Below are 72,089 nucleotides of genomic sequence, written 5' to 3'. Positions count from 1 at the left end.
TTAGTATAGAATGGAAGACTGCTTAGCAATAAAAAGGAATGTACGGGTGAATCATTTGCTCTCCAGGAAGCCAGCTGCCATGATATGAGGACACCCAAGCGGCTTTATAGAGAGGTCTACACGGGGAGAAACTGAGGCCTCCTGCCAACAGCCGTGTGGGTGGACCATCTTGAGAGACTGAATCTTCCAGCCCCAGTCAAGCCTTTATATGACTTCGGACCTGGCCAATATTCTACCTGCAACCTCCTGACGGACCCAGAGCCATCCTGCTAAGATGCTCTGAAATTCCTGACCCACACAAACTGGGTGAGATAATACACATTACTGTTTATGATGCTAAGTTTTCAAGTAATTTGTTACATATCAATAGATAACTAATACGCACAGTATTGTCAGACACACAGACACACAACTGATAGGCATGAACTAGTGTCTTATTTTTAAACACTTTAATAATACGTAAGACACCAAGAACAAGGCATGAGTCATAAAATTGTAGGTTAACATATTCTCACACAGAAAACACACCTGTACAATCCCCACTCAAGTCCAGGAGAATCACATTATGTCACCAGGACACAGAACACTCCCCTCAGTCTCCCTGTCCATCATTACTCCCTCTCTCCTGCCCACTGCTAGCTGCTCTCCTGACTCGGAACTCCATAAATTATTTTTGACCGCTTTTGAATATTAAAGAACTGGGATTAGACCTTATGTATTCTTTCGTGTCTCATTTCTTTTGCTCAACACGGCTAGTAAGATTCATCTTTGGTAGCTACTGTAGCTGGAGAGCATTCATTTTCACGGCTGTAGAGGATGAAATTGAATTAACATACCACCAGAAATATGCTGAGTGAACATATTGTATGATTCCACTTACATTAAATTCTGAAACAGACAAAATTAAAACATAGTAGGGAAAAAAAACCCAGAACAGTGGTTACTTCTGGGAGAAGAAGAGCAGGGATTGAGTGGAAAGGGCATGAGGGAACTTTTCTGGGGTGATGGCAATGTCCTATATTTTGATAGGGGTTTGAGTTACACAGGTGTCTGCATTTGTCAAAACTCTGAGAGTGTGCATGCAAGATTTTTGCATTGCATTGCGTATTACAACAACAACAAAAAACCCGGAAGTCTGAACACATATTGAAGTCTTATCAATGATATACACACTGAATTATTTTGGGGGGAGGAAGTGTACTTATTTATTTATTTATTTATTTATTTCAGCAACTTTGAAATGCATCAAAAAATGAAATATGGCAGATAAAGAGATGGATAAGTGAGCACATATGTGATATAGAAAATACAGTAACACATTAATAGTAGGATCTAAGTGTGTGTATAAGAAACTCAATGTTAAAGTCAATTCCACTGCATGTTGAAAATTTTTTAATTTAAAATATTGGAAGAAAGTAGATGACCAGAAGGGGAATTAGGGTAGGGCATCATTTCCTTATGTAAAAATGAGACCTGAAGCACAGATCTTGGTTTCTAGAAACCAATCTCAAATAAAAGGAACACGGGCTTGCGGGAGAAATGGCTGATTCTAGGACAGGGCAGGGAAAAGAAAGAGGAGCCTGGAGCATCTTGTGGAATCGGAAAGTAAAGAAGCCCTTCAAAAAAAAAAAAAAATCCCAAAAGGGTGGGGCCATGTCAAAGGGATGCAGGAGCCAACTGTAAGAGCCCCCTAACGCCAATGCTAGAACAATCTGAACAACGAAATAAAGAAGGGACAACTGGGCTACAACGCAAAGCGTAAAATAAATATACATGAGTGCATACTGATACAAATAAATGGTTTAAATAAGTAAATACATGAGGGGAAAGAGACGAACTGCCTGTAATAAATAATTTGTGTAGCCACTCTCCCCTCTAGCAGGCGGCACTTACCACACCACCACTACCATCCCGAGTGTCGGCTGCACTTAGGGACCTGCCTACAGAGGGAAGAGGTGATTTTACAAGGAAGAAATGCGATCAACGCTACCCTGCCCAGGTGATCGGGGTTAACAGTGCCGCTGAGGAGCCATGTTGATTGTCTGCACCCCCTGCTACGATTGACAAGAAGCAAACTTGCCCTCATGGTCTTTCCCAAAACCCATAACCTCGGGCTAGACACGAGAAAAACATCAGACAAACCAAACTGAAGGATATTCAACAAAATACATGACCAATACTTTTCAAAAGTGGCGGGGTGAGGAAAAACATGGCAAGACTGTGGAACGGTCACAAATCGGAGGACACTAAAAACAAAACAAAACAAAAAACATGATAACAAAACACAGTGTGGCATCTTGGATGGGATCCTAAAATGGAAACAGGACACTGGTGGAAAAAGTAAGAAAATTCAGATGAAGTCTAGAGTTTAGGTAATAGCAATGAACCAATGCTGCTTTCTAGTTTTGACAAACACGCTCTGGTTATGTAAGCTGTGAGCAATAGGGGGAAACTGGCTGAGGGGTGTATGGGAGCTCTCCGTGTTAGCTTCACAATTTTTCTAGAAATTGAAAATTACTCGAAAATTAAAAGTCTACTTTGAAAAGAGACAAGAAAGAAGGCAACAGCAACAACAAAATAGATCTTTGTGCATTTTTTGGAAAACCTTTTAAAAACCCAACAAATAAAAAACCACTTTAAAAAAAATGGTTGCGTGTATTTTTTTTTTTTCAAAATCTATTTCAAAAACCAGTTTTGGTGTCATGGAAAGCACATCCTCAGACACCAAATCTGAATGCCCTTATGACGAGAAACATCCTTGGTGCCCAGCCTCTGACGACCACATGATTCTAGGCAGCACCCACGTTTCTGGAATGAAGACTGACGAGAACTTGAAAATCAACTCTGGTTTCCCAACGTGGCTCTGCTTCAGTAAACTGCTCCTTTGTCCAGGTCCTTTTATAATTGTGCTTCGGGAGACAACTCCAGCTCGGCCCAGGATAAACTCCCCCTATCAATCTCTTCTTGCTGAAAATGGCAAAAGTCAAAATGCTCCATCTCCATTAAGAAGTGAGGTGCAACCCACTGCCAAGCATTCACACCAGTGAAAGGCGGTGGTAAAGAACAGGTCCCCAGAGGCAGCGAGCAGAGAAATCCTCAGTCTTCTAGTAAATACCACAGCTACATCACAACCTGACCTCCCACCTCGAAAGCCTCCACCCACCCCCATGAGCCCCCACACAGCCTGAATGACCCAACCCTGAGTGGAAACAGAAACCGTTGAATCATCCTGTGGTAACTGTCAAAGGCTACAGGCCCTGAACCAACAAGGGTGACAGAAAATGCGAAGGGAGGGTTTTCTAAGCACTGCGGTTTAATTGTAGCTGTGAAGTTCACTCAACCACAGAGAAGTACACTTGCTGATTGGCAAAGTCTAGGAAAGTAGCTTGAGGAAGGCATGAAGATAGAGAGGAAGGAAGGAAGGGGAAGAAAAAATCCTCCCAGCCAGAGACGAAAACCTGATGGGAATCCCTGAAAGGAGGCACTTGCAACCCACACCCCTGCGTCCTGGGCTTGCCAAGCAGTGACTGTGGGCTGAGAAATGTTCACTCTCCAACCTTCCCTTCTGCCTTCCTTCCCCAGATTTCGTTAAGCACCTGCACCAGGCTAAACACGAGGAATTCAAAACAAGTCAGGCCTGTTCCTACCCTCAAGGAGCTCAGATTCTAGCCTGGAAGACATAGGGGCAGAAGGAGGGTCCCCAAACAGTGTGACACAAGAAAATTTCACCCATTATCCTTAGACCTCCAGTGGCCAGAGCTGTTGTTGCCTCCCAAGGGATGGCACAGTTGTTTTCTGGAATGGAAAGCCTTCGGTTTAGCATTTACCTTGACTTGGTTCTGTCCGGGAGGAGCTGCAGGGGCCGTGAGAAGGCAGAGGGGCAAGAACCTGGTGCCTCTGCACAATCTGCTGAGAAGTGGGGTGTCTGTGGGCAGAGAGAGGAAGTCCCCAGGAGGGAGGGAGCAGGGAGGGGATGTAAGGAGGAAGGGTGGAAGGGAGCAGGAAGGAAGTAAAGGGAGAAATGTGCCCGAACGAGCAGAGGATAGGAACAGATACAATCTCCTAAGACAAAAAGACCAACTTTTACAAACTCAGACAGGCTTCCTCGCTAGGTAGAGGTATGTGTGGCAGACACTGATGCTGGCTCTTCCTGGCCCACCAGGATCCTGATGGTGCTGCCTCTGCTCCGCCCAAAGGGCGGCTCCTGATAGGTCCAGGCTACCATGGTGATAAGCTCCAGGACAGCGGCTGGCTTAGCAATGAGACTTGATACCTCAAAGAGGGCTATTTTTTAGGGCGCAAGAGGCTGGAGTAGCGCAAGAGAGGTTAGCTGAGAAAACAGAAAGGGGTGTCAGTACAACTTAACTAAGTGTATTGTGAAGCCTAGAACTGTGGTCTACAGGTACAACCATGCCTTGACTCCCTCCTCAGGCCATGCTCTGCCCGTGGAATGGTGGAGTCTGCTAGCTTGTCTGGCTTATGTGTTTCCTGTTGATCACCCAAAGGATGTTTTTGGTGGAACATTAGTACACACATTCTACAGGGATCTAGAGTGGAAATCCCTCATCTTCAACAACAACCCTTTCAACAACTATGGAGGAAGCACCCTCAATGGGTCAAGCAACATACACAGGAGCCAGGGTCCCTGCTGGACCTTGAAAGCCCCCTGTTCATCTACCTGCCTATTTACAAGTAAATGGGAACTGGGAAGATGGACATGAGATTCCCTCAGGGGCTAATTACAAGCTGGACATCAAGGTTTGAGATTCCTGAAGGGTCAAGTAGTGGTTGAGTCAATACTCTCCAGGGCAGCCAGGGGGAGGTGGGGAGAGCACTCAGGGGGCCTGGAAGTCTGCAGTCCTCAGTGAGCCCACAGGGAGTATCAAAACAAACACAGAGGTTTGCCCATGGTCCATAAAGTCATCATAATGAACAGGAAGACAGGTAACCAGAGCCCACTGCTTGGCTCAGATGTCATCACTTATCTACAGTCATATTCATGTAAGACCTATTCTCAGCTCCTGGAATAAACCCATGGGCCAAGCTTTATTTATGGAGGGAGAATGGAGTATAAATGTTGTCAACTTTGACGTTGTAAAGTTAGTGGATGGAGAGAGGTGAACATCAAAAGACCAGAGATACTATGGAAACTCAGTGCAACACAAGGCAAATAAAAATAATAATATATATATACACACTAATAGGAAGCTGCAGGAGAATCTCAACAGCTCTGCAGAGAGAGAAGGGGGCAGGGGCTGCACAGACCAAAGTGCTGGGCAGCCACAGTCCGCTAACCCCTCAGTCTCAGGGTCATTGCCATGGTTGAGCTACTCCCCCGACGGCAGGAAGGTACTCTGAAGAGCAGCTCAGAGTTCAGAGATCTCACAACACAGTAAGAACAGCTTCCGTTAGAAAATGGGCCCAGGCTTCCTGGGAAATTTCCACAGCACCTCCTGGAGCAGTGAGAAATTAGTGTCCATGATCTCTTATCTCTTTACACAGACATTGGTCCCATACATGTATAACATTTGCTTTTGCAATCAGTCAGCAAGTCCCTACCCAGAAGAGCCAAGAGACGGCCCATCTTCAGATCAAAATCATGGCAACGAAGAAGATGAAAGCCAACTTCCCACTGAAGGCAGACCCATGGCTTCCCAGGGACTCTTCCATGACATGCTTCACTCCCTACAACCATCCAGAGACTAAGGGAAAAGCCAGCTATGGGTGCCTAGCACTTTCATCTGTCCGGCATCCATTTCCCCTTTCCTGGGCCCCCTCGCCCTAGCTTTTCTTCAGCAGTCTCACATTCCCTCCCCCAGCCAGGTGGGTCTCATGGATGACCCCACCCAAGTGACCCCTTCAAGGAAGGGCAATGGCAACAACTGGCTGGCCAGTGAGGGTGGCCTGGGCCAGGCTGGAAGCCAAAAAGTGTCCCTCTCTTCCAGCCTGGCTGCTGAGCCCAAAGCTCTGAAGGCCACAAGAGGGATGGGGTCTGTCTGGACATGAGGAGAGCAGAGCCTGGGATTCCTGACAGCGTCACCCAGGAGCCTGAATTCCAATGTCCATACCTGAAGCTGGTGCGAGCTGCATATTCATCTGAGTGACTACCCATATGGGCCAATCAAGACCTGGAGAGAAACTGACAGCAGACAAGGGATAGCAGTAACACACTGGCAGCTGGAAAGTGAACAGGCAAGTTCATCGGTAGATGACTTGGCAGAACAGAGAATGGTAAGTTTCTAGGGCTAAGGAGCCAACCAGCTGGTGCAACTGAACTCCACGAAGGCTTGGGAACTGGAGGCTCCAGGCACCTCCAACAGCTCCCGTTCCCCTCCCTAAACCCATCAAAGCCTGGGGGTTCACTGTCAGGAGGGGATGTGAAAGGGCAACTTACAGGTTCCACACTGAGAAACAGGGACCATGGGGAGACACCCCAGCCACAGGCCCTACTTACCAACACACAGGGCATAACCAAACATCAGGGATGGCCTGTACATCATGGCGAGCTCTGACAACTTCCCAGCAGATGGCCATAAAGTGACTTGCGTTAACAAAAGCTGAGTTAACAAGCATTTTCCAGCTAATGGAAGTCAAATGTCTTAGGAGAGGAGCGTTTTCTAATCAGCCTAAAGTCACTTCTGGCAGCCAGGGTTATGACTTGTCTGTCCTTTGTTCTGCACCCACCATTCCTCAGGAAACTAAGAGTCATCTCTGGAGAAATTAACTCTGTCCAAAAACAAAACAGTAATACTGATCTGCCACTGAAAAGGCAAAAGTGATCAGGAAAGCCTGTAGCCAACAACCCTGCCTGTTTACAATCAGCGTTTTACTTACTATACTATATAATATTTACTTATACTATTATTTATACTTATACTTTACTTATACTGTCCTATTATAAGCAAATACCCAAGGTGGATTAGACATTTAAGGAAAGCCTTCAGCACAAAAGACAGAGGTCAAAAGTACAAATCAAAAAAAGGAAGCCAAAGGAAACAGAGACAAAGCAGAGAACAGAAAGGAACATCTCAAAAATTAAGAGATTTTGCAACCCGAAAACAACAGGTGCTATTAAAAAAAAAAAAAAAAGGAAAAAAGAACTTAAAGAACTTTTTTAAAAATAAAAATACGACAGTAGCTATTTTTAACTCAGGAAGAGTTGGAAGACAAAGGAAAGAAAACAGCCCAGGAAGTAGAACAAAACAAAACAAAACCAAAAAAAAAAAAAAAATAGAGATGGAAAATATGGAAGAAAGGAAAGAAAATCCGAGGACAAGACCAGGAAGTCCAACCTCTGAACAAAGGGAGTTCCAGATAATAGTGCAAGTAACGGAAGAACATGAGTTTCCAGATTATAGAGCTCATTACCTGCCTCACACAAGGAAAGAAAAAGAGACCACATCAAGTCACGATGCAAGTCATGTAACGCCAGTTCTAAACAAGAATGCTCACGATGGTGTAGCTCTCCATCTGTGAGAAAGACACGCTGCAGTGGCAGGAAACACAAAGAATGTGCAAGACTACTGTCAGAAATGGATGGATGCAGGCTCAGGGCCTGACCGACAAAACAACCATTGCATTTTGACAAGGAACAACCCCTCCTACTCCTCTCTCTGCTCCTCCTCCTGCAGAGGCAATGATCCCCCACCCCCACCCCCAGTCTCTGGGTCCTTCTTGACCTGTATGATGCCAGCACCTCCTGGGGGGGCCCTGCCATGATGCCAAGGATGATCATCCCCTGGGATGATGCCAGTGATGGGACCTGCTCCTGGAATGATGCCACCTATGGGAGGCCACGTACCAGTGATGCCTGGGTGCCCAGTGGTGAGACCTCCCACCTGCCCCATGAGGGTGCCCGCTTGGCCAGGAATGACTCAACCAGACAGATAAGGAGAGACAGGAACCTCTTTATACCCATTTTATATTACTTGTTCTACTTCTCCAGGAGATCATGGTGCTGTGACTGGGTGTTTTCTAACAGGAGGACAAGGAAGACTTTCTCCCCCTTCCTATCAAAGAGAGAATAATTTTGGCAGGGGAGTAGTGGGAGGGAAAAAATAAATAAATAAAAAAGCAATTTTCATTTGTATTGTGAAATGTGAAAATAAAATTGTCAACTGTTTTAGTTAAAAAAAAAGAATGTTCATGCATCACACCAATGAAAATAAGAATTATATTTTAAAAGAGCAAGCTGTAGAATAAAACAAATAACATGATCCTGTTTCTAGAAAAACGCAATGCTCACGTCCACATAAACTCATAGAAAAACAGAAAAAGAAAGAGGAAAAAAACCCTACAACACACTAAAGTATGAAAAGCGGTTGGGGGATCACATGTCCATCTATGGATGAATGGAAAAAACGCAGTATATCCGAGCAATGGAATATTATTCAGCCTTGAAAAGGGAGGAGCTTCTGACATGTACTATGATATGGATGAACCTTGAGAACATTACCCTAAGTGAAATTGGCCAAACGCAAAAGGACAAGTATTGTCTGATTCCACTTAGAGGAATTTCTGTCAAGAGACAGAAAGTAGAATCGGTGGTGGCTGTGGGCTGGCACAGAAGGGGAATGGGGGGGTTCTTTTTAATGGGTACAGAATTTCTATTTGGGAGAAGTTCTGGAGATGGTGGTGGTGGTTGCACAGCAACGTGAATGCACTGAATGCGGCAGAGCTGTACACTCAATAATTATTAAAGTGGTAAGTGTGATTGCATGTGTATTCTACCACAGTGAAAAAAGTAGTTGGGGGAGGGGATGATTTAGGAAACTTTGAAGTTTTCTATATTATTTGGTTTCTTACAATGAGAACATCTTCATGAATACTTGCATGCATGAATAAGACTTAGGGGAAAAACTGTCAATAGTTAAGAGGAGAAATGTGCATTGTTCTAGGGAAGGGAAGCCAAGGGAGTAGAGAGAAAGAAGGGGTGAGGGGAGCCAGCACAGAGAGACCAGGGAGGGGAGCCTTGGAGAAGGGCGGGGGGAAGGTCTTAGGAGACCAGCCATGACTAATGGGGCTTTGTAGGTTGTCTTCCTGAGGACGCGTGCCCTACCCACACATATGCACACACCCTCAATGACCTGGCCCTCAGGAAGGAGCTCCAGTTTGCCAAGAAACAAACTCAAAAACATTTTCAAAGCTTATCTCATTTCAGATGTTGCTTTTAAACATTCCCTGCAAACCCCAGTGAGGAACCTCGAGTCTCCCCAAATTCTCCTGCTGTTGCAACAAACAGCATGCTGTCCCATAGCCCTCAGCAACCAGGGCAATCCCAGGGCCTGGGGGACTGTCTATCGGAGTGGAACAGTGCAGTCAGCCTGGCAAGCCAGACTTTGGGAGAGAGGGCAAGCCATTCCTTAGGAGGGGAACATGGGCTGTGCTCACACAACGCGGAGGGCGGGGGGGGGGGGGGGGCAGAGCATACATGGTGAACCCCTGTGCCGAGGAGGGTAGTCAGTATGTGCATAGGAAATTACACAACCTCTGTTCTTTTGGAAGAAAACTGTTTTGTGGCCTCTTATGTCCTGGAAGTGCCTGACCCTGTACAAACTTCCCACTGTACACACACAGCACTCGCCCCACCTCGTGGTCTCACCCCCCCAACACCCACTTTAATTTCAAAGGCCTGGGGTGAGGGACTAGCCACAGGAGACACAACATTGCCCCAGTGAATCAGTGAATGGAGAGGGTTTATTTCTGGTCTCCTATGGAGCGTTCTATTCTGGCAGAATGCTAAAACGTCAAGAAATCAGGATCACTGTCTTCTAACACATGATAAGATCAAATCTGATAGTACAATGTGACCTTTCAAATAGGTATCAGAATCTTGAATCTCTTGGGAAAAACAATATGAAATTTAGTCTCTGCTCTTATTACAACTCCGAAATAATGAAGTCAATAAACAGGAACTGGAAAGAATGGAAAAGTGTTTGTTAAGATAATGGGGATTTTTATCTTTTCATTTATTGGTGATTTTTTTTTTTGGAGGGGAGGGTGGTTGGTGTCACACTGCAGTCAGCATCCATCACTGAACTCCTATTCATCAGTTCCTCATCTCAGCAGCACAGCGACCTCGCAGCACAGATATTATCCCCATTCTGTGGATGAGCAAGTGTCAGCTCAGGAAAGTAGAATCACTTGATGATGATCATAAGGCAAATAAGCTCCCTGCTGACTTTCCAAGCTGCTGGTGTGCCTTTCCCTCGAGCCCTAAGCAGGTTGTGCAATTCACAACGAAGACCCTTCTACTTGGTCCAAGTCAACAGTTAGAATATTAGAATTCTGTTCCGTATTTTAAATATTCTGTTCCATATTTTAAATTGCAATTCCCTAGATTGTTAAAGGCAAAGAGATGACAGCCCAGGAACTACACTGAGAAGACCAAGGAATACAGGAACAGATATGTGTCAAGATGTGTAGACAGGGCTGTAGCAGAACTAAGTTTGATTAAAAGGACCTCTTTGCACTCTTAGGAACTGCAAAGGCTTCCACAAAAAACCTGCACACAGATGTTTCTAGTAGCTTTATTCATAACTTCCAAAACTTGGAAGCAGCCAGGATGCCCTTCAGTAGGTGAACGTATAAATAAACTGTGGCTCATCCAGACAATGAACTGTTATTCAGCACTACAAAGAAATGAGCTATCAGGCCATGAAAAGGCATGAAGGAAGCTTCAACGCATGTTACTCAGTGAAAGAAGCTAATCCGAAAAGGCTATATAATGTATGACTCCAGCCATATGACGTTCTGGAAAAGGCAAAACTACAGAGTAAAAAGTTCAGTGGTTGCCAGGGGTGGAATGTGGGAGAGATGAATAGGCAAAGCACAGAGGATCTTTAGGGCAGTGAAAATGTTCTGTATAATACACCATAACGAGGTACGCATGTCATTTTGTATTTGTCCAAATCCGTAGAATGTGCAATGCTAAGACTGAGCCCTAAAGTAAACTACGGACTTGGGGTGATCGTGATATTCAATCTTGGTAAAAAAAAAAAAATGTATCATTCTGGTAGGTGATGTTGATAATGGGGGAGACTATGCCTGTGTGGTGGCAGGCAGTATATGGAAAATCTCTGTACCTCTCTTTCAATTTTGTTGTAAACCTAAAACTGCTCTAGAAAAAAAATAAACTCAAAAAAATTATTGAGGCTCCCAAATATTGATTGATATTTACCATATAGGAAAGCATGACAGAAAAAATATATGAATATATATTAAATTATTTAAAGTAATAAACTCATTAAGTTTTTACTGAAAAAAACTATTTTCCAACCCCTCCTCCAAATTTAGTAATAAGAGTTGCATTGTTCTGCATTTTTACAAAACCTTTTAATAGGAGGAATTAATCAAAGATAGCTGGATTCTTGGGGCACCTGGATGGCTCAGAGGGTTAAGCCTCTACCTTCAGTCCAGGTCATGATCCCAGGGTCCTGGGATCGAGCCCTGCATCTGGCTCCCTGCCCTGCATCTGGCTCCCTGCTCCGCAGAGAACCTGCTTCTCCCTCTCCCTCTGCCTGCCACTCCCCATGCTTGTGCATGCTCTCTCTCTCTGTCAAATAAATAAATAAAATCTTAAAAAAATAAAAAAAAGATAGCCGGATTCTTATATCTGCTTCTGCACCTAATTTGTTGGGATATTAGACTTCATGTAGTCTCTGGAAACCACTTTACTTTGTGAGTAAATGGGAATGAAAAGCCAATAACATCTCAGTATTATTACAAAACTGCTTTTAACTTTGAATCTCCTTAAACGGTCTTGGGTACCCCTGGACCATATTTTGAGAATCATGACATAAAGAACTATGTATGAGAGAGAGGGAAAGAGAAGAGGGGAAGACACTCCAGGACACGTGCACCCACTTACACATCTCATTTTTCACCTTCCCTAAATCCACCCCCTTCCAGTGCAGAAATCTCGACTTCTGCAAAAACAAGGCTGGTGATGGGTATTAAGGAGGGCACGTATTGCATGGTGCACTGGGTGTTATACGCAAGTAATGAATCATGGAACTTTACATCAACAACTAGGGATGTACTGTATGGTGACTAACATAATATAATAAAAAAATTATTATAAAAAAATAACGACAGCAAAAAACAAAAACAAAACAAAACAAAACCAAGGCATCTCCTTCCGCCTCAGCACAGCTCATTCTTAAGGGATAAGCTAAAAGTGGGCTGACAGGGCACGGCCAACTAGCTAATCCTCCTTCGGAACATACTGGTGTTATATTAAGGGCTTCCTTAAGCTAAACCTCCAGAGCCTGGTTCTAAGAGTGGGCTTTTCAGACTGCCTGCGAAGGGGTCAGCTGCCCAGCAGAGCACAGGAGAAAGAGCCCACAGTGGGACACACGTGCTGAGTTCTGGTCCTGACTGCTGATCACTGAGTCCTTCTCTCCATGTATAAACTTGAGAAGCACCAGCCCCCCTGCTTGCTTCTCAGGGCCGTCATGGCATCAAATGACCTCGTGGACTTGAGCCCCCCTGACAACCAAAGTACCTCAGCTGCCATTCAGCTGCCCACTCTGCACACCTGTGCTCTTCGGGGCCCCTGGGAGTCTGCCCCACCCCAGACGCCCAGATATGCCCTTTGCAGGGCCAGTCCACCCCTGTGTCAGGAAAATGTCCCCTCCTCCAGGCAGGCACCACGGGGCCGACGCTGTCCTGCCGGTTCCCGTGCACCTCGTCAGGCGCACCTGGTCGGGACACTGCGGCACGATGACCCTGGGCGCCGTCCACGCCCACCGCATCCCAATTTTTCTGCCCCTTCTCCCACCACCTGGGGTGGGACACGATGGGCGGGCACTCAAGCAACTGAGGTCTAGAAGCAGAGCCGAACCTTCCAGCCAAGAGTGTCAGCAAAGCACCAAGCCTGCCGCTGCCGGCCCACCCCTTCACCCCGACTCTTCGAGTAGGAGGGAGCTGTGCAGGCGGAAGCCACCCTCCCCGCCGGTCCCTGAAGTCCGCGGCGCGTGCGGTGCCCGCACCTCTGGCGAGGAGCGTCCATCATCTGCACAGGGGAGGGGGACCTGCCTGGCCCTGGCCCTGGCCCGGAGCGCCCCGGGCGGTGCCCCCAAGGGCGCGCGGTGACCAAGGGGACACGGCCAGGCGGCCGGCGGCTGCACGATACCTGTGGCGGAAGAGCGGGCAGCCGCCCAGGAGGCAGCAGAGCTCGTTCTTAAGGCTCCAGAACTCGCCGTCCAGGTAGCGATGCAGGGACGAGTCCCCAAGCCCCGGAGCCGGAGGTGGCTCCATCGCTCTGCAGGGCCTCTGGCTTGGCCACCGGGCTCCAGGGAGCAGCTTCCCAGCTTCCCTCCGCCCCTCCTCCCAGCTGTTCGCACGTGGGGCCCGGGAGCGCACGCCCTCTTATCTGCCCGGCGCTGGGCCTGTCTCCTCCCTCCCCATCTTCTTGTCCCCTCCCCCATCCCCACCCACCCCAGCCGGCCATCCCCTGACACTGCTCCCTGGGCCCAGGGGACAAGCTGTCCAGGAAGTCAGGGCTCCTACGGTGGTCTCCTCTCGCCCTCCCCAGGATGCTCAGTCTACTGCCTTGCCCTGGGACCTTAGTTTCTACCACTCGTGCCCTCTACTCAGTTGTCCCTGCAGTCTGTGAGGGCACAAGAAGCAAGTATCAGAGCCGTAGAGAGGGAGCTGGTCAGGTGGCTGTGGGCACGGGAAGTCAGAGCGGAGACATTTTACTCCGCGGATCTTGCATGCCAGCCTCTTAACCTGGCTCGCCAGATCCAAGAAGTTCTGGTCCAGCTCTGGCCCCAACTCAGCTGCAGCTCAGCTCAAATCCCTGCTGCCCCCAAACGGGGCATTACAGTGAACTTTAATATGACTGTAGTCTGGGGGTGGCCCAGGCCCGCAGCCACTGCAGTGCAGAGTAGCTGAGAGATGCAGACAGAACAAGGCAATGAACATGAACACTAAACTCATCTCCCAGGACCCTCCTTTTGTTGTGGGCAGTAGGAAACGAGTTACAACCTAAGTGGCGATTGTTCATTCCTTTCCTCTGGGTAACTCTCATGTATTTTATTGATTCTACTTTTAAGTACAAAGGAAATGTTAGCTCTTCCCTTGCAAAGACCACGCTGCCAGGGAGGTGACAGCTGCAGGTGTGGTGAAGCACTTGGGATTGATTCTGTCTGCTGTCATTAGGTAAGTAGAGGTCACATCCATCCATTTCCTGTGGCTATGTGACAAATTACCACAAACTGAGTGGCTGAAGACAACACAAATGTGTCCTCTTACAGTTCTGGAGGTAAGAAGTCAAACATGGATCTTACAGGACTAAAATCAAGGTATTAGCAGAGCTGGACTCCTGGAGGCTCCAGGGGGGAAAAGAACTCTTATTTTTTCCAGCTTCTAGAAGCTACCTGCAGTTGTTGGGTCCTGGCCCCTTCCTTCTCCCATCTTCAAAGGGCATCACGACAATCTCTGCTTCTATTGCTCATTCCCTTCTTCTGATTTTGACCTTCTGGTCTCCCTCTTATAAGGACTCTTGTGATTACATTGGGCCCACCCAGATAATCCAGGATCATCTCTATCTCAAAACCAGTAATTTATTCACACCAGGACATCCCTTTTCCCATGTGAGATAGTGCACAGGTTCTGGGGATTAGGACGTGAACATCTTGGCGGGTCTTTAGTCTGTCTGCCATGCCGTCTGTGCAGCCACAAGTAACAATACCCCACCAACTGTGACGAGTAGGGGCAGCGTTCGCTCCTGTAACAAGAAGCCTGGAGGTAGGAGAGTGCTGAGGGCTAGTAGCTCCACCCACAGACCATGTTTTCTTTCCATCCTTCTGTTCTATCCTTTCTCAGTGTGTTATCTTTATCTTTGTTTTTTAAAACTTGTCTCGTCTCAATCATAATGGATACCGCACTTTAAGCAACACATGGTGCCAAGCAGAAGGACAGTCAGGATAGGATAGTAGTAAGAAACAACCCCAAAACTCTTCCAGGCATGCTGTGGTCACAAACCACCCCCAAACCTTAGGCCTTATAAAGATAAGAGTTTATTTCTCACCCAGGCCACAGGAGGGTTCTGTTCCATGTTTCCTCACTCCAGATCCCAGCAGACAGAACAGCCACCATTGTATGCCTGCACAGGTGCTTAAAGCTGCCAGCTGGAAAGGACACACGTAACTTCCACTCACGATCCGTTGGCCAATGCAGTTCACTCCTGACTCTGCGGGAGAAGGAAAGTACCATTCTGGACATGCCCAGAAAGCCAACACCCAAAATAATCTGTGAGCAACACCAGTGACTACCAAATCTGCCCTTGTTGCCCACTAGTGGCTACAATATCCAGCCACATATTTGTCCCCCTCTCTCTTCCACAGGCAAAATACACACTCCACTCCTCAAAGGAGGCAACCAAATTCCCATACTGTTACAAAACCAAGTCCAAGGCCAATGGAAGATGCACAGTGGTCTCTCCATCAAGTCAGGGTGTGGTTTGTCTGGATTCAGAGACCGTTAAGCTAAAAACATGTGACTAAGTGCATGCAGCTTGAGCGAGGAAAAAACAGTCTTTGTTGTTATAAGCCACCAAGATTTTCTGAAGCATTGTTTGTTACCCAACTATGACCTAGTCTATCCTAGAAGCTACTGGAAGAATGTCGCTACTGAAATTAAAAAAAAGGGGGGGAGGCACTGGCTTAGGAATTGGGAGGGTCGGTGAGGATGCTGTTAACCAAAGAAGGGAGGTCATGTTAGGAAGTGGCAAACAGGGGCTCCCGGGTGGCTCAGTCAGTTAAGCGTCTGCCTTTGACTCAGGTCATGATCTCAGGGTCCTGGGATCAAGCCCCAAGTCTGGCTCCCTGCTCAGCGGGGTGTCTGCTTCTCCCTCTACCCCTCTCCCCGCTCATATGTGCTCTCGCTCACTCTCTCAAATAAAATCTTAAAAAAAAAAAAGGAGGTGGCAAACATTTGATAAAACGGTACCCAACAAACAACATAGCTAATGAACTCTTCGCTCTGGGAGAAGATGCTGGCAAGACAAGCTCAGCACTGTCAGTTCTGGCCGCTGGCTGCTATTGGCTGTGTTTGACAAACTATAATAAGAAAGAGATGGACTTAGAAAGAACTGAACAGTTTGCGAGTAGGGATGAAAAGGAATAGAGAGCCCACAAATCCAGGGACTTTCAGAGTCAGAAGAACCAACTGCTCCCCAAGTCCTATCAAAAAAGATAAAACACGAGTGTTTTGAGCAACAAAGGCCAATTAAAACGCAGGAAACTCTGGCTCTACCTTTTTGCCCCTTATGGCAAGAGTTTGACCTATACCCCTGTTAAGACCTCTGGATGGATTTTGGGGGTTCCTAGCAAGGCAGCTCTCACTCTGGGGCCTATCAGACCAAGCAACCCCCATCGGAACCTCACAGGCACAGCATTAGAGCACGAGAGTGGGTCAAATGGCCCACGCGCTTGAAAAGCTACTCCAGAAGTGACAGGCACCACTCTGTTCACATGACACACCTACTCCAAGGGACAGAAGAGTGTAACCCTCCCAAGTGCCCAGAGTGGGGAGAATCAAGAGTACTTGCAATCAGCCCTAAGGAATCTTTCAAGGAACCTGTGAATCTTTGAAGGAATTGTTCAGGGAAAGCTGTCAAATCAATAACCCGGTAGAGTTGCCCTGAGATCTCCTGGCCTTAACTAAGCTCTATGCCCACTGTATTAAGTTTTCCAGGGTTGCCTTAACAAATTACCACAAACTGGGTGCTTTAAAATAGCAGATATCTATTCTTTCATGGTCATGGAAGCCAGAAGCGGTCAGAAATCAAAGTGTCAGCAATGTGCCCTGTTCCTTCTAAAGACTCTGAGAAAGAATTCTTCCTTGCCTCTTGCTAGGTTCTGGTGGCTTCTGACAATCCTTGGTGTGCCTCGACTTATAGCTGTTCCAATTTCTGCCTCCACAGTCACATGACCTTCCCTGTGTATCTCTGTGTTTTCCAGTCTCCCTCTCCTTAAGAAGACACCAGTTATTGGGTGAAGGGCCCACCCTAATCCAATATGACCTCATCTTAACTTGCTTACATCTGCAAAGACCCTATTTCCAAATAAGGTCACATTCTGAGGTTCCAGGTGGACATGAACTTTTGAGGAACACTATTCAACCCAGCATACCCACCCAAAACCAATCACTAAAAACATGAGAAAAGAATGGAAGAAAATGACCACTATTGGTTTAAATAACTGGTTTTCACATTGGCTGTACATTTACAGTGACCTTGGGTTTTTTAAAAATGCTCAGTAGTGACACACACACTAAATAAATAAATCCAATTTCTAGAGATAGAGCCCAGACATCAGTACTTCTTAACCCCTGCCCCAAAGGTGATTCTAATGTGCAGCCATTGGCTTAGACTGGTGGTTCACAGCCTTGCTGCACAGCACACTGTTACATGCTTAGGACAATTGGGAAAATTTAAACAGGGTGAATTAAATAATATTATCATATCATTCTTAATTTCCTGATTTTGCTAATTATACTGTGGATATATAAGTGAATGTTCTTGTTTTTAAGAATGCAAATTGAAGTCCTTAGGGGTAATGGGGCAACTTTCTCCAAATAAGGCAGGAAAAAAACTGTGTGTATATGTATATAAACACATATATGTGTATATGGAGGTAACACATGTATGTGCACATAGGTACACACATGTACATATATGTGTACATATATATATACATACACAAAAAAAAAAGAGGGAGAAAGGAGGGAGAAGACATAAAATGTGCCTCTCCAGGTTATAATGCTAAAGGAAGTAAATCAGAGAAAGACAAATACCATATGACTTCACTCATATGTGGAATTTAATAAACAAAACAGAGGAACATAGGAAAAGAGAGAGAGAGAGAGAGAGACAAACCAAGAAACAGACTCTTAACTATGGAGAACAAACTGATGGTCCAGAGAGGAGGTGGGGGGGAGGGGACGGGGGAAATAGGGGATGGGGATTAAAGAGTACATCATGATGAGAAAAAAAACGGGGCCCCCCTGGACTGTCTGGGTGAGCCAGGACTTTCTCAGTTACTAGTACTAAGAACCAACTTGAACTCTCTTCAGCGAAATGGAAATGTATTGGTTCACAAAATCCAAGGAAGGCCTGCGCATCCTATTGGGGAAGTGTAGGAGTGTGGCTGGTGTCAAAAACAACTGGGACCAGCTCTCTCCTCCTCCTCCCCCCACCCGATCATTCCCCCTCTGGTAGCCTACGCCTCAGGCAGCTCCAAGTCCTTTGTCAGGCAGTAAAAGACTGGGACAACAGCCAGGGTCCCCACAGCTGGACCTCAGAGGGACATGAAGGAATCCAGTGATCACAGGCTTCTGAGAAAGAAGCATGGATCCACCGTGGACTGGGGATGGCATCTGGGTTTGTGCCCAGGGGCTACTCTATAGCCCTCGACACTCCATATAGGAGGCTGCTGCTGGCTCCTAGACCCTTGGCTCTTCTTTGAGAGGTGGGCCCTCAGCTAGAACATTTAAAGAGCATTCCCACATGTGGTGGCTCTTTGGATCTTGACACAGCTACATTTCCTTTAGCTCTTTCTAACGATGAGTGACTGCAGTGTTAACTGACTTGCCCAAGGGCACACTGCTCTCCAAGGCAGAGGACCCAGGGCTCATATGACTCTAAGTCACACCCTGCATCCCAGTACCCAAACAGGACTGACTCGTGGGCCTCAGTGAACTTTCTGGATGCTTCTTTTATGGAGGCCTGGGGCAAGAACATTACAATCCAGGGCTCAGGGTTCTGAGTGGGGCACAGACTGTTCTCAGGGGACTTCAGTTTGTGTTGTAGAAATCGTGGAACCATAAAATGTCAGTGCCAGCAGCCCCCTGGAGCTGGTCCAGACAGTCCTTTCTTTTTAGATGAGGACACTGCAGGGCATGCCCTCTAATGGAGTAGTCTGGCCACCATGCTAAGGCTGGAGGAGGGCAATGGGGCAGTTTGAGAGGCTGATTTATAGTGTCCCACATGCTGCCCAGTACTCCCCACTCTGAGTACTTCAGAAGACACAGTAACAGTACTAGCTCAGATTTACCTGACCCTCGCTTCACCTGCTGATGCAGAACCTTGACTCCCTGATAAGCCCCTCCTTCCGATCTTGCTAAGGTGTCTGGGAGCCCTGAGGAGTCTCCGCCATGGTTTCATGAGCAGCTCTGCTGCCTCCCGCACTGGACAGTCTGACGCTGGTAGGTTGTGGAAAAGGGAGTCAGGAGATACAGCTTTCCTTTATGTTGTTACTTTGTGAACCGGGCCCTCAGGCATAGCTTGCAATGGGGAAACTGGCAGCTTGTACTTACTGCCCCTCTTACCTTGGGAGCTAGACATGTGTCCAGGGGAAGGCAAAGGACAGATTCTAGAAACAGCCACCACACTGTCCTTAGGAGTGCCCTCCCCTCCAAACACCTGTGGCTTCATTCCAGGGTCACCTCTGATGAACCTGCCGCCTCTTTCCCCAGGACGAAGTCTGCAAAGAGACTCAGCGGGTTTACTGCAGCCTTCCCCACAGTGGCACATGCTGGGAATGCCCACAGTCTGACATCAACCCTTATTAAATTATATTATTATTATTTATTATTTACCGATACCGATATTGTCATTATATATGGAATCCAAGATCTGAAATTGTTGTTAATGTCTTCTAGTCAAAGACAACTAGGAACAAATTCGGGTTTACTGGCTCACTGCCGCAAGAGCAACAGCACGCTATGGGGAATTGGAAGGCATCTCCTCAAGAAATGTTAGAAAGAACTTATTACAGGATTTGGGCTTATGTTAGATCGGGAGGAGGGTCAAGGAAGCAGGCGTTGGGTGCTGTTAGGAAGCAGGTGTAATTCCATGGGTGACTTTGATATGAACATTCTCTAAAGTTGTTTCTAGAACAGCGCAGCATGGCTATTAGTGCCAGGCCACCTCTTGGCTATCGTGAGCTGCTTTTTTCTTTCTCCCGTTGAAGAAACTAAGTTCACAAGGGAAAGATGATGTGACTAGCTGACCTGCATTCTACCAAAGGCTGAGTAACTTTCCTCAAGTGTCCTGACCTGTCAGACCCTCATTTACCTACGTTGAGAAACTGGTGTCAGGAAAACAAAGAGCATTTAGAAGTTAATATTTGGGGTAAGAGAAATGTGGCCAAACTGGGGAGATTTCTGGAGTCTGTATTAGGTTTACTAGCACTGACATAATAAAGTATCCCAGCCTGGGTGGCAGAAGCAACAGAAATGTTATTTTATCACAGTTCTAGAGGTGTCATCTGATTGGTTCTTTCTGAAAGCCATGAAGGACCTGTCCCAGGTCTCTCTCCTTGGCTTATAGATGGCCATCTTCCCGCTGCCTCCTCACACTGTTTTCCCTCTGTACATTTCTGTATCCAAATTTCTTCTTCTAAAGACACCAGTTATATTGGCCTGGGGCCCACTCCAATCACCTCATTTTCACTCAACTACTTCCTTAAAGACCCTATCTCTAGTACTGTCAGACTTTAAAGTGCTTGGGGTTAGGACTTCAACATCTGAATTGGCAAGAGGTAGGGCACAATTCAGCCTAGAACAGTCTGACTTCTGTAGAGATGGAGCCTCCTCTCTCAACAGGAGCTAACCTACCAGAAAAGCTAACACAAAGAGAATAGGTCATTATGTTTTCTGAAACTTTTTTTTTGTCCAGTTTCCAAATGCCGTGAAGGCACAATGACCACACAAGAGGCATGGTGGTATCCATGCCTGGAACATCTCATAGCCATTCCAGCCTCTTTTCTGTTGGGCTTATGGACAGACCTGTTCTTGTCATCATTACCCTAAGAATGAGTCACAAGGAAGGTATCTCCAGAAGGTGCTACAGAGAATCACCACTTCGTGATTGGTCACAGGTTTGCAGCTGTGGGTCAGCAGTTTGCAGTGTGCAGCTCGAGTGACCTCATTCACTTCCGGTGGTTTTCCAATTTCCTTTTCAAAGTGACACAGAGCTCTGCTTGCTAGGAACGGACTGTCCAGACCTCTGTTCATTGTGTTCCCAGCCATGCTGCCCAGTTAACTTCCCAACCCCTAACTTTCTCTGGGTATATGTCCATGTGATTCAGAGGAGGCTTCAGGGAAGGCACAGGACCTAACCAGTGCAGAGTGACGCGGGACATTTGCTAGATTATTTGGCACTATGGAGTGAGCACACTGAGACCAGGAACTGCTGCAATAGTTTTCTACCATGAAGGAACTAAGACTGAGGCAAAGCCAAAAAAGAGGTGGCAGAGCTGAGAGAACAGCAGAGGAAAACGGAAAGAATCCTGATCAAATTGCACCTGAAACCCACGTAACTATGGATTTTTCATTTACACGAGCCAATAAATTCTCGCTGTTGTTAAGCAAGCTTAATTTGGGTTTTCTGGGTTTGTTTGGGTTTTTTTAGAGATTTTATTTATTTATTTATTTATTTGAGGGAGAGAGAGCAGGGGGAGGGGCAAAGGGAGAGAGAGAAAATCTCAAACAGACTCTGCGCTGAGCATGGAGCCTGATGAAGAGCTTGATCCCACAACCCTGAGATCATGACCTGAACTGAAACCAAGAGTCGGACACTTAATAAATTGACCCACCCAGGCGCCCCTGTGTTTTCTATTAGTTGTGATTCAAGGTATCTGGATAGATTTATAAGCCTCTCTGTAAAGTCACTGGTGTTTATTTTTGTCACTAGCAAGTATACATGCATTCCTATACCATGACAAATTAATTAATGTCCAAGAGAAGGGATACTGTTGAAGATGCACTTTCAGAAAAATTAAAGAGGCTATCAAATGGGAATAAGGGAAGAAAAATAGGTTTCTGTGGGGTTTGAATACATCTCAAATTTTCAATGTCATTAAAATCCTTGCCAAGCCAACTGGGTCTAAGCAGGATACGTATATAGCATACATCCAGTGATGGAGAAGCAACTAAAGAATAAGAAAATACTGACAAGGCTGAAACCATGAGAATGCAAGTCTGGCTGGGAACTTTTAAGTAGCTACTATAAGAAATATTTAATATGAATACAGGAAATTATCATAAAAGGGTTCATTGTTCCCTGTTGTGGTTTATTTTACTTCAGATATCTTCCTTTTTCAACACCTAAGTATGTGAACCAAATAAAAACTACTCCCAGAATGCTGGTGCAAAGCCCAGCAGGACACTGAGATCCAAAGGTCAGAGATAATTAGGAAAATGGATTGAGAAGTTAATGGTTCAAGGTGGTCAGGAAGTCAAAATGGGCAATAAGTTAAAAAAAAAACAAAACAGTAGGAGGGATGCTTGGGTGGCTCAGTCGGTTAAGCAACTGCCTTCAGCTCTGGTTATGATCCAAGGGTCCCGGGATTAAGTTCCGCATCGTGCTCCCTAGTCAGCAAGGAGTCTGCTTCTCCCTCTGCCTGCTGCTCCCCCTGTTTGTACTCTCTCTCTCTCTCTCTGACAAATACATTTTAAAAATATTAAAAAAAAAAAAAGTGGGGTCATCATCTGAGTGTCCTGTTAGACACTTCTCTCCAAGAGGGAAGCAGAAACAAAGCAGAATTGCCCCGTGATTCAAACGTTTAGTCCAGGGAAAAGGCCTAGGCAGTCTAAAATAGTACAGAAATTGCGAAGTGCAACAGATGGAAAGGCAAATCAGTTGTATCAACTACGCGAAACAAGTGTCTCATAGTCAAAAGGGTAGTGCAGCGCATCAGTATGCAAAAGCAGACACTGCAAAGATACAAGGATACAAGATGATACCATAAGAATGACATAGGAACAGGGACCACAACAGTAGCAGGCAAGGCAGAGAGCCTTACAAGTTAGAAATACAACCTAGGTAAATGCTGACAGAGGCTGAACAGCCACTTTAAGTTAATGTGTGTCTAATAACATTACTTTCCTCCATAGATGAGGCATTGTCAACTCAGGGAGATTAGATCCACAAATCCAAATCTAACATTCAAAATTTCATGTGCTTTTAAGGATTCCATCTGCCCAGAAGCTCACCATCCAGGAGACCTATCCCTGATCACCAATAATTCCAATGCTTTCCTTGTCCCTTTTAAAAAATTTTTCTCTTCCTTGTTCATTTTGCATAAAAATTTGCCACTTCCTCACATGCCTTGCACTTCTCTGGACCCTTGAGAATGGAGACTACCTGCTTTCTGAAGTGTTTGGAAACAAAGTCTGGATCACCTAAATTGTCTTCATCATTTTAACAGGGTATGTGTGTGTAAATTAAGCATCTGGTAAACCAGGCTACCGGTAACTCACAGTGTCACTTCAGTTTCCTCGTGCCATTTCTTTGTTTCCAAAATGACAAGCTAAAGAACCTAATCCAGACTTTGATACACAGACAAGAATTGTATCAGTGCTCAGCTATGTAAACATCTGTCAAGACTGTCTCTGAAACTGATGTTTCTAAGTCGCCAAGTCTGAGCCTTGATTTTGCTCTTTCTCTAGCTTGGGAAGTGCCCAGTTCTTTGAAGGAATGGAAGCAAATACAATCCGAGCAAGTATAACAACTGGTTACCAATTTCATAAAAGGACAGAATTGCTGTCCTGAAAGTACAGATGTTATAAAGTACAGAAGCTATTAATGCTAATGAAATTCTGAGCTGATGCTCAAAGATGCACATCACCCCGTGGTATAATAAAAAATTTGTCTGGTCTCTGACCTGGGTTCCTGGCAGATCTTCAAAAACCCTTGGAAGGCTAAGTGATAGTTTTTGTTATGCTAATGAGGTGACTCATGGTGGGTCTTCAGAGAGCTTCAGGATGGGGGCTGGTCAGCAGAAAGAAGAACAAACTGATAGAAGTTTGGGGCCTGGAATCACAGGATATGGACCAGTCCTCCCAACCTCAAGAGAGAAGAGGGTGGGTTGGAGATTGAGTTCACACACACACACACACACACACACACACACACACACCGGCCAATGATTTAATCAATCTTTCTTACATAATGAAACTCTAGTAAAAACTCAGGACACTGAAGCTCAGTGGAGATTCCTGGTTGGTTGTGTGCCAGGAAAATAATGTACATTGAATCCACAGAGGGAGGGCATGGAAAGGCCAAGTCCAGGACTCTCCCAGACTTCACTGTGTGCGTATCTTTTATAATAAAACTGTAATCGTAAGTTTCCTGAGTTCTGTGAGTCATTCTTGTAAATTATCAAACCTGGAGAAGGTTGTGGGAACCCCTGAATTCATAGCCAATTGGTCAAAAGTGTGGGTGGCTGAGAACCCTTGGGACTTGTGGCTGGCATCTGAAGTAAAGGTAGTCTTATGGGGGACTCCTAAGGTTTCTGGATCCAATTCCAACATGGCAAGGGGAGACACTACCACTCCCCCTTACTTCCACCACAACACCAAGCAATTCCTGACACCAGCAGGGTGTCCAGCAGGACATCTGAAAATTCAACTTAATTCTGACACTGTCTACCCAGACATGGCATCAGATTCCATAAGTTAAAGGTTCAGTCTTATAAGACTTTCCCCCACCCCTACTTCAGATACCAGTCACAAGCCCCAGGCTGTTACCTGTGCTTCTAACCAACCAGCTACAGAGTGGAGGTTCCAACCACCTCTTCCTTGGGTTTGATTAATTTGCTAGAGTAACTCACAGAACTCATGGAAACACTTATTTACGTTTACCAGTTTACTAAAGGATATGATAAAGGTTACGAATCAACAGCCGGATGAAGAGATACAGAGGGCAAGGGCCCAAACAAAGGAGCTTCTGTCCTCATGGAGTTTGGTGGTGTTTGGTGACACATAGAAGCATTCTTCTTCCCCAAGTGTAGAAGCTCTCTGAAAGAAAAGGACCAGTAAACTGCCCTCTTGGGTTTATATGGAGGCTTCATTACATAGTCATGATTGACTAAGTCTTTAGCCATTGGTCGGTCAACCTTCAGCTCCTCTCCTCGACTGAGGTTGGGGGGGAAGGTTGGAGGAGGTGGACTGAAAGTTCCAACCTTCTAATCACATAGTTGGTTCTCCTGGAAACCAGCCCCATCCTTAGGTGCTTTCCAAAAGTCACTTCATATACACAATAAAAGATATCTTTACCATTCTCCTCATTTTCTCAAGGAAATTCCAAAGGTTTTGTGAACTGTAAGACAGAATCTGCAGAGGAAGACCAAATATATATATACACACATACACACATATAGTTCTTATCCATGAGAGTGGATCCTGGGTTTTGACCATCAAGGCATCTTCTGAAGTCACAACCCACTCTCAGAAGAAGAACATATTCTAAAATAGGGTTCTATATCTCCCTTCCTACATATCAACTTTATTCTTAATATTCCATGGTCCCTTAAAACACTCAGCTTTCTGTAACTGTTCTAATTATAAATCTGCAATCTTATATGATGTTTCAGCAATACATCTAATACTGCTACTCTAAATTGCTCTAAATTCCCAGGGGAAGGAAGATATATGTGTATCTGTGATTACTTGCATTTGTCAAATGGGCAGAACCTAGAGAAAAATAATCATTTTTCTTTTCTAAACAGAGCACTAACTTTGATATTATGTGACAACCCAAGAGAGTTCAGGAATTAAGTGGAGAACTTTATGACATTATAGGATAGTGGAAGTCAGAGAAACACAAAGACAAGGAAGCATATTTGTTTTTTCATTTTACAAATCGGGAAACTGATAGCCAGATTAAGAGTTTGAGTCATGGGCCACCTGGCAGCTCAGTTGGTTAAGCATCTGACTCTTGATTTCAGCTCAGATCATGATCTCAGGGTTGTGAGAGCCCTGCATTGGGCTCTACGCCTGCTTAAGATTCTCTCTGTGCCTCTCCCTCTGTCTTTCACCCCACCCCCTCTAAAAAAAAAAAAAAGAAGAAGAAGAAGAAGAAGGAGAAGAAGAGTTTGAATCATTTGCCCATTTGTTGCTCATTGGGAAAGTTGAGGTTGGAGCTCCTCCCCTGATGTGGCCTGGCGTCCCTCCTCCAGTAAGTTTGGAGATTATGATATTAAAATAACAAGTCACTGAAAACCCAAATAAAAATATTTTATCTATTGGCCTTCCTAAAAATTTAGAGAATCTATCAATTTACATAGTTAGTGATTTAATATTGAAATTAGCAGATAAATTCAAGTTTTAAAGAAAGAGAAAGTTGTAACTGCACATTCCTGCCCCTGAAGAAGGAAAGGTGTATTTTACACATAACTAGACCTGCTGTTCCCAAAAGGCCCAATTACTATCATGATCAAGTACAAATTCCTTAATTTAGCATTCAAGATTTGACATCAAAGTATCAAACCAGTCTTTCAAAAAGAATCTCCACTACTCATTAACTGTTCTCCAGGGTGATCCTTCAGTAACCCTGTTTACACCAAGAATGACCTCCTCCAGGCTCTCCCCCAGTCTTGTTTCCTTTGACCCCTTCTGCTCCTTTCCTTGGCTTTAGTGTTTGTCCCCACCTCACCCTCACCCCACTCCCAACTAGGCTGTGAGCCACTCCTGAGTCGAGGAAAGGACCCCAGACCGTGTAGCTGGCACTCTTTGCTGACACCCCAGCCCTCCTCTGCTGGGCTATGGCTAATGTGGGCAATTCCCCAGAGCTCTTCTTTATTCTTTGTAATAGGATCTGCCCTGGGCAGATCACCACTATGGAAGAAAAAGTCTAACCCAACAAAAAACCTAAACCTTGTGTGCAGGTGTCATGAGAAACTTTCAAAGCCACTTATTTAAAAAATGCTATGACAGCAAGGGAGAGATCCACCCCTCTTCAAGTCCCAATTCAAGCTGCACCTTCCTCATTAGGTTTTATGTGACAGACAGGCCCTATTTCCCCTCCCTCGTCTGGATCCCCTAACAGATAATCTGAACACTAACATGGCACATAATACACGTGTACACCACCTTTCAATAGTTTTCTATGACTGCATCTACATCTCCCAGACAAAGCCACTAGCTTCTTAAGGAAGGATCTGTTTGAGTTAGATAAGGCTGTAGATATAGATCCAATGACATCTGGTATATGGTGGATGCTCAATCAACATTTCCTAATTGATGACTGAGCCTCTATCAGACCCAAGTGGAAAACCTCAAAGAGTACAACAATCTGTTAATTCCTGTGATGGTTAGTAGAACCTAACATTTGTCTGAAGACCCCAGAATGAGCACCGTCTCTGTTCTAAGTACTACAGATTGGATTCTTGTGTAGATTCAAACTGGTCAGCACTCTGGAAGGAATTCTGGACTGTGAGAGCATCAGGATTTCCGAAAGATGCTATTTTTTTTAAGGTATTTAACTTAAGAGCCCTGAGGGAGCAAAGGGCCTGAAGAGAGCAAACACCCACACAGCTTCTGCAAAAGGAAGGTAATCACATTAATAACTCTTGGTATTTTACTTGCATTGTTATGTGACTTTTGAAACAACCTGGAGAGGTAGAATGGGAAGTCATTAAAGTCCAAGGGGCAGAGAAGACGAGGCTGATTCTTTTCCAACTCACTTTTAGTCAGGAAGCATCAGCATATTACATATTTCTTCTTAGACATCTGGACTCCTTCACAAAGAGGTCTCTTCATTTGTAACTCCTGAGAACTTGGGTCTCCAGAGCTCCTAGTTCCACAGAAGATGTTGAAAGTTTCCTTGTTGGCATTCTACAGTCTATGCATCCAAACTCTTCCATTCTTATTTTAATTGCCATTTGGATGTAGGAACAGCCCCCAGAACCTTGAGCCCTCCTCTGCTCTGCGGCACCCATACAGCCTTTCAGATGAGTTAAATCAAGCCCAGAGGTCGGCAAGGGTACTAACCCATCATCTTCATACGCCATATATTATCTACATAACCAGCCCTGGAGTGCCTACCGACGCGCCCTCACATTGCAGTCACTAAACCAAAATCCTAAGACTCCCTCTCTGCGCGGTACTTCAAAACCCAGCCGGCATTTAGCCGGCCGGGAACTTACGGTTCGACTGAGCACAGCGGGGTAAGTGGGAGGAACTAGCGGTGCGCGGGAGGGAGGCGGGACAAATGTCTCCTGGCAACCGTCCCGGCGATTGGCCAGCCTGTCTGCAGCCGAGGCCAATGCCAGGCGCCTTGCGAACGCTCGTTGCGCCGAGTGCGGCTGCGCGGGAGATTCAAATCTGCGGCGGCTCGTCGCCCGTGGCGCGGGTGGGCTGTTGCTGGCCCGCGTCCTCTAGCCATGGATAACCCGGAAAATGTCTTTCAGTAAGTGTCGGTCCGGTGGGATGGGGACGAGTAGGGGGCGCAGTCTCCGGCTGCGGACCGAGGAGGGGGCTGGGGTACCTAGGATTCGGGGTCTGCAGGTCCCCGCCCGGACCGGCCACAGTCCTGCCTCCTTTTGCCTCTCCTGCCCCTTTCCGTGGCTTTGGTGTGCTTCCTCCCCGCCCTCACTCCCACCCACTAGGCTGTGGGTCACTCGTGGGTCGTGGAAAGGACCCCCGACCGTGTAGCTGGCGCTGTCCGCTGAGACCCCGGCCCTCGTCCTCCGAGCTGCGACCACGGTGGCAGTTTAGGGGGATTTGGCCAATTCGTGAGGCCCTCGGAGTTCTCGGTTCCCTTCTGTAAGGAGCCCGCTCTGCGCAGATCGTCGCCGTGGGAGAAAAAAGTCTAACCCAACAAAACCCGTAAGCCTTGCGTGTAGGTTTCATGAGAAACTTCCAAAGCCACTTAATTTTTTTAAAAAAATTCTATTACAGTAAGGAGAGAACTTAAAATAGCTCTTACCCATAATCCCACAATCAATTTGAAAAGAAGTCTTTGAATAACGTGAACTTTAAAAAAAGCTATGCTACTGTCATTTATGTTAACCTGCTAACAATTTCTTACATTCCCACACCTTTGTTTTATGACTTTGAGGTAATTTATCTAGATTGTTTCAAAAGCATTTTAAAACAGTTCAGTCATATGTGACAGAAAATAAAACTGGTTAGTTTTTTTTATCAGCACCAGGGTAATTTACTTTCTTGGGGAGCAGAGGACTGAAATCATTAAGTACAGCCAAAGCAAAAACCTGTTTGCTTTAAGATTTCTCAAGCCTTCAATTTAGCTAGCAAACTATTTCACTTCTAAAAGCTTGTTTTCCCCCATTTTAAAAGAGAAATCAGATATTTCTAACCTTATTTTTGACTTTGTAAAGACGAATTTGCTCTAGTGAACTGGATGTTTTTAGTATTCATTTACAGTGTATTCAGACCATTTTACTAGGGAGATGTAGTTGGAATTGGAGTGTGAAATGTTTATTTGGGGCAGCCTATTATTAACACGTATTTTGGGAGAGCACACTCACCTATGAGGCATGGGAAGGATATTAAGATTTAGGAGCAACTACTTTTTTATTTTTAAAAATAAGTAATACATTTATTTGGTTTTTAAAAAAGATTTAGAAAAGTATTCACTGAGATTTATTATGGCTGCCTACTGTCCCACGTCCTGATATGTAACCATTTTTCTAGTTTATTTTTCAAATGTTTCTTTTTTCAGATATATTTATATTATAATAATACATTAGTATATCTATATGTGCATGCATATATGTGTGTATATTGATGGGTGTGTATGTATATGTGTGTACAATCCCGTCCTTTATTTCATGTGATGTGTAGCAGAGCATATATACACTGCTTTTCTTGTTTAACAGTACCCTTGGAGATCTCTATCGTATATAGAACTCTTTCTCAATCTGTTTTACAACTGCATATTTCATGTACCATAATTGATCTAAAAAGTCCCCCATTGATGGATCTTTGGGTTATTGACAGTCTTTTTGCTAAATAGAGCTGCAGTGAAAAATCTTGTACATGTGGCAATTTGCACATACACAAACATATCTGTTTTCTAGATTCCCAGAAGTAGATTTGCTAAATCAAAAGTAAATCCATCTGTAATTTTGGCAGATATTACCGGTTCTCTTGGCAGGGATCAAGAGCACTCTTACCTGCAGGCAAGATGGGAGAGTGTCTGTTTCCCATTGCTTCATCTATATACTTTTGTCACATTTTTTTAGTTTTGCCAATCTGGTAAGTGAGAAACTGTATCTGACTGAGGTGAATTTCTCTTATGAGAGAGGCTGAGTATTTTCCTGTGGAATGCCTTTTATTTATTTTTTTATTGTTTCCCCCCCCAATTTCTAAAAGCTCTGCTTTTTTTTATACCAGTTTATTATATCTGTTTTGACTGTTTCATGTTGTGTTTATTTGACATGTAGAAGCTTTTTATTTATATATAGTTTACTTAATGAGTTTTTCTTTTGTGGCTTCTAGATTTTGAGTCATAGGAAACATTGATTTCATTGGTATAATGATATGATAGCCAGAAGTATTGCCTTGAAGTCCTTTTTTCAAAAAATCATGTGATTTCTCTGATAGAAAACCTGAAGTCTTTCTTAGCTTGACTCTCATACACAGTAAGCAATCCCATAGGCAAGACCCATTGTTTCTTTCTCCAAAACACCCCAAATTCCATACTTGCTCTGTTCCCACCCTGGTCCAGCTCAGCACCCCCCCGGAACTGTGTAGCTCCCTAGCTGGTTTCACACTCCTGTTCCCATTCCCCATCCCCTTTGCTTGGAGGGGCAGAATGGATGTTTTAAAATGCACATTACATGTTGTCACCCCACCCTTCTAGCTCAGCACACTTGAATAGCTGCATGGCTCTCTGGCACTGATCAAGTGTCAGCCCCTCAGAGAGAATGGCCTTCCCTGACCACTCTATCTAAAAATTGTAACCTTTGTCACACTCTTACCTCATCTCCCATTTTGTTTTGTTTTGTTTTTCCTAAGTGCTTAATGTCACCTGACTTTATTTTACATATTTGTATTTGTTCATTTGCCCTCCTGGCACCTAAGCACCCTTGGAGAACTTTTCTTCACTTGGCTGATTTTTTTTTTTTTTTTTTTTTTTTTTAGCTGTGGTTGGGTATGTGGAAGTAGCAGCAAGCAGAGGGAGCCATAGTGGCTGATTTATGAACGTTGCCGTTATGTGTTCTTTGTCAGGGACGCAGTGTTGCATTGAGGCCCAGAAAGCGAACTATCTGGAAACCTGACTGGTGGTACCCTACACTCCCATACACATTCACTAGCCCCCTTCTGGTCTCCTAGTCCACTCTCAGCCAAGCTTCTGAGCAGCAAGGGGAGGAGTCCCACCATTTGAGGAATAGCAACTTCTGGAAACTGCCCGTCAAAATGGTAGTGACATTGGGCATCAGTGACAGGAGAAGGAGATTCTTAGGGGTAGAGCCTGCAAACCTCTTTCAGATACCTCTTTCATAAGGGCTAACTTCAGGGGCCTTGGGTCTTGCTTTCTTTTGGAAAAATAACTGCGTCTGAGTTTTCTGACCACTTCTAAGAGAATAATCTTTTAATTTTTAATATACCATTTACTGGTATTTAAGATTTCCATTTTAAAATGTGTAAATGAGACACATAAAATAAAATATATCTTTTGGTTTTAGGAATCATCCCTAATAAGTCATGTGCATATTTTTCTCTGTTCTAGAATGTTTGAAGCCCATATGCAGAGCTACAAGGGCGATGATCCACTTGGTGAATGGGAAAGGTTAGCATTTGGTTTATTTTTTTCCTTTAAACAGACTATATGCTGCCCTGAAAATTAATATTATCCATATTTTTCTAGTTACATGCAGTGGGTAGAAGAGAACTTTCCTGAGAATAAGGAATACTTGACAACTTTATTAGAACATTTGATGAAGGAATTTTTGGATAAGAAGAAATATCACAATGACCCAAGATTCATCAATTATTGTTTAAAATTTGTAAGTATACTTTCAGGTGTATAATCAAATCTGTAATCCTACAATAGGATTTTGCTTGTTTCCCCAGATTTCATTTTAGACTGTCTTATTTTAATTCCTCAGTTTCCAGTCATAAATTTTTTAAAGTTGTATGGCCAGAGATGTGTATTTTGGAAGCTTTTGGCTTCTGTATTACAGAGTTAGTAATTTAATTTTAAAACCCTCCTCCTCTATCAAGTCTGTAAGTGTTACCACATGAGATAGAAGCCATTAAATTGAAAGGTTTGTTGGATGAGAGGAGTGTGGGGATGGAAGGATAAGCAGGCACTGCTGGGTTCTCAGAGGGTTCCTGGGAGTAAATTAAATTCATTGTGAATGATTAAGAAAATATTAACTCTCGGGAACTAAATTTAATACTTAAAGGAAAAAGCTGTCTCAGGTTAGGCTTTAAAAGATTGGGTCTCCTCAGTCTTGAAATGAAGGCTTTGGGGGCATGAGTTCTAGTAATCATGAATGGATAGCGTTAAGATGGATTTGTTCGCTAACTTACAGAACACTGGGATTTGAGGCACCCTGCGGCACTTGAGCAGGCTCAGATTAAGACAACTGTAATACTTAACATCTTGAGTCATTATGGAAGTCACTATCCTGGGAAATAGTGTGGGTAAATTTGGGGACATTGAATGTCAAGGAAAGGAATAAGCTTAAGTTTATGTTTGCTGTCAGAGCGCCGCACGAGCCTTCCCCTACACAGTATCGCCTTAAGCCCCGGTGAGGACTGAACGTGAAGGTGGCTGGGCTCTGGGCCGTACCTAGACCAACAGTTACTTTGTTCTTCTGTCTGCTTTGGGCTTCTGTAGGCTCAGTACAACAGTGATCTTCATCAGTTCTTTGAGTTTCTGTACAACCACGGGATCGGGACCATGTCATCTCCTCTGTACGTAGCCTGGGCAGGGCATCTGGAAGGCCAGGGAGAGCTGCAGCATGCCAGTGCTGTTTTTCGGAGGGGACTTCAAAACCAGGCCGAACCAAGAGAGCTGCTGCAACAACACTACAGGTAGTCTGAAAATAAAACTCGGGGCGCCTGGGTGGCTCGGTCTGTTGAGCGTCTGCCTTCGCCTCAGGTCTTGATCTCGGGGTCCTGGGATCAAGCCCTGCGTAGGGCTCCCTGCTCAGCGGGGAGTCTGCTTCTCCCTCTGTACCTCCCTGCTCGTGCTCACCCTCTCTCTCTCTCAAATCTTAAAAAAAAACAACAACAAAAAAAAAACTCTACATGGTATTCCCTACTTGGAAATGTGATGTTCGCTCTTAAAAGTCTTTTTATTATTAATCTGTGTGTATGGGAAATCCTTCTCATTGTGAAAATGTGGATAATACAGAATAGTATAAAGAAAAGGAAATTGCCCAGTAATATTACTGTCAACACTTTGGTGCACTGCCTTCCAGTATCTTTTCCTACGCCTGTGTGTGTGTCCTTGTATTTGTGTGTTTTAAGAGAAAATCATACTGTATGTCTGTTAGGTATACTGAGCTTTATACCGCCCTTAAGAAATTAGGAACTTTTATACTACTTATCAAGTAGGTGTGAAATCTTTCCTGGAGTTATGTCGTAATGGAACTGTTCTCTAAATCAACATCTAAGATGTTTTCAACATTTTGATTTTTATAAAGAACAACATAGTGAATATCTTCATGAATAACTCTATTTTTCACAACTTTTATTTTTTTCTGTGATTAAATATACCTCACTTAGGAAATGTTGAAAATATAGAAAACTGAAGAAGCAGAAGAAACCTGGCATTTCACTTTGGCATATTTCTCTCTGCTTGTTATAGGATTTACAAGCATGCTTTAATACACCAGAGCTTTGTGTTACAGTCTTTTTCCTTTGTCATAGAGTTATCTCCCAATATATTTCCTATTTTTATCTCGTTCCTTCTTGTAGATTCTCAGAATTGAAACTATCCAGTCAAGGGGCGTATGAAGAGTTTTTAAGTTCTGTGGTACATATAACCACATTACCCGCTCAAATGTTATAGCAGGTTTTTTTCGCCCACCCTCCAGCAGCATATGAAATAACTTCTCTCACTGTGCCCCTTGCCATCATTTAATATCCTCATTGTTTTCAACTTTGCTACAGTGCTCATGTTTTTTTTAAACTTTATTATGAGAATTTTCAAACATACATTAAAAAAAGAAAAATTAGTATAATGAACCTCCCATTTACCTATCACCTACTTTTAATAATTATTAACATTTGATCATGTTTTTTCTATGCTGAAGAATTTAAGGTAAATCCAAGACAACAAAATATTTTACCCCAAACACATAAACATCTTTAAAAAGTGATTTTTTTAAGAACCTTATGTCATCTTCACACCTAACAAATTTTAACTGTAATTCCTTAGTATCCTTTAATTTTCAGTCGTTCCTCATTATGTACAGCATTGTGTTTTGTTGGGTTTTTTTAACTGTTGGTTTGTTTGAATTAAGAGTCACAAGATTTGGCGTTTGGTTATACATGTTTTAGTCTCTTTATACTCTACACTCTTGCTCACATCACCCAAAAATGTCAGGTTTGGAAGTTGCATATTACTCGACAGGTGAGTTGGTATGCAAAGGTGCCATGAAATGACATATTTAAAAAGTTCTCACAGCATGAACAGTAATATATCTGCCTTTTGGAGTCACGGTCTAAGTTTTGGACTTCTTTCTTATAAATATTATGTTCATTATGTTCCAGATGTGTAGAATGCCTAAGATAGGGAGCTCAAGCACCCCATCTTGTAACATTTGCAGACTCGATACACAGAGAAAGAGGGTATATTTGTTATGTGAGTTTGAGAAACACTGACATAAACCAGGCAAAAAGGGGAGCTTTTCTAATGTAGTGTATTGGGTATGAAGAAAATCTCAGAATTTTTTTAAAAATTTTGAAGCAGTTCTAAAATTCAACTTAACATTCTCTCTTGATCTCAGTCTTCACTAGCTTATGATAAGCTTTCTTGATAGGTTTAGATCAATCTAAATAGATTCAGTTTTCGCTTTAATACAAATATGTATTAAACTAAGTTTGTCATCTATATTGATACCTTCACTCCTGTCATTCAGGTTATTTCAGGCACGCCTCACCGAAACGCATTTGCCATCTCAAGGTAAAATAATGCTTTTTAAAATGCCTATGTTGTTAGTAATTCAGTCTCTGATTTGCACTGCCTTTTTTTTTTCCCCTTTAAAAAAAATTCATCCATTATTTATTGACTGTATTGTCTTAGGTAATGGGGAAGGCACCCTGGTAATAATGCCTAGCAAAAATCCCTGGGGAGCAGAGCTCTGTCATAGCAATTTAAAAGAGCAAACCCACAAGAAAGCTTGGTTTCATTATATTTTTAGGACTTACAAAAAAAAATTGCCCAAAATAGAGGACAAGATTTACTCTAGAGTCCATCTATCCTGAATTGAATCAAATGTGTTTAATGCAACTTTTGAAGAACTGTTGTCATTGTTTTTTTGGAAATAAAGATTACATTTCCGCAATAAGCATCAGCTATCCCATTCTGTTGTTTAAATTATCTCTATAATATTTTTCTTACCTAAAAAGTGTTTCAGTTACATTTTTGAGACAGTGGTCAATGACTTGATTTCTTATGCTACTTATTGAAAGACCAGGGGAATGTATTTGTAATAATTTTATTTAATATGGTTTTATCCTTGTTTCTCTTTGTTTCATCCTTTATTTCCCCACATAGCTAGAACCTCAGAACCTCTCCATGATGCTCAGATTTTAAACCAAATGACGACATCAAAATCAAATCCAGGAAATAACTCAGCCTGCATTTCTAAGAATCAGGTAATAATAATATTTGTGGGTTATGTGGAAACTGGGAATGGCTTTGAACGGTCATCCAGCTGCCTTTCACATCCCACTTCGACGTCTCATGTGTTTGACCTTGTCCCTATGTCTAACCTCTCTGTCAGCCAGCTGTACCTGTGGCCTGTTGTCATCTACCACTGCTCACCTTAGATATTAAATTTAAATAACTTACTGTCTGGCCTTCACTTCCTGTGTTTATCTTACTTAGGGCCCCGCAATACATAAGCTTCTGTCTTCACTTCCTCCCCAGCAGCTTCTCTCCTTTGTCTGCCAGCCTCCCTCACACAGGCCGAGGAATCCCTCCTACACTGGGTAATACCCACCTGAGGCCTCTGAGTCCTGCTTAAAAACTCAGGAGCTCGGAATGATGGTGCCTATCACCTCAACTAGGGCTTTCCTCCTCCCCAGAAATCATGTTTCCAGTTTCCTGGTTCACTCTTTATGTTTTACATATTTCTTAGGTGTCCCCTTTTGCTCTCTAATGCCACATAATAGTGATTTTAAACTTCACTTCCCTCACGCTTGGGACCTGGCGGTCTTTAATGTCTCCTTCAGGAGCTGGCAAAAATAGTATTTTCATGAGACAACAAGAGCCATTAGATGATATCTGTCGATTTTCCGCCACTAACCAGGAAATGGAACCGCATCCCTCCCTGTTGTCACAGTTGGGAAAAGTGGTCTTCCGCTTGTGCTTGTCCTTCATCCTCCTTGAGATTTTTGCCCTGTTGAGATTTCTGCTCAAGTCTTTGCTTCCCTCAGCCTGGTTTTCCAGCATCTGTCCTCTTCATGGTACAATTGCTCTTTCAGTTTGCTAAGGACCTCCTTTCAGCTATCTCCAGTGGAAATGCTTCTGTTCTTAGTGCAAGTTTTACTGATGTCACACATTCCTAGACATGAAATACGCATTGCTCACTTTGGTAGATACTCAGACTATCTCATTTTCCGTTCTACACGTTTGCCAGTCTCATTGCTTCCTATTGCCCCAACTATGTAAATTTTTAGACAGCAGAGATGGGTCTTACTTATGGTCACATTTCCAGGACTTAGCCCAGGACATGACATGTATCAGATATTCAATAAATATTTGTTTAGTCAATCAGGAAATTTTTATGATTTTTCTTATTAATGTAGAATTTTAGAATATTAATCCCATAACACATAGGCACTCTGGCCCAGCTCCTAGTCTATCAACTGGAGGGTAATAAGTGCCCTTCTCTACTACCAAGTAGAAATTTGGGGGGGGGGGTGCAGAGAGAGAGGGAGAGAGAATCTTAAGTAGGCTCCACCCCCAGTGTCAATCTCACAACCTTAAGATCATGACCTGAGCCAAAATCAAGAGGCGGATGCTTAACCAACTGATCCACCCGGGTACCCCCCAAGTAGAAATTTTCTTAAATCAGTTTCTTATTGGACTCTTTAGTTACAAAAGTTAAAAGCTTAATAATCAATAAGTAATAATATAATTAATTGATTACAACTAAATTAATCATAATTTTAAGGAACATATATAAATGTAGTTGATGATCGGGGCTCCTGAGTGGCTGAGTCGGTTGAGTGCCCGACTGTTGGTTCTAGTGCAGGTCGTGAGAGGTCAGGCTCCGGACTCAGGGCAGAGTCAACTTGGGATCCTCTCCCTTTGCCCCTCTCCTTGCACTCACTCACTCACGCTCTCTCTTTCTCTCTCTCAAATGAATAGATAAATAAAATCTTTTAAAAATAAAAAATAAATAAATCTAGGTGGTGATTAAAAAGCCCCTCCAATGCTTTCATATTGTTTTGTGAAATAATTTGGGGGACAGTTTCTTTTCAGTTAAGTGAATGCTTATGTTCCTTTTCTGTCTTTTCAGGGTTCAGAAGTTTCTGGGGTAGTATCTTCAGCTTGTGATAAAGAGTCGAAAAAGCAAGTATAACCTGTGCCATAATCTATTACTTAGTTTCCTTCGAGAGCTGTTTCAGTACACTGTGGTAAATAATACATTCTTCCCCATTATAGGGAACAGAGGGTGATCATGATTTCTAAATCAGAATACTCTGCACGGGCATCTTCAGCAGCCAGAGCTGACGTGCAGCAGGTTGTTATGTATTGCAAGGAGAAGCTTCTTCGTGGAGAATCAGAATTTTCCTTTGAAGAGCTGAGAGCCCAGAAATACAATCAACGGAGAAAGCATGAACAGTGGGGTACTTGTACTCTTATGATTTGAGATACTCTGATGTCACTTAAAATAATAACCTTTGAGTAAACCACCTTGTTAGACAGGTGATTGACTAGGCTGAAAGAATCTTTAAAAACGTCTCTAGCTCATCTATGAAAAGCCTAGAAATCTTTGTTAAATACAAGAGTGGCAGCCACATGTGTCCAGGGACTCAACTTATGTCTTGACAGCAAAGCTCAGAGCTGAAACAATACTGACATAGATAAAGTAGATAGACCAATGTTGCCTTCGCTTTTAGTGATATTTTAAGCTTTTAAATAGCACCTGTATGGGTTTGAACTTCTGTATGTAGTAGTTTTAAGCCGGTAGGTCAGTTACTTGTACTGTGAAAGGGTTAAGTCAGGAATTGGAGTTGAGAAGAGATATTCTGAAGTCTACAAGTATGGCAAAGGAGACATTCAGATGGAGTCCTCTGATCAGAGTGCCCTGTCCTTCATGGCTGCGTAGCAGGTCGCGTTCTGTTCCGCATGGGAAAACCATGAATGTTAACACCCACATCTGCACGTGTTTCCGCAGTAACAATGTGGACGTGAGAGAGGAAAGTGAACCTTCGTTCACGCGGGGTTTATACCATCTAAGCCATTTGGACGGTAGCTGCTCTGTTGGCCTTTTTTTTGGTTTATCATTTCTCATTTGTTCAACCACTGAGAGAATAGGCCATTCACACTCCTGGAGGACCCACTTTGTGTCATGCATGGATGCATTTTTCTTTCACACACTGTGACCTAAGGTCTTAGGGAGAGGATCTGATTTGCTTGTGATGTGGTCATGTTAAGCAGTCACCGAAGGTAGGACTAACTGCCATGCACGTGACACACTGACCTTGCAGGGCATTCGACTCCTAGTTCTTCTTAGAAAGCACCTAGAGATTTAGATCTTTTAAAAAGTGTTCCATTTTCAAATGATTTGCAGGATCACAACTGTTTTAGAAGAAGTGATTAATATCATACTGTGCTATCACCAAATATTTTTATCGATCACTGTGTAAGTTTTTATAACCTACATGCCCTGAACACACAAGTAATCAGACTGAAGGCAGGTAAAAATTATAATTAAGAGGTAATACACCTTTCAGTTCTAATAACCTAAAACACCTAGAAAAGACTAGTAAAAAAATTGCCATTCTAAAAATAACCTTTGATTCATTTTCTTGTGTATTCCTCTGATGACCTGAATTTATGCTGGAAACCCTGTTCTCTTTCCTAAAGTAAATGAAGATAGACATTATATGAAAAGAAAAGAAGCAAATGCTTTCGAAGAACAACTATTAAAACAGAAAATGGATGAACTTCATAAGAAGTTGCACCAGGTGGTGGAGACGTCCCAGGAGAACTTGCCTGTTTTCCAGGAAAGGTCTGAGGTACGTGTGTGCTTTTTGCTGAGCGCTTCCCGTGCCCAGTGACGCTGATTTCTGTTTGTACTTGCTCCTTTCTGGGCCATGTCTTTAGACTTAATTCTGATACTAATGTAGCTACTAGCATTCCAAATTTTTGCGATGAGACACAGAAAGATACTCAAAATGTAAAATGAGAAAAGGCAGTTACAGATTGTGTATGTTTGTATGTGTGTATATGTACATATTTTTATGTATTCATATACGTGGTCTTTGAAATTTTTTTTGCACAGTTATTAATATATAATGAGAATTTTAAAGTAATTATTTCATTAATTCATCATCTAGATATATTTTGTTTGCCATTGTTTCATGTTGGAAGAGGGGGAGAGGTGATGAAATTGTTAGACTCATGTATTTCTTAAAATTATTAATGAATAGGGTAGATTGAGAATAAATTTTAGCTACATAATGGTTGCTTAAACTTTCACACAGTATATGTCTGTCTGTGATACAGAATACAATAAAGATAAACACCTTAATTTCTTCTTTTTTAGATTTTTTCTTTTTATTTAAGAGCTTTATAGAAGTATAAGTGAAATGCAATAAATTACACATATCAAAAGTATAAAATTTGCTAAGTTTTGACATGCATATACTCTCATAAAACTGTCTTCACAATCAAGATGGCGAACACATACATCACCCCAAAAGTTTTCTTGCCGCTTAGTTCTTAGAAAAACATGCTACATTTGTCTTGCTTCCTGATGTATTCCAGGCATACATCCTTTCTTTTTCTTTCCTTTTTTTTTTTTTTTTTTTTTTTTTTTTTTTTTTACTTTGAGTATAGTTGACACACAGTGTTACATTAGTTTCGGGTGTGCAACATAGTGATTCAATTTCTCTACACATTATGCTGTGTTCCCCACAAGTGTAACTACCATCTGTCACCGTAGCAACCATGTTTGTTCTCTGTATTTATAGATCTGATTCTGCTTTTTATTTGTTTCATTCATTTGTTTTGGTTTTTAAATTCCATGTATGAGTGAAATTCTATGAAATTTGTCTTTCTCAATCTGATTTATTTCACTTAGTGCAGAACCCTCTAGGTCCATCCATGTTGTTGCAAATGACTTGATCTGATCCTTTTTTTATGCCTGCATAATGTTCCATTGTGTGTGTGTGTGTGTGTGTGTGTGTGTGTGAGTCTGTGTGTGTCTGTGTGTGTGTGTGTGTGTATATACAGCTCAAATTAGTGTTTTTGTTTTCTTTGCATAAATATCCAGTAGTGGGATTACTGGGCCATATGGTATTTCTATTTTTAATCTTTTGAGGAACCTCCATACTGTTTTCCCTGGTGGCTACAATGATTTGCATTCCCACCAACTGCACAGGGGTTCCCTTTTCTCCACATCCTCGCCAACACTTGCCATTTCCTCTTTTTTTGATACTAGCCAATCTGACAGTTATGAAGTGATATCTCATTATAGTTTTGATTTGCATTTCCCTGATGATGAGTGATGTTGAGTATCTTTTCGTGTGTCTGTTGGCCATCTGTAAGTTTTCTTTGGAAAAATGACCACTCAGGTCTTTTACTCATTTTTTAATCCAATTGTTTGATTTTTCTGATGTTGAGTTGTATAAGTTCTTTATTTATTTTGGATATTAATCCCTTATTGGATATATCATTTGCAAATTTCTCCCTGTAGGTTGCCTTTTTGTTTTGTTATGGTTTCCTTTGCTGTGTAAAACTTTGTATTATGACGTAGTCCCAACAGTTTACTTTTGCTTTTGTTTCCCTTGCCTCAGGAGACATATGTAGAAAAGTGTTGCTATGACCAATGTCAGAGAAATTCCTGCCTGTGTTCCATTCTAGGACTTTTACGATTTTAGGTCTCACATTTAGGTCTTTAATCCATTTTGAGTCTATTTTTGTGTATGGTGTTGGAAAGTGGTCCAGTTTCATTCTTGTACATGTAACTGTCTAGTAGCACCTTAATTTCTTACATATTTTGAAAATGAATGACTTTTATAAAAGCAATAGAAAGATGTATATATATTTGTATGTATGCATGTGTGTTTACAGTTATATGTATGTAAATGAATGCTGTCTTTCATTGCTAACTATTATAGTTTGCATTTTTCCAGAATGTTACTGGGCATGAACATATAAATATGTATACAACTGAAGTTTCTGTATAAATAAGACTTACTTTCTGCTCTAGCAAGATTTACTTTCTGCTCTAACTCATCTTACAGATCTTTCCTTGTTATTACATAGAGGTTTAACTCATTTTAATAACAACGTAGTCTTCTGTCATACCTATGAGGAAGGGCGTGTGTCACGTGGAAACTGTTACAAACCATGCTGCAGTGAGCATTCTTGTACATATGACATTATTTCTCTAGGAAAGATACAAGAAAGTAGAATTGCTGCTGAAGTTTGTGCATTTAAATACTGCCCATCTGCCCTCCAAAAATTTACCATTTTACACTCACATAATAGTGAATAAAAGTATGTGTTTCTTGTATACACTTGGTTAACATTAGCTATCCTAAATATTTTCAACCATCTGATGTGTTTTTCTAATCACAGGTGAATTTGGACTTTTAACAATACATTTAGTGGCTGTTTGTCTTTTTTTTTTTTAATTGATTTGGATGGACTTTGTTCATTTTTCTACTAGATTGTTCCATATTTTTCTTTTTTTTTTTTTTTAAAGATTTTATTTATTTGAGACAGAGAGAGAGAGCACAAGCAGGGAGGAGGATCAGAAGGAGAGGGAGAAGCAGGCTCCACGCTGAGCAGGGAGTCCAGTGAGGGGCTTAATCCCAGGACCCTGGGATCATGACCTGAGCTGAAGGCAGACACTTAACCGACTGAGCCACCCAGAGGCCCCCAGTATTTTTCTTATTTAGTTGGATTTCCTTTCTCATATAATTTATGTTTTCCCTAGATCCAAGAAATTGTTAAAATAATTGTTTCATTATCTTCTTTTGCTATATTTTTGTGGTACTTACTTATCAGTTATTTCTCTCTAAACTCTCGGAAGAATCTAGAAATAATGTTTTCATTATGTTTAAGTGCATCAGATGTGCTCTTGTTTCACTTCTCTTGGCCACATGACTCCCAGAGCTGCCTTTCTGCCTCCAGGCTGGCCTCCAAGCAAGCTGTCCTCCCCTTGCTCCTCTCCAATGGTGTGTCCCTGGTGATTTTCTAGTTCCCATGGCATGCTTTCCTTTTAACATCCCCATTTTGGTGACACACAGTCTCAAAGAGTTTTGTTTCTTTTTTAAAGATTTTATTTATTTATTTGACAGAGAGAGAGCATGAGCGGGGGGAGCAACGGGCAGAGGGAGAAGCAGGCTCCCTGCTGATCAAGGAGCCCGATGCGAGACTCAATACCAGGACCCCGGGATCATGACCTGAGCCAAAGGCGGTTGCTTCACCAACTGAGCCACCCAGGCACCCCACCCAGACACCCCCCAAAGAGCTTTTTTTTTTTTTTTTTAAAGCACATATGAGGGATTAATTTTTTGAGATCTCTTGCACGTCTAAAAACATCTTTCTTCTACCCTCACACTTGGGTGATAATTTGGCTGGGCACAATGTTCTAGAGGGAAATCCTGTTCCCCCAGAATTTTTTTGGTGTTCCTCCTTTCGGCTCCACTTTCACTTCCATTCTGAGATTTATCTAAGTGTCTGAACTTTTCCACAGATCAGCCTTCTCCACCTGCTGTTTCAGGTGTCAGAATTTCTTCCCTGTCCTTTTGGTGAGGTTTTGAAGGGAATGGATGATAAAGCTCATGTTTAAGCCACTGTCTTGAACCAAAAGCCTTTCTGTATGGGACTTCCTTTTGGGTTGTGATAGCAACCCATGTATTTCCCAAATGCACTGCCAGTTGCCCCTAAATCATTTATTGAGCAACTCACCTTTCCCCATTGATGAAAAATATCTTTATTGTACTAATTTTTAATATACAAGATCAGTTTCTAAAATGTCTGTACCTTTGCTTTGGTTAATAGGTTTCTTCTTGATCATTCCATATTGTATATTTACCATAGCTTTGTTGTAAGTTTTGATATCTGGTATAGGAAGTCTGATTGTTCTTTTTCAAAATATTTCTTCAGAATTGAATATTATGATTCTTTCTAATCTTTTAGTTTGGTAGTGAGAAAACGGTATAGGTCATTTCTAATTACTTTTTTTGTTGAAGATGAACTTTTTCTGTTTTGTCCATTTGTTTGTGAAATAACTATTCTTGCCCTGGGTGTTTGGTGCTTTTCTTAACAATTAGTGAAAATACTTTTTTATGGTGAGGAATTAACTCTTATGTCCTTTAACTTTTTAACGTTAGAGTGTACAGTTGCAGTCTAAGTATATGTGAGTAGAAAAACAAAGGTTTTAGGTTAAGAGCTTGTTAACCTTCCCATTGTGAGCCGTGCTTTTCTGGCAGCTATTATTGTAATTTTTATTCACATTTCATATTCATTTGAGAGAAAATGGCTACCAGGTGTATTTTAATGGAAGGAATACCATTATGAGCATTTGATGCCATTGATTTGTTGGTCCTTTGTCAAAATTAAGAGAAATAAGATGGTTCTTAAATACTGATAAAACCGCAGGGGCTGGTATTTCCAGTGGTTAGAAGTATGAACTGCCGGTTACATCTGTGGTTAAGAAGGTATAAAGCATCCATCATGTACAGTGGTCTTTGTTGTTGTTGTTGGCTGTTTGTTTCAGAATACCTGAGGGGGATGGGGATGCCTCCAGGGGAAAGGAAGCTACGAAGACAGATGCCATTCTTTGAAAAGCTGTTGTACCTAATTAGTAATATTCTGGACTTAATGGGCTGTGGTGTTTTTTTTTTGTTTGTTTGTTTGCTTAAAATGAAAGGTTAATCCAGCATATATGGGGCCAAGTGTAGGCTCCCAGGAGGAAATGAGAGCTCCGTCTCTTCCAGCCATCAATCATCAGACCTCAAAGAACATGGGAGAGAAACCCAGAGAGACAACTCCTATTGTTCCTCTTCCTACGGCAAACGCCGTCACTGCTGCCTTGGTGTCCCCGGCCATCAGCCAGAGTGTATCTCCTCCTGTTCCTTTGGCAGCCCAGCCAGTGACAGACTCCATGTTTACAGTGGCCAGAAAAGATGACAGGTAAGGCAAAGAGAATCCTAGAGACAGTAGTGACATGAATGGCTTCCGTCAGCTTCTTTACATGTTCAGCAGTGTCAAGAACAGTATGTAAAAGATGAATGATTCCTCTTTTTAAAATAATTTTTAGTTGGGCATGTTGTTGAAAGACCAAGTTACCAAAATAACCCCAAATCTTTCAGACTTACTACTCTATTTTTCTTTTAGGGGTTTTATTTCATTTCATACTTCTCCCCTGAATTAAAAGTTTTCAGTACACTGAAACACAACCATTTTTTTGTGACTGGAAAGTATACAGCTATTAAACCGAAACTGCCTTGCTTGCTGGCTTTGACTGAATACATGAAGTGATTGTTACCGTCCCGTTTCTTGACATGTATTCTCATAATCCTTCTGTCTTCACCAGGAGCAATTTGGGATTCAATATCCATTACACAGTATGCCAAAATCTTATCAGTACCCTGCTGTGGAGATTTTTTCCCCAATTCTGAGGGATTTTCCTAGATTTCAGAAATTATAATTAATGTCACAGTAACTTGCTTTGTTTAAATGTTTATCTTTAGTGACTTTGGCACGCTCTCTTTACATAGAACAATTTTATTAATCCTTTAGAAAAAATGAGAGCTCTGCCCTTTGCACCCTCCCCTTGGGCTGAAGTCCTTAGCACAGATTATGTTTCATACGTGCTGGCTCTTCTCAATGTCCAAAATTAACTTTTTATCAATGATTTCTCCTGGAAACAAGATGGAAAATGCTTTTACACTCCTGTTAGGATAATAATTCAGAGCTATGTCCCGCGTCGTCCTGTGTGTATATAAAAAAAGAACTGTTGTGTCATTGGGGGCTGTGACTTCAATAGTTCTTCATTATTAATGCAATTATAAAATGATAAAAACAGGAGAGCAGTGACAGGCCCAAAGAGGTGTTGAGTGTCCCACTGCCCCCAGAGATAGAGTCATGAGGGTGAAGGAGCCAGACACAGCTGTCCCTATAAAACTGTGAAACTCTTTAACCCAGGGAACATTTAGGTCTCAGTCCAAAACACTGCAGATTGACCCTGACCCTGGCCCAGGCAAGGGACCAAATGGACCCCCTTGGTACTCTCACCAGTTGGGACAGCTTACCAGGGCAGAGAAAATGTACCTTTGTCTGGAATCTCAAAGAAAAACTCATGTTTTTAAGACAGTTGAGTGAGGACTTGTAAAATTAAGTGTGTTGTACTTTTTACTTTACATCCTAGCGCGGTCCCTGCTGTTAAATCGACAGATGAGGTCCACTATCATGACTGTACTTAAAAAAAAAAATTAATATAAATGTCTAATGTGCCATTTTTAAAATTTCTTGATAACCCTTAAAGTCTGAAGAACCATGCTCTGTGGCTCCTGGCTCATCAAACCAGAGGTGGCCCGTGCAGCTAAACCACACGAGTGCTTCCCATACCATGACTGGCTAGCTGCAGTGGGCAGCCAGGCCTGCAGCCGGTGTGAGTCCTGGAGCCTAATAAATGCGATCATCTGTGTTAGAGGCCGTGACCCTGCCCTACCGCATATAGGAATGACCATCGTGATGTTAAAATACAGGCCCGCTGCGTCAAGCAAGCATGAAGTCGCTGGCTTTTCCCTCAAAAGGAAACGGAAGAAAAAATAAAACATTTTGTTTACTTACACTATAGACCTAAGCCCTTCCATCTGTATTTTAAGAGTAGGCTTGTACTTGCTGACTTTTTGAGAGTTAGTGTGTCTCAAGAGATTTCTCTTTCAGGTGTGTGACTAAAAGCACTCATGAATTCAAGCCCCAGAGTGGAGCCGAGATAAAAGAAGGTAATGTTTAATTGTAATAAATTTGTCTCTGACCTGTTTGCCCAGACGCCTGCCGGTCACCGAGAGACCCCGGGTGGTGTCTGTGGCTCCTGAAGACTTGGGTGAACCTGGGTGTTCGCTTCCCTATTCTCAGAATTGAGGGGTTAGATAAGCCCCAGACCACCTCAAGTCAAGGTAGAAATCCACTTCCTAGTCACATCTTAGTAATTAGAATCCTTTGGAAACTTGATTTGTGAAACGTTTTTTATTAAATTTCTCAGCAGCTTTATCAAAAACAGAGTCATCTTGAATGTATTGTGACGTGGGAAAGACAACTCAAAGTGTGATCAGGAGTATTATACTTCTCTTACGCACTGCTTTGTTAGAGGCATTTGCATTGAAGGCAAGTTTTATGAACAAAATAAGATACATCGATTGTGCCTTCGCTCCCCCCGCATGACTCTGGCAGCCTCTCCAGTGACCGGTTACTGGGGAGCCGAGCTGCTGGAACAGCTGGCAACCCCTGCGTTTAACCAGCACTTCCCACGCGCTTGCTAGATGCAGGCACAATTCTAGGAAGTCAGGGATGCAGTCACGGACAGAAAGGACAAAACCAGCACCCGAGCAGAGGGGGAAAGAAAGTGTTTGGGGGACGGGGGGCAGATTGAAGTTTCAGAGGTGACCAGGAAAGGTGCTCCCAAGGAAAGTGGGATTTTGGATAAAGTCTCCAAGGCAGGAGCTGCCCGTGCAGCTAGCTTGGACAACCTGCTTCAAGCAAAGAGAAGAGCCAAGCACAGAGCCCCGAGGCAGGACTATCCCTGATGGCTTCTAAGCGCAGCAAAGAAGCCGAAAGGGCTAGAGTGAATTGGAGAAGGAAGAAGATGAGGTCTGAGTGAACAGGGCCCAGGTTTTGTGGGGCCTTGGATGCCATTGTCTGGACTCCAGCTGAGTAAGATGGAAAGCCAGTCTTAAGATTCACGGTGTGACTATTAACATGTATTTCTGGGGATACAGCGGAGTGAAGGGTGCTATTTATGACAACCCTCTAATTTGATAATGATCTTAGACCAAGCCACTTTATGTCCTTGAACTTTGATTTCTTTTTCCGTAAGAGGATAATTCTACCTTACGTACCTCGTGGGACTATTATAAAAATAAAATTGAAAGTGATGCAAGCCCTGTAATAACAGAAGTCCTTAGTGATAATTATCAGCAATAATAAAATGTTTTAATTATAATTAAGTTTCTTAATTTGTGTGCCTTTTAAATTATTCTGATTCCTCTACTGGTAATGCATTTTGCTCCTTTTCTTTTATAGGGTCTGAAACACATAAGGTTGTTAACACAGGTTCTTTTCACACAACTCCAAACACATCGCTGGGAACGGTTCAGGCGACCCCATCCAGGGTGCAGCCGTCACCCACCGTGCACACAAAGGAAGCTTTAGGTAAAGCCTTTGGTTTGAATGGTAGCATCTCGTAACAAATTAATGAAGGTGCTTTCACAATCATGTTTACAGTAACTCTTTTTATTCTTCTAAGGTTTCATCATGAATATGTTTCAGGCTCCTACGCTTCCTGATATTTCTGATGACAAAGATGAATGGCCATCTCTCGATCAAAATGAAGATGCATTTGAGGCCCAGTTTCAAAGTAATAATTTATTTAAACGCTTCTAAGTGCAGGCATTGCGGGTGGCTGCGACAGGAAATATCAAGGATTATACAAGAAGTTGCCCTTCCCTTGGTTAACTTGTCACAGAAGGGTAGGGAAATACAAAATATGACAGTGTTTGAAAAGGTACTCAGTACATGTCATAGATTTGTTTTGTTTCTTAAAAATAAGTGCTACAGAAGGACAAACTCCTGCTGAGGAAGGGATGGCTGGGAAAACCTGAACCCTGGGGTGTGGCTCGAGCTTTGCCCGGTAGAGGAATGGCATGGGGGGAATGTGGGAGCCCACATTTGTTTGGAGTCCCAGGTTTCTTGCTGGACACCAGGGAGAGATCATGATAAAGATAAATAGGATCGTTAGACTCGGGGGGCCTTGGAATATAAAGTTAACAGGTTAATTATTTCTTATAGGAAATGGGAAACGAGGTCACAGAGAGCTTTTTTCAGTGAGTCAGGTGACAAGAGCAGTGTCTTAGGAGAATGAGGAATACCGCGCTTTGCATGCGACAGGAACTCAAGACCTAGAGGCTTGAGTGCTAAACCCTGCGACCATGGTCAGGTCACTTCGTCTCACTACAAAGTGACTTATCTCATTACCTGGTATTTGAAAAATGTTTCAGGCCTTTTTCTGTAAGCTGCCATTCCACTTTCTTATTTGTAGGTGAAGTTTAACATCACGTATAGTGTTTTTTCCTAATACAATAATAAAATGCTCCTTTTTACTCCAATGCAGAAAATGCAAGGTCTTCTGGGGCTTGGGGAGTCAATAAGATCATCTCTTCTTTGTCATCTGCTTTTCCTGTGTTCGAAGATGGAAACAAAGAAAATTATGGGTAAAGAAACATTGAGTTACTGCTTTATCCCGTGTCCACCTGAAGAAACAGCCAGCCAGTTTTTCCTCCAGTGTTGGAAGGGATACGGTGGGTCGGGGCGATATTTGTTCTCACAGTGACATGAAATGCAGCAGAGCTTCCTCTGGGACTCAAGGTGGTGAGAAAAGGCGGCCTCCTGACCAAATGGTCTGGCTCCCAGTGCCAGCTCTGCCAGCGGCGAGCGTTTTCACCACGTGACAGGAAGATAGGTGCTGCCGTTCTTCTCTAGATCTGCACTGGCACACACGAGTTACGGGAAAGCAGACCTCCCGTAGCAAAAGCACGTGTCGACAGGAAAACAGTGTGGCTACAAATGAGGAGAGAATTGAGGGATTCCATAGGGCTGAAATTGTATTAGGTGTGAATGAGTTTACCAGTACAGGTATCTGTATGTGCTCTGTTTATATTTGCAGGATTGATACAGAGAAGGAAGCGTATGCCGTCCATGATTTTCTATTGGCCATGGTCCTACCTCTTTCTTTATTCCTAAAATTTATAACTCAGTGTAGTAGAGATTTTATATTTTTCTACCCTCTCTTAAGTTACTGTGAATCTGTTTTTATATACATAGTCAATTTAATTCCATTTGCACTGTTTTCCTACAATTACTGTAAAAGTAAAGGATGTGCATATAAATATTAACTAATTAAATAAGTAGAGAATGTTTCTAAAGTCTCACTTAAATGGTAGTATTTCCTTTAGCATATTTTACGATTTATAATTTTACAAATCTTTCCTTAGATTACCACAGCCTAAAAATAAACCTGCAGGAGCCAGGACCTTTGGAGAACGCTCTGTAAGCAGATTTCCTTCAAAACCCAATGTAAGTGAATCACTGCTTCAACCATGAAAGGAGGCTTACAACTCTTTCCTCTTTATTTTGCCAAGTGATATGCCAATCAAATGAGATAGTATACAATAAACTGTGATGAAAAATACAATGTTATATGGAGAGTGGGTTTGGGGGAACGTTATTCTCCAATTATTCAAGTATCTATTATGTATCACACACTGTGATAGATGTTGGAACTGAACAGTGATAGGATCCTGGCCCTCAAAGAGCCTTTCCTTGTGGCAGGAAGAACAAGTGGGGGATATATTCTCCTAGACCCAAGAAGCGAGACCTACAGTGGAATATTAGAAAACCCACCAAGTCTGTATTAAATTGGACTGGTCCATCGTCAGAAGAACTCAGCAGACAAGTGTCAGCAGTTGGCCAGCCCACAGCATTCTTCTGGCGTGGCAGCCATTGTGTTCAGCCCATGTGCAGCTTCCCCCCTAGCCCTGAGTATTACCGTGTGGTGTGCTTTCTCTCCACTCGCCCCAGCCCAGCCCTCTGGCTGGGATTGGTCAGAGAGTAGTCTTGAAGAGCTATGCTAAACCCTGGCTCAGAGCTTTAGTTCCAAATAAATTATCACTCAGCTCACTAATCCTTCTGATGAACTTCTTGACCTTCTTAAAACTTCTTAAAAATTTCCAAATAATGGACTGGATTTCAAATACAGTGCATCAATTAATAGATGCATTTCACTGAACTACTCAACCAGATGTGTTTTGACCAAAAAAGCCATGATGAATTTTTTACATCCTGTCCGTATGTACAAGCCAATTGTTTTATCCTGCATCCACCTGAAGAGAAACAACCAGCCAGTTTTTCTTCCAGTGTTAGAAGAGATATGGTGGCTATGTAAAAACTGTGCACTATATATAAAAACCATGGGTGGCATTTTATTGGTAACTGAATGGTTTTGCCAAGCATAATTCTGACTCAGCAGCTTCTGTCTTTGTGGACAGACTCTAAAACTTGACCATGGCATTTTTGGAGAAATCGCTATTTCTGGGGCTAAAGAAGGAAAATGCGAGATGAGCCTAGCACATCTGTGGTGCCAGAAAGTCAGGAAGTGCTTTACAAAAAAAAAAAAAAAGATAGCAAAACAAAAGAACTCAGGAGCCAAGGCTGAGTGGCCAAACCTGGCATAATTCAAATAAAATAAGTAGAATAAGGTAGTATTGGATTATAACCCAAGAAATAAAATAAATATCCTTTTCAATATAAACAAATGGGAGGGAGGACAAAATAAACCTTCCTTACAGAAGAATTGCTGGTACGAAATGTGGAAGGAATGAGTGATAATAGAAAATCGCCACTGGCACGCTACAGTGGTCACTGTTCTAGGCAAGCTCCGCCGGGAATACTAAAATTAGCAAGTGGAACTTTAAGAAGAAACAGGATATTTGTATGACCTTGCAGTATCTCACCCCAATTATTATGTGGTTATTTTAACATCTGTCCACAAATTCTTTGATATCCCTCTCTCAGGAGGTAGATCCTCCCTTTGAGGGTAGGCTAGGCTGTCACCTGCTTCTGACAAATAAGGGTCGGGAAAGGGAAAAACAGTTCCTTACGGAGGAGAAACCTGGCAGACCCCACCTTCACCAGGTGATTGGTTAACCTCATCAGTAATAAGCTGTGTTGAAATCATGTGTCCCTTAATGAGATGTAATAAGAAAGGGTGCTTTACCCCTGATATTCTTCCCCGAAACCTGTAACCCCAGTCTAACCATGAGAAAAGGCCAAATTTAACCTAAATGAGAGAGACCTTCTACATAGCTCCTGACCAGTATTCAAAACTGTCCATGTGAGAAAGACTGGGACAGACCGATCAACTGGCACAGGTCAGAGGAGACCCAACGAGATGTGACAACTAAATCACGTGGCATCCTGATCTGGAGCATGAAACAGAGAAGGGACACGAGCGGGGAAAGGATGAAGTTCAAATAGCATCTGGAGTTAGTAGGATTATTTAGTTTTTACAAATGCACCGGGATTCTGTAAGATGTTAACGTCAGAGGGAGTTCGATGACGTGCACATGGAAACTCTACGATCTTTGTAACTCGTCTATAAATCCAGACTTTTCAAATTAAAAAAAAAGTAAAAATTGGAAAAAATGCGACCCTTGAATACAGTGTGACTGTGCTGGGGTGCGTTAAAGATGATGTGTCCCTCTTCTGGGGACAAGAACAGAACCCTAACGTCCTTGACTTTGTGTTACCAGGGGTGACCTCTGTTTCTTCTTTAATTCCTTATTTTTTTTGAATCTTAAGCAGTATCAATGAGTTAAATGACAAAACGGGGCGACTGTTGCTGTTGTTTTCAGTTCAGCTTTTGTCGCAGGAAGTACCTCACGCCGGAGAGTTTTTGGATGACTCCACCGTCTGGGGTGTCCGCTGCGACAGAACCCTGGCGCCCAGTCCAAAGAGCCCCGGACACTTCACGGCTGCCGCACAGCTCGCGTCCACGCCTTTCATCAAACCACCCGCGGATGCAGGGCCTGCTCTGGAGGATAAAGGTGTGGGTCGCACCACTCAAGTGTCTTGTCTTCTGCCAGCTGCAGTTCTTTCAGGGTTACAGTGTTCTTGGAAATTCTAAACGGAAGTTTAAGATCATCCAGAGGAAACTTAAAATCCATTTACTGTATTATTACCTGTGTGATTTTTTTCCTTTTGGCTTACTGTTTTCTGAAAGTCTGTGCATTTTAGAAACTTAGTAACTTAGCTGATAGGTAGACTAGGAGAAAAACCTCCAGAAGCACTTAAAGGCAGATATGCCAAGTCCAACCCGTTTGTACAGGATATAGGTTGGTGTTATGTTTACTACAAACAAAATGGCCACAACGGACAGGTTAAGTTGCTTGAATGCTAAAAATAGAGATTTTATTACTTTAGAGTTGTAGCCAAGTACTACACACTCAGGAAAGTCATATTTTCTTATTTTATTTAATGACTGACTTGAAGAGACTAACGATAAAACGCACAGATATTTCTTATTTCCCCTAAACCTAACACTCCTATATCAAAGATCTTTATCTGCATTAAACCTTAATATATGACATTGTCATTGAGCACAAATACTTAATTATTCCCTATTAAGTACCAACCTATAAAATATAAGGACAGTAAAGGACCACTTTACCATTTTTATGAGTTTTTTACTAGCCAAACTCCATCACTTCTGACCCCTTTATTAAAAATAATAATTGTTCCCGAAAGCAGTACAATGAAAGAGCTGTCAAAGAATTTCCCTCCCCTACATGGAAGCACATTTTAATGTGAAGTCTGAGCCTATAGACCTAAAAATTTTTAACTAAAGAGTAAAAAAAAATGTTTTTAGAGTACTAACCCAGTATATTACCTTTCTCTTCTGGATTTTGAGGGAGAGTTCAGTTGAAATTTGGACAATTGCCAGGTGCCATCACAAGCTTGCTACTTGAACAAAAAAATGTTAAAGTATTTTCCATTTGGGGAAAACGAGTTTAATCAGTTGAGTCTTTCAGAGAGTCAATATTGGCTATTCTTGGAGTATTTGCACTTCGGTTGAATAAATAGAAGCTAATGTTCTAGTTCTAAAAAGTATTAGCACCTGTCTGGTGACACAATATCTGATAACATTTAGTCCAGTGTAATACTTGGCTATTTATAGTGCTGTGTATACATATGTAGTATACATACTCCACATTTCTGCCTATCCGGTTTGTCTTCCCGTAGTTTTTATTTATTTATTCGTTTGTTTTTGGTTAAAGGGAGTGATGGTAAGTATTGCCAGGTATCTTCCTGATGTAAACACTCTAATAAATCAGTTTAATCAGCTAAACACTAACTGACTAAATAAAGCAGTCAGACGGAAAGACGCCCAAATCTCTGCCCCCCAGATGCATTGCGGTGTTTTACTCTCCATGTCCTTGTCCTCGGGTTCTCCTAAAGCCCGGTGTGCCCTCCACCCCTACCAGTAACATCTCGGGCTGCTCACTCTGCCCACAGCGGGCCTGCCACCCTTTGGACCCTTTCCTCTTGAAGGATTGGATGTGTGAAGTTGAAATGCTCACCAATATTAGTAGTAATAATATTTTTACTGATTTTTTCCCCCATTTTAAAAATGTTATGGAACATTTTACCATGGAATACCATTTTGAAATTATAACAAAATTCAGTATAAAAAGGAATTCTGGACTTTATAACCATATCAGATCATATGTATGCATAGTGTCTGTCTCTAATTGTCTACGTTTTTCAGAAAATGTGGTTACAAAAGAGTGCACCCATGTGACTCTGGATTCTCGTGAAGAAAACATGGCGGGACCCTCCAAAGACAGAAAGTTCAGGTATTGTGAGATTTTTTTGACTTGCAGGTAAAAGCCGGAAGCTACTCTCTATAGATACACATCCGGTGATAAACCTAAACACTGGATCCATCAGGGCAGTGAGCAGCAGCCGGGGTAGCGGAGATCTGTGGGAGCACTTCCTGTGAGTGACTTCTGCTCATTTTGAGAGCAGAACCGCCTTACTCTTACCAGCCAAAGACCTTGACCTAGTGGAAAGACTATTGCAGAACTGAGCAAACACATGTTTGTTTTTTTATACCCATTCTAATTGAGAAAAGCAGTAACTTTCTTTCAAGAGGAGGACAAGAGCCTCGTAGGCATTGGTACAAAACGCAGATGTGGCATACATGAGCGTTCTGCAGAGGTAAAATTCCACCCTATTGGAATAGTCTGCTTAATGTAACAGACGCTGAACGTAGCTGTCATCTTTTGAGTACTTGCTATATTCCATTGTAATGCTGATACTTCTTATGTACTATATCCTGTAATTAATCCTTAGTTAATTTAGTTGTAGGAACTATTCTTTTCCATCATTACAGATGAGGAAACCAGGTTTAGAGAGTTAAAGAAATGACTTAAGTCATACAGCTTCTAATTTGCAGCACTGTAATTTCAACCCATATCTCTAATTTCAGAAGCCTTGCTCTCACCACTATGTTGTGCTGCCTCTTGTTATTAAAAACCTCTTCTTAAACTAGGACCCCAGTAAATAAATTGGATGAAAGACATGAGCAGAACTTAGAAAAGAAAAAAAATGAATAAACATGTAGAAAATACTTAACTCCCTAATAATAAAATCAATGCTGATGAACAGATCTTGCCTTTTAATTTAAAATTCTGCCCAATAGGCACAGTCTGTTACTGCCCACCAGGAATCTTCTACACGTGACTAAACTTGACTCACAAGACTGCCATAGGCCACACTTGGCATAAGATTAATACAGAAATATATAGGACAAAAATCAGTTGCCAGGGAAATAACTATCCAAGACGCTATCATCTTTGACCTGCATGAGACAATTAAGTTACAAGGAAACCCTTAGGTACAGAAGTTTCCTAGCTTAGAAGCCTTATTTCCATGGCATCAGTGGCTCTTGCAACACTATCGATTTAGATGCCAGAGTCCCCACAAGGAATAGGCCCGTTACGAGAGTCCTCGTACCGGAGGCCTGAAGCTGTGGATTCCCAGCATATATTTCTTATTCTCTCCGACTAGAATACAGTTCCAGTCATGGTTATGGTTTACCATAAGCAGTGGTGACTGTGATACTCTTGCCTTTCCAGTTTTCAAGGGAGAAGAACTAGAAAGTTAACCAAAACTCAAATTCTCATGGAGAAGGGAAAAGGGTTTTATCAATAATTTATGTACCCACAGTAATTTGGGTACTCGGGTAGCTAGTAACAATTTATATAGGTTTGAAAGCCTTTTTTTCTGTGTTCATGGATACCCCTAATATGTGTTGTGTTGTAATACAAATATTGGAAATACTCCCATTTGACTACCACATTTTCTCCCAATAATAGATCTTAGTGGCTGTGCTTGTGGGAAAGATTAAAATTGCCATGATCTGAAGAGGGAGGATTTATTTGTGTCCTCCTCCTATATGTAATGGCTGAACAGAAAATTAATTAAAATATTAAAATTAAAAATTAGTTAAAATGTTGGAAATGCTTTTAATATCTAAAAACCAGGGAATTGTTGTATTCCAGCATACATCTACTGAATTAAATGGCAGGTAGTGATTAAAATCCACACTAGGACCATGGAGAAACTGGCAGACACCACCTTTACCGAATGATCAAGGTTAATTTCACAAGTGACAGCTCATGGTAGTCATGCATTGAGAAGGGCATTTGACCTCTGGAACATTCCTCACAGTCTAATCATGAGGAAAACATCAAAGGAACCCAACTGCCCAGTACTCCTCAAAACTGAAAAGGTCTTGGAAAGTAGGAAACACTAAGAATCTGTCACAGATGGGAAGGGAGTAAGGAGACACGACAATTGAATACAACATGGTATCCACGATTAGATCCGGGAGCAAATAAAGGGTCCTGTGGGAAAACTGGTGAAATCCAAATGAAGTTTGGAGGTTAGTGAAGAGTAGTATAAAAAACGTGGATTTAGTGGCTTTGACAGAGGAGCTGCTGTCACGTGAAATGGTAATGTTTGAGGAAATGGGGTGAGGAGTATATGGGAATTTTCTATGATCTTTGCAACATTTCTTTAAATCTGAAATTATTCCAAACCTAGTTTCTTTTCAAAAAAAATTCCTACTAGGAAAAATGCCTGTCAAGAAGTAAGAATGCAACGTGACGTTGCGTGTACATATTTATTTTTACAACGATGCGTACTCACACATGTGTTTGTGTGTGTGTGGGTGTAAAGGCGGAGTTTATGCATGCGGAGATCCACAGTCGACTCTTACTATTTGCACTTGTTATTTTGTATAAACTCACTGCAAACCCTGAATTACCCAACACTGAACCATCATTCCTAGTTCCTAGTTAGGTTTCTGTGAACCTCTGTCCACAACATTTTGTTTAAAGACACCTTATTTAATAAATATGGTTGGCTTATTAGCATTGAACCCAGGGCTAACAGCATTATAACTCCTATCTGAACGCGACTTATCTAACACGTTTCCCTGTAAGACACATGGCGGCCTTCTCGCGCTTAGGAACACTAGACCACACTTTAGCACTGCACTTGGGGGGACATTTTAAACAGTGAAATCACAAAAACACAGAAAACATGTTACTAAGTGTACTGCGAAAGGACACTGGTTTACAGTGTGAGAGCCGACACAAGAACGCAGAGCATTCATTGCCTTATTCCACTTCCCCTGGGATGGTGTATGTTGGGTGACTAAACGTTTTCTCCATTCTGCATGTCTGCAAAAGCACCATGAGAACTGATTCGGGGATTACGAGTGAGTTTTAGCATGTAGGAGAATTTACAGATATGGGGTCCATGAATGATGCAGATCGACCCGATACGTGTGTGTACAGAAAGAAGCTTGTTAGGTTGTTGGGTGATGACATCTTCTGTTTGTTTCAGTGCTGTAAAAGGAGCCGTTTTGGAATAGAGTTCAATATTCAGTCTTGATCCCCAGCTGATGACATCTTGGGGAAATAAGCCCACCCCTCATGCTTCCCACTAAAGAATATCCATTGTGTTCCCTCACCTATTTATTGACTATATTTCCATCTCTTATTTCTACTCATACTCTACTGGCTGTGTTTTTGCATATATTTGTCTGAAGAAAATGCTTTAATCAACTCTTTGTAAAGCAGTTTTGAAGTGTCATTCACAGAATGAAAAGGAAACTGTTTTGTGGGACTTTTTTGTGATCAAACCCAATAGACTTGTAATCATGTGTTTTGTTTCGTCTTGTCTATCCCTTTAACACATCCAGTCCAATTCAAGAGAAAAGCCTAGAACCAGCGTTCCCTGCAGACGTATCTTCGGCACCCTTGCTCCGTGGGAGCCAGCCTGCCGCAGGTGGCGTGCTGACCAGCGAGGTAGTGCAGAGCCTTGAGGCTTGTAAACTCACAGACACCAACCTCGTCATTGCAGAAGAGCCGCCGGACGCCAGCGCTGGGCGCCGAGCAGAACGGATGCAGACTAGTTCACTTGAGAATGTCGATGCTTCAAGTACGAACAGATGTTCAGTCTTAATTGTGTCCCTGAATAAGGACAATAGCCCGGGAAAAGCTGTTCCATGAAAGAAGCTCAAAGACAGGGAATGGAATGTCACTGAGTAGAACACAAGTTCAGACAGAACTTGCAAACTGGGTCACCGGGCGGTACAACAGTAACGCACTTGAAGGGCAAATTAATTCGTTTTATTTTAGAGGGTGTCAAAATTACTACTGTTGGAGGAGGGAGTTAGAACTGGAGGGCCTACTATGGCAGGCTTTGAATTTAAGACTGGGATCCCCATTTTACAGCTGAGGAAACAGGCTCCGGGCTTACCTCCTTTCCCCTGGTCACACAGAAATGGCCTTGGATATTCTCGCATCATGGTTAAGAATACAGACTCTGAAGACGGACTAGGTTCTAATCCTGGCTCCCCGCTCTTAGGCAGTCACACGATCTTGGCCAAGATTACTTCAGTTCTCTGTGGCTCTCTTTCCTTTTCTATAAAGTGGGGGTGATGGTCCTACTTCAGAGTCTTCTTATGAGGACCAACTGAATTACTAAACATAAAGTACTCAGAACAGGGTCCTACGTACGCTTAGCACTAAGTAAATGTTAACCATGCAGGATTAGTCTTTGGTAACTATGACTAAAATTTTTATAGCATGCTAAATTAAACAGCAGCTTTATTCTTCCCTTTAAAAATGATTTTTTTGTGAACCCAAAGTACATCTCATGCAAGCAGATTGCTCATAGATAGTATAAGTATTGAAAGTCTTTGCATTTTGTAGATACGAGTGGGAGAGCAAGTTACAAAATATATATCTGAGCATGTTAGAAGTAACTGACATCCAGTCAGACATAATTCTGTTAAAGGCAGAATCTAGCAGTTCCAGGCAAGTGGAACAGATGCCTTTGGTGTTCGCTTCCTTTGTCACAATTAAATACTTATCTAAATTTTTTGATCACAAATAACAACTGTATAGAACTAGCCATTTTGATTTTTGCAAATGGTGATTACTTGAATCCATGCTCTTTTAAAGATAAGGCTTTTGAACTCGTATTTAATGAATGTCTGTACTTGTTTTATCTGTAGCTTCTTTGGGAAAATTCTTGGTACCTTGGGTACTGAATTCATTTTCTTTTTTTTGTTCCCATTCCTTTTAAGACTTGACTGTTGAGAATCCATGGGATGATACATTGATTCTTGAACTTTTATCTGGGCTTTCTAAACCAGTGAGATCCTATCCAAATACTTACGAATGGCAGTGTAAACTTCCAGCCATCAAGCCCAAGACTGAGATCCAACTGGGTAAGGACTATATGGGTAATAAAACTCTAAACTCTTGCTTCTATATGGGAAGTTGATGGTAACTCATGCGTGTGTGATTCTCCTTCTGGTACCACCCCTGTGCCTCACCCCCCCTCAAGTAAAGAGTTCTAGATTATCTAGAGGACTAAGCTGAGAACATTTTGTTAAACCATGACCGTTAGAATTTGATTGCTGTTGAGACTATCACTTATAGATGGCAATTTGGCAGTATCTATCAAAGTAAACAAAGGCATATACTTTTAGACATCCACTTTTAAGAATTTCTTGTAGATCTGCTTGCATACATTCAAAATGACATATGTGCGTGTAAAAACAGTAGATTGGAAACAACACAGGTGTCTGTGGGACAGCTCTACAGTAAAATATAGCTTGCTCTGTACTGCTAGGGATTGATGTCCAAAACATGCTGTTAAGGGCAGACTAGTATTATATGCTGCCTTTTATTTCTTAAAAAGGGGAAGATAACATATATTCATATGCAATGCTATTTCTAGCGAATCCTTGAAGTATACTCAAAACTAAGAAAAATGGTTAACAGGGTGGATATGAATAATAGTGGGAGCAAGACTTCTAGCAAGATACTTTACACACGCACACACGCACACGCACACACACACACACACACACACAGCTTCCCCGATTGACATCTTGCATTAGTGCAGTACATTTGTTAAAGTTGATGAGCCAATATTAATACATTTTTATTAACTAAAGTCCACAGTTTACATTCAGGTTCATTCTCTGTGTTGTACGGTTTGTGGGGTTTGACAAATGTATAATGACCAGTATCCATCATTACAGTGTCATAGTTTCACTGACCCCAAAACCCCCTGTGCTCCATCTATTCATCATTTCTCCCTTCTACCTAAAACCCTGACAAGCACTAATCTTTTGACTATTGTCTCCATAGTTTTGCCTTTTCCAGAATGTCATATAGTTGTAATCATACAGTATACAAGTTTTTCAGATTGGCTTTTTCACTTAACAATATGCATTTAAGATTCCTCCATGTCTTTTCATGACTTGAAAGCTCTATCTTTACAATCGCTGAGTAATATTCCATTGTGCAATGTACCAGTTTATCTAGTCACCTATTGAAGGACGTCTTGGTTGCTTCCAAGTTCTGGCAATTATGAATAAAGCTGCTATAAAATTCCCATGCAATTTTCGTGTGGATGTAAGTTTTCAATTCATTTGGATAAATACCAAGGAGTTGTGATGTTGTGAGCGTGTGTTTACTTCTGTAAGAAACCGCCACACTGCCTTCCAGTGGAGTTCGTACCATTTTGTAATCCCACCAGCAATGAACGAGAGCTCTGTTGTCCCATATCCTCGCCATCATTTGGTGTGGTCAGTTGTTTGGGTTTGACTGCTCTGATAGAAGTGTAATTATCATTAGTGTTTTTCATTTGCAATTCCCTAATTACATATGATATTGTACATTTTTTGTTTATTTGCCATTTATATATCTTTTGTGGTGAGGCTTTTCCCTCTATTCCTGGTTTGCAGAAAGTTATCATGAATGGGTGTTGGATTTTATCAAACACTTTTTCTGTTTTTATGATAAGATCATGTGATTTTTCTTTTTAGTCTGTTCAGGTGATAGAGATTCATTATTGATTTTTGAATGTTGTACCAGACTTGCATACCTGGATTAAATCCCACTTGGTCATGGTAAATAATTCTTTTTATACTTGTTTTGGATTTGATTTGCTAATATTTTGTTGAGGATTTTTACATCTCTGTTAATAAGAGATACTGCTCTGTAGTTTTCTTGTGGTGTATCTGTCTGGTTTTGGATTAGGGTAATGCTGGCCTCATAGAGGGGGTTAGGAAGGATTCATTCTGCTTCTATCCTCTGAAAGAGATTGTAGAGAATTGGTACAATTTCTTAAATATTTGGTGGAATTCACCAGAGGACCCATCTGGTCCTGGTGCTTTCTGTTTAGGAAAGTTACTAATGATTCGATTTCTTACCTCATACTCCTATGTGAGTTTTGGTAGAGTATGTCTCTCAAGGAATCGGTTCGTTTCATCTAGGTTATCAAATTTGTAGGCACAGAGTTGTTCAGAGTATTCCCTTATTATCCTTTTAATTCATGGGATCTATAGTAATGTCCTCTCTTTCATTTCCAGTATTAGTATTTTATGTCCTTTCCCTTTTTTTCTTAGGTAGCCTGGTAGGGGCTTATGGATTTTATTGATCTTTTCAAAGAATCAGCTTTTTGTTTCATTGATATTCTCTGCTGATGTTCTATTTTCAATTTCATTGATGTCTGCTCTAATATTTTTTGTCTTAGTTAGGCAATTTTTTTCTTTTGTCTTCATTAGGCAGGCAGTTTTTTCTTGTTTTGTTTTGTTTTGCCTGCTCTGATTATTTTTTCTTCTGCTTACTTTGGATTTAATTTGTTCTTTGTCTAGTTTTCTAAGGTGGAAGCTAAAATTACTGATTTTAGATCTTTCTTCTTTTCTAGCATATGCATTTAATCCTATAAATTTCACTCTAAGCACTGCTTTTGCTGCACCCCACAATTTTAAATTGTGTTTCCATTTTCTTTTAGTTCAAGATATTTTTAAATCTCTCAAGATTTCTTCGTTGGTTAATGTGTTATTTTAATATGTGTTGTTTAATCTCCAAGTGTTTGGGGGCTTTCCAGCTATCTTACTGTTTGTTATTGATTACTAGTTTAATTCCACTGTGGTTGGAGTACATACTTTGTATGATTTCTTTTTGTTGTTGTTTTTTAATTTGGTAAAGGTGTGTTTTATGGCCCAGAATGGTCTATCTTGGTGAATGTTCCATGTGAGCTTGAAAGTACGTACAGTCTGCTGTTGTTAAGTGACGTATTCTACAAATGTTAATCAGATCCAGTTGATTGGTGCTGCTGTTCAAGTCAGTCATGCCCTTACTGATTTTTTGCCTGTTGATCCTGTCAGTTACTGATAGAGGGGTGTAGAAATCTCCAACTAGGATAGTGAATTCATCTGTTCTCCTTGCAGTTCTATCAATTTTTGCCTCACTATTTTGATGCTCTGTTGTTAGGCACATACACATTAAGGATTGTTATGTCTTTTTGGAAAACTGATCCTTTATCATCATCCAATGCCCCGTTTTATGCCTGATAATTTTCCTTGCTCTGACACCTGCTCTGTCTGAAATTAGTATAGATACTCCAGCTTTCTGTTTATTAATGTTAGCATGGTGTATCTTTCTCCACCCCTTCACTTTTAATCTATGTATGTCTTTATATTTAAGGTGTTTTTCTCGTAGACAACATATAGCTGGGTCTTTTATCTACTGTGATCGTTTCTGTTTTCATTGGTATATTTAGTCTGCTGGTATTTAGAAAGATTACTGATATAGCTGGATTAATATCTACTATATTTTTTACTGTTTTCTATTCATTGCCCTTGTTCTTTGTTTCCTTTATTGTCTCCTCTTTCTGTCTTCTCTGGTGTTACTTGGGTATTTCTGTGATTTCATTTTCTCTACTAGCATTTCAATTATACCTCATTTTTTCTGTTTTTAGTAGTTGCCCTAGAGTTTGCAGTATACATTTAGAACTAATCCAAGTCCACCTTTAACGAACACTATAACACTGCACAGGTAATGCCAGGTACCTTATAAGAGAGCATTACCAATTCTTCCCTCCTATCCCGTGTAACAGTACTGTCACTCATTTTTTTTTAAGCTGTGCTTACTGAATACATTGAAGCAATTATTATTTTGAATACTTATGTCAGATCAATTAAGAATAAGAAAAATAAAAGATTTTATTTTATCTTCATTTATTGCTTTTTCCTGCACTCTTCTGATCTGAGTTTCTGGACTATCTCCTCATCCTTCTCTCTGAAGAACTTCTTTTAACATTTCTTGCAAGTCAAGCTTACTGGTGACAGGTTCCCTCAATCTTTGTGTGAGCTAGTCTTTATTTCTTCACTCCTGAAGGATAATTTCACTGGATACAGAATTTTTGATTGGTGGTTTTTCCTTTTAACACTTACTCCACTTTCTTCTTGTTTGTGTGGTTTCCAGAGAAGTCAATGTAATTCTTCTACTTGCTTCTCTGTAGGTAAAGTGGTTTCATTCCACTGGCTGCTTACAATATTTTTTTCTTTTCTGATTTTCTACAGTTTGAATACAACTTGCCTGGGTGTAGACTTCTGGCTATTTTTCCTGCCTTGTGTTCTCTAAAATTCCTAGATCCTTGTTTTAGTGTCTGTCATTAATTTTGGAAATTTCGTAACTATTCTTACTCTATTTTTTCTGTTCCTCATTTTCTTCTGCCTTCTAATACTGCCATTACACAGATGTCACACCAATTGTACTTGTCCCACAACTCTTGAACATTCTTTTCTATCTTTTAAAAATTTTTTTTCTATTTGCAAATTAGTTTTGGAAGTCTCTATTGGCATTCTTATAAGCTGACGATTTTTTCCCCAGCCATTTACAGCCTTTTGAAGAGCCCATCAAAGACAGTCTTCGTTTCTGTTACAGTGGGTTTTTTCCTCACACTTCCTTTTGATTCCTTCTCAGAGTTTCTATTTGTCTGCTTACATTTCCCATCTGCTCTTGAATTTTATCCTTTTCTCATTACAGCCCTTAGCGTATTAATCATAATTTTAAAAAAATTCCTGGTGGTGTAATTCCAGAATCCTTGCTATATCTGTGTCTAGCTCTGATACTTGCTCTGTGTCTTCAAGCTGTTTTTTGTCTTTTAGTATGCCTTGTAATTTTGGTTGGAAGCCAGATCTACTGGGTAAAAGGAACGAAGATAAAATAGGCCTCTAGTGTAAGATTTATCTGGCTTGAGATTAGGCTGTTTACTGTTTGCTGCCATTGTAGAGGCTAAAGTTTCCATTTGTGCCTCCCCTGTTGGCTTCGAGCTTCCCTTGAGACTTGTTCTGAAATAAGATCTGAGGCATTAGTTGTGTTGTAATCCCCCTCATACTGGCTCCAGTGGTGGCTTTGGTTCTGGCACTTTATTCTCTGTATCCACCGATCTGTCTCCCCAGTTTCAAGGGCAGCAGTTTGCCCTATGACTTGAGTTCTTTAATGGATCTATGAAGACTAGTTGATTATCAGTTGATTTTGGTTTTTTTAATTATTATTATTGGTGGAGTGATGACTTCCAAGCTCCTTAGCATGCCAGAAACCAGAAGTCTACTTTTTTATACTTGATTTTGAACATGTGGGTTTTTTAAAATCAATTAAAATCTATTACAATTTTATGTCAGTTGTCTTTCTCCCCAAACCAACAACCCCACTGTTATTAAAAATAGCAAGACAAATCCAGTTTAAGGGACATTCTACAATTTATCTGACTAATATTCCTTGCAGCTGTCATGGTCACCTAAAACAAAAAGTTTGAAACTGTTACAGCCTAGTGGAGGAGGCTAAGGAGACTTGACGGATTAAGGAAAAACTAGTGAAATCCAAATAAGGAGTGGGTTTAGTAATCTACCAATGTGGGTTCTGTCTTTGGGACAAAGGTACTGTGGTCATTAAACACTAACAGTAGGGGAAACTGGGTGCAGAGAAAACAGAAACTCTACTGTCTATGCAACTTTTCTATAAATTGAAAACTATTCTAAAATAAAATTTTTACTTCAATAAAAAAATTGTAATTATTCTGTTAGAAATATTGGTACTATTATACTTTGCCCTTCTTATCGAGGTATAAAACACTTGCGTTTTTCAAAGGCATGTGTATGGCACAGCTTCGTGCAGCACTTTACAGAGGACCTTTGTGTGCTCTTTCTAACATCACGACAGTCCTGCCAAGTAGACAGCATGGGCATTACCCCTTTGATGTGAGAATATTGGTGAAGAGAGGATGTGTGCCCTGTTCCTGCCATTCAGTGGCAGGCCTGGCGCCCAGCAGCACAGCTTCTGTTCCCCGCCCCCCCATCATTTAAAAAGGGGAGCTATTTTGTGGCAGATGTTTTAACTCGTTTAAGACAGGAAAAACATTTCCTGAGGGAGCTATATCCATTTGTATTTATTAAAGCAATCAAGCACCAAGAAAATTCTAAAGATACAAAATTTACCAAAAATCATTTTCATTTTGACACATCTGTCTTCAAGGTTCCTTGCTGGTCTATGTCGATCACCTTCTTGGAGAAGGGGCCTTTGCCCAGGTCTATGAAGTTACCCACGGAGAAGTGAATGATACCAAAAATAAACAGAAATTTGTTTTAAAGGTAAATAATCTGAGCAGTTCATTGTATAGTATAGAAATGAATTTTAGAACTTGATTTTGTCAGCCTCTTTTTTCTTTTTCAAGACAATGGTGATTTCATTTAGGTCTGTTGTCCACAATAAAGAAACAAAAACCATGTGGCAAGGATTTAGAATGGCCTTGCCATGGAAATGATGGCACAGCAAGTCCCATCCTTCAGCAACAGTCCATAGCTTGTCATCACTTTCTACCCCACAATCATTACTGAGGCGGAAGTTACCCTCTGGCTCTCATCGTCCAGAACGCGAGGCTGGATATGAATGTCTTACACCTGATTTGCAGGTCCAGAAGCCTGGCAACCCCTGGGAGTTCTACATCGGGACCCAGCTGATGGAGAGACTAAAGCCAAGCATGCGACATATGTTCATCCAATTCTACTCTGCCCACTTCTTCCAGAATGGCAGTGTGTTAGTAGGAGATCTCTACAGCTACGGCACGCTGCTAGTAAGTGTGTTCATTATTAGGGTGAGAACATGAGTCTGAAGTCCGTTGTTGGGCTGCCTGGCACGTACCTTTTGTAGTTGGAGTGATAGGTGGGGGCAAAGCTCTTGAGATCTCATCCATCCTGGGCAACCAATTCAGGATTCCACTCTCTGTTGTTTCTAGAATGCTATTAACCTGTATAAAAACACCCCGGAAAAAGTGATGCCTCAGGCGCTAGTGCTGTCCTTCGCGGTCAGGATGCTCTTCATGATGGAGCAAGTGCACGACTGTGAGATCATTCATGGCGACATCAAGCCAGACAATTTCATCCTTGGAAATAGGCAAGTGTTGCGCTTTGAACGCAGTTCTTACTGTGTCCCCAGCGGCCTTTTATTACCTGTGCTCATGCCGCCTGGCCCTTGTTTGTGTTCAATACAGATTTTTGGAACAGGACGGTGACGATGATGATGTATCTGCCGGCCTGGCACTGATTGACCTGGGTCAGAGCATAGATATGAAACTTTTCCCAAAGGGAACTACATTTACAGGCAAGTGTGAGACATCTGGTTTCCAGTGTACTGAGATGCTCAGCAACAAACCGTGGACCTACCAGGTACGGAACCGCAGGGGGAGATTTGAAAGTCGTCTCCTTTAGGGTACTTGCTGTATTTTAAAAACGAACTTGGGGATCTCGTTTGTTTGATCTGGTCTCGTCATCTTGTCCTTGGATTTAAGACCATGCTCGCGCATTGTGTTCAGTGATGGGCAAACCCCACGGCTCGAGGCTTCAGCGGGCAGGGGAGGCCAACCACCAGAGCCCCGGGGCGGGGGGAGGACTTCCAAGCTGACCGTGGGCCAGAGGGGCTGGAGTGCCGCGTTTGCCCCCAGAGAGCAAAACGAAGGACTTGAGGAGGACATGGTACCTCGGGAAGGACAGCTTTCCAAGGGGCTGCCTCCAGCAGAGCCCCGACAGGCATTCAGCGCGTATCAGCTGAGCAAATGGCTTCCCACATTATTTAAAAGTAAAACCCTGTGGTTATTTAACTAGCTGCGGAAGTTCCAGAGACCTCTTCCTGTCCTCACGTGTAAATCACCTAGATCTCCTTTGCAGATTGATTACTTCGGAGTCGCTGCAACGGTGTACTGCATGCTCTTCGGCACTTACATGAAAGTGAAAAATGAAGGAGGGGTCTGGAAGCCCGAAGGTCTTTTTAGGAGGTGAGTATTTGCGTTGGTGCTGCAGCGAAAGAGCAGAAACAGCAGAATGTTGGGTTCCGTCTGGTGGAAAACGGATCTAAATCACTGCCTGGAAAAACCCGCCCTGGGCAGTGAGGCGAAGCAGCCCGTGGTGGACGCGGACACAGTGAGCGAGTTACACACTCAGCAACTGTGGCTTCCGAGTCGTGGCGCAGCCGATGCCCTCCCAGACCCGGTGGAAGCGGGCGGAGTGGTGGGCACCCCGTACACACTCAAATGTTTCTCTTTACCCTTCAGAGAAATCACCTGGTGTCACTGACTGTTAGATTTTTACTTGTTTCCTTGCCTTTATAATGCCGAGCATGCTTTAAGAAGTTTCTTCTAAGAAGCAAAGGAGATCATGGATGTGAAGGTGCTTTGTCAGTTATAAAGTAACGTGACAAGACGGCTGGCTGTCCCAGGGCAGGGTTGTAAGTCCCATCCCTGTGTGACTTTAGTGTTTGTAAGACTGTTTTCTCATCTATAAAATGGTAGTGAAAATTAACGACTAGACTAGAGCTCTTCCCAGCAACACAGATGACTCTCTTAACACCATGTCACATGCGTAAGCTACTGGTGGTGGTTGAGTATTTGGTACACGCATGTTCATTATGTCACTTACACTTTTAACTTTTTTTTGAGGTATAAAAACATACGTAGAAAAAGTACACTCACCTTTAGTGTCCAAAAAGCCTAATGGAGTTTTACATGTTTGTATCTTGAAGAAATTTAAGCTGGGACTCCCCCAACCCCTCACGTACACACCCACTCACCCCAACCAAAAAAAAAAAAAGAAAAGCAGTTGGCAGTAATTTTACAAAATGTAGCGTCAGTATATAAGTAAGATTAGATTCAGGCCCTGAAGGAAAACTTAGAACAGCTCCGATTTATTCTGCATAATGAGTCATCAAATTTCGCAAATACTTTATTCCTTCTCTTACTCATACTCAAAGGACCAGAGAGTTACTCAGAAGGCTCTGTCTCTGACCACCAGTGCGGAGAAAAGTCTTACCCCTCAACAGGCCTGACAGTAATGGGCTGAATCTAGTTGTGTCCTTTCTCCCCAGGGCCTTATCTTCACGCCGTGGGGGTTTTGCAGTTAATTTGAATGCACCCAGGAGGTGGAACTCTGACTCTGAGCTCCATCCTGGTAGTCCAGCCTGGCCACCTGGTCCCGGCACATACGCCGTTGGGCTCGTCAGAACCATTCAGCCAGCTTCTCAGACGCTGGAAGTATGGGACATAAAGCTAGCCAACAGCAGATTGATTTCCTTAAAAATAAATAAAAGAGAAAGTTCTTCTACTGAAGACCTATTACTGCACTAAGATTACTTAAGTCATTCATTCGGAGTGAAGTATATATAAGACATTCCATTGGATCTTTAATTTCTCTTACTTACAAGAAATGCAACATCCCGATTCCTGGTGCATTAAGTTGTGTTCAGGTGAAGTTCTGTTCAGCTCTCCCGACGTGTGGAAGCCAGAGGCAGGAGCGAGGGTGCCCAGCCTGTTGAACACTACACTTTATCTTGTCCTTATGCGTTGTCTCTCCAGACTTCCTCATCTGGATATGTGGAGTGAATTCTTTCACATCATGTTGAATATTCCAGACTGTCATCATCTTCCATCTTTGGACTTGTTAAGGCAGAAGCTGAATAAAATATTTCAGCAACACTATACAAACAAGATCAAGACCCTACGTAACAGGCTGATTGTACTGCTCTTGGAATATAAGCGTTCTCGAAAATAAAATATGGACGTTCCCTAAAAATCACTTTGTAAATGCTGGCCTGCTCACTTTGACCCTTGATGTTTTCCACATTTATTGTTTATATAAATGTTTCTTAAAAATAAAGTCCACAAAATATACCCACGTGACTTGATTGTTAACAAATATTTCAGCAAGTATACACCTGGTAAGGTCGCCCCGCAGAGCAGGCTGAGGGGGCGCCTCTTGGGATGCAGGCATTTGCGTGAGAATAATTTGGATCCGAACATTCTCTAAAATCACTTAACACTGTCCTGTTCACTTTAAGCCAAAAAGGGGGCAAGGCAGCTTTTTTCTAAGTTGAGGGTTTGTATTTGTATATAATAAACAAAAATTCTCCAAAGATATTTAAAGGATTTACAAGTTTTTATGGGTAAAATTTTCCTGTTCTTTTTGTTTGTAAAGATTTATTTATTTATTTGAGAGAGAGAATGAGGGGAGGGGCAGAGGGAAAGAGAGAATATTCAAGCAGATTTCCCGCCGAGCGAGGAGCCCCAGGCCGGGCTCGATCCCGAGACCCTGAGATCATGACCTGAGCTAAAATCAAGAGTCTGACGCTTAACTGAGTGAACCACCCAGGTGCCCCAAAACTTGCCTGTTCTTTATTGTGCCGTTCTTCGGTGCTGTCCCTGGGAAATATTACAGGTATAAATCTTAAGCTTCTTAATTTTTTAAAGTACCAAAGGAACATCTCCCATCTTGAAAATAGTTTTATAAGCTGTATAAATCATTAACTACCTCTAAAATTATAGCAGCCAACTTAGCATTTATTGACTCTTAAAGCTGGAAGGATCCTATAACCTGAACTTCGTTTCTCTATCCCTCCCTCCTTTCTTTAGCATTATGATGAAAACAAATCGGAGGTGACACCCAATTCAAGAGCACAGAGTGAACTTCCTCCTCCTACCCTTAACTCCCAGCCACCAGGTACCCCATTCCAGAGGCAAGCATGACTCACTCTTTTTAATCTTTCCAAAAGTGATTCTATGCATATTTCTGTATATTTTTCATACAACTGGCATAATTATGATTTTTTAAATTTAATGTATAGACTATATTTACATATAAGATGGTCTCAGTTTTTGTTAATGACTGTGTAATATTTCATTATATGATGTATCTGTAAAATCCTGGAAACAAATTGCTGGGTCAAAGGTGAGTGCATTTAAAATTTTATGTTAGTGGGCGCCTGGGTGGCTCAGTTGGTCAGCGTCTGCCTTCTGCTCAGGTCATGATCCCAGGGTCCTGGAATCGAGTCCCGCATCGGGCTCCCTGCTCAGCGGGGAGCCTGCTTCTCCCTCTGCCTGCTGTTCCCCCTGCTTGTTCTTTTTCTCTCTCTCTCTCTGACAAATAAATAAAATCTAAAAAAAAAGGAAAAACAAAAAAGGTCCTCTAATTTTTTGATACTAGTACTAATTTAAATACTTAGAACTAAACTTTTGTTTGCTTAAATCAGAACTAATTTTTTCCATTTTTTCCTAGCTGGTAGTCTGAATATATAAAGCCTGTTGTTTTCTGGAAAAAAAAAAAAAAAGCTTTTCAGACGATTCTTTTGAAGTTTCCCAGTAAATAGTCTTCACTATGAAAATCCTGTGTGTGACTTTCCCAATTTTTCAGTGGTGATTTTTCTCTTGCTGGCTGTTGCCTAGGACCAAGAGAAGAGGACTGAGCGTGGTGGCACTGGGCCTCCCCGCTTCCTGCTGTAGTGCGGCTCCCATGTTGATCCAATAAGTTCAAGACCCTGGCCTGAAGGAGACATGTTTTATCATGTTGAAGAAGTACCCACCCATTTCTTCTTACAAATGTGAATTATTGACACTTTTCCAGGTTTCTTACCCACCTTTCCATATTTACTCAAAGTGTCAAAATAACCGAGTACTGATAGAGCCAAGTTTGTGGAGGTTTTTTTTTTCCTTTTGAAAATGACTGTTTTGAGAGGAAAGCAAGACAAAAGAAGATAAGGGTGCTGTTTTCTAAACTAAGAGCGAAGTGTGTCCCTCTGTGGAAGGCAGCTGTGGGTGCCTTCAATCTTGGGCGGGGAGGACACTTAGCGTCTGGCCCCTGTCGCCATGTCCTTTGTTCCCACCAGCCCATTCGTTATTACTGGATCTTCAACTTCTGTCACACTCCCAAGAACCTCCGTGTTATTCCCACCAACAATCTCAGCCTGACCGCGATGTCGTCCCAGCACTGCTGGTGCCCATCTGGTGTCTGATCTGTGCCAAGGGCTTTACTTAAATAAACTTCACAGTCTCATTTCCTAGCAACAGCCTTGTCTCCAAGGAGAAACGCTCCATCTGAACAAAGTTACTTTAAGCATTTCTGCCAAATAGTCTTTTTTTTTTGTCCGTACCTGGTACAAATTATAGCAATCATCTTTATTTAATTACAAATTGTCTGCATTGCGCGCACGCACACGCACACACAATGTTTATCTGCACAAGGAAAAAAGCTCTATCTAAAGGACAGCGGAAACGGATGCATGAGAAGTCAGCACTGGGAGGGAGGAAACGCAGCTCACTCCAGTCACGAGACTGAAGTTTCCCTGACGACAGAGCTGGGTCTTACCCATCCATGTCTCCTGCAAAGCTGAGAAAGGGTGCGGGTCATCCTAAGTGCTCCAACATTGGCTAGACTCAGTGTGGGTTCGGATTTAATATCTATCTTGGGTCAAGGCATTTCCTATTCATTCTTGGCCCCAGACTCCACATTCTAAGTTCTAGCTAAGAATCTTCTATCTGGTCACTTAGGAGATTCAGAGACTCCTCTCAGTGCCTTTTTCTGCTGGATCGTATCTGTGGTCTAAGGCAATGATTCTAAACTTTATTTTTCCTAAGACTAAGGAACTGCAGGTGTCACTCCTGCCTATCAGAAGTAAGAGCTCCTAAATAGCTGGGCATTTGGCACAGTCCCTAAGGACACCTGCAAGCTATTATCATTCCAGCACCTTTCTCAGCCACTGATCCTAGGAGTCCTCATTCTTGGTCCTCCGTTTTCCTCATCCCTGGAGTCAATCCATCTGTCCAACAGTTCCATTCTGGAATGTTTCAGACAAACCCATTTCTGGACTGGCTAGGTTTTCAGTCTCCTGTTACAGTCTGGGGGTGAGTGATGCCGTGCTGGCACTGACTGCCACCCTCCACGGAAGGCTTCCAGGACGTCGATTGTTCCCATTCTCAGGCAGGAAGTGGAGAAGACGGACAGACTGCTCCCAAGGGCAGGACCTGTAAGGTGCAGACCTGGTTTGAGCTCAGAGCCCAAGGGGCTGACACAATCATGTTGCCTCATCCCCCTACCGGGAGACAGGAATGAAGTGCCCAGCGGGGAGACCATGTGCCGAAACATGGGGGTGACAAGGTCACTGAAAGGCAGAAGAAAGACCTGGACAAAAGAGCCAATCGCCACCACAACTCCTGTTGTGCCCCTTCCTCGGAGACTGTTCCCGTGAAGGGGGCGGTGGGGCCCCGTGGTGGCCACAGGGGGCTGCTGCAAGTCAGGAGTAACGCTCCAGTCTCTCCGACCAAAGGGCTCACTCATGAAGAAAATTACATGACCAGGTTTGCTCTGTTACTGTTTACTGTCAAACAGGTGGGATAACGTAGTGGTCCATGAATA

The 72,089-nt window shown here is 42.3% G+C and overlaps 2 protein-coding genes and 1 non-coding gene across 3 annotated transcripts in view; 2 read left to right on the top strand and 1 right to left on the bottom strand.

Moving 5' to 3' along the window:
- ACOXL (acyl-CoA oxidase like) overlaps nucleotides 1–4,260 on the bottom strand; it is a 317,436-nt gene extending 313,176 nt beyond the window's left edge. The window contains exon 1 of the mRNA XM_040623184.1: nucleotides 3,828–4,260. The gene's annotated coding sequence lies outside the window, so the exon portion shown is untranslated. The remainder of the gene's footprint in view (nucleotides 1–3,827) is intronic.
- A 23,763-nt stretch (nucleotides 4,261–28,023) lies between these two features.
- Nucleotides 28,024–68,575, top strand: BUB1 (BUB1 mitotic checkpoint serine/threonine kinase). Its single transcript, XM_008700140.1, has 25 exons — nucleotides 28,024–28,204; nucleotides 31,493–31,552; nucleotides 31,631–31,769; nucleotides 32,609–32,805; nucleotides 34,860–34,903; nucleotides 35,498–35,598; nucleotides 37,470–37,522; nucleotides 37,616–37,800; nucleotides 39,044–39,195; nucleotides 44,067–44,329; nucleotides 46,088–46,146; nucleotides 47,444–47,572; nucleotides 47,667–47,777; nucleotides 48,531–48,630; nucleotides 49,411–49,492; nucleotides 51,846–52,020; nucleotides 53,742–53,829; nucleotides 57,249–57,487; nucleotides 58,641–58,784; nucleotides 64,894–65,009; nucleotides 65,330–65,491; nucleotides 65,654–65,811; nucleotides 65,909–66,083; nucleotides 66,582–66,688; nucleotides 68,261–68,575. Exons 1-25 carry the CDS (start codon nucleotides 28,179–28,181, stop codon nucleotides 68,454–68,456), a joined length of 3,261 nt encoding a protein of 1,086 aa, XP_008698362.1. The 5' UTR covers nucleotides 28,024–28,178; the 3' UTR covers nucleotides 68,457–68,575.
- LOC121101097 lies at nucleotides 55,317–55,456 on the top strand. The gene has a single exon (XR_005833054.1). It is a non-coding gene; the product is annotated as a small nucleolar RNA SNORA29 (small nucleolar RNA).
- Nucleotides 68,576–72,089: the final 3,514 nt, after the last annotated feature.

The sequence above is a fragment of the Ursus maritimus genome, unplaced genomic scaffold (assembly GCF_017311325.1).
Source record: "Ursus maritimus isolate PB19 unplaced genomic scaffold, ASM1731132v1 scaffold_6, whole genome shotgun sequence".
Classification (NCBI taxonomy): Eukaryota; Metazoa; Chordata; class Mammalia; order Carnivora; family Ursidae; genus Ursus; species Ursus maritimus.
Note: the sequence above shows the minus strand (reverse complement) of the source record. Positions and strands in the feature narration are given on the sequence as shown.

Coding starts and splice junctions, on each gene's coding strand:
- BUB1 (XM_008700140.1), top strand. CDS start 28,179: ATGGATAACCCGGAAAATGTCTTTCA. Junction 37,523..37,615: donor TGTGATAAAGAGTCGAAAAA/GCAAGTATAACC, acceptor TCCCCATTATAG/GGAACAGAGGGTGATCATGA. Junction 65,812..65,908: donor AATTTCATCCTTGGAAATAG/GCAAGTGTTGCG, acceptor TGTTCAATACAG/ATTTTTGGAACAGGACGGTG.